Source organism: Glycine max, chromosome 6 (genome assembly GCF_000004515.6).
Source record: "Glycine max cultivar Williams 82 chromosome 6, Glycine_max_v4.0, whole genome shotgun sequence".
In the NCBI taxonomy this organism is placed as follows: Eukaryota; Viridiplantae; Streptophyta; class Magnoliopsida; order Fabales; family Fabaceae; genus Glycine; species Glycine max.
The window spans coordinates 38,002,993-38,074,792 of NC_038242.2; the positions used below are offsets into that span (position 1 = coordinate 38,002,993).

At 33.7% G+C, this 71,800-nt stretch overlaps 6 protein-coding genes, 2 non-coding genes and 1 pseudogene across 12 annotated transcripts; 3 read left to right on the forward strand and 6 right to left on the reverse strand.

Moving 5' to 3' along the window:
* Window positions 1–18,692: 18,692 nt before the first annotated feature.
* Window positions 18,693–23,947, reverse strand: LOC100788290 (protein SEMI-ROLLED LEAF 2-like; annotated as a pseudogene).
* MIR2606A (microRNA MIR2606a) lies at window positions 23,048–23,230 on the reverse strand. Its single transcript, NR_126679.2, has one exon. It is a non-coding gene; the product is annotated as a microRNA MIR2606a (primary transcript).
* MIR2606B (microRNA MIR2606b) lies at window positions 23,048–23,230 on the reverse strand. The gene has a single exon (NR_126703.3). It is a non-coding gene; the product is annotated as a microRNA MIR2606b (primary transcript).
* A 4,825-nt stretch (window positions 23,948–28,772) lies between the features above and the next one.
* On the reverse strand, window positions 28,773–37,138 carry LOC100787266 (protein SEMI-ROLLED LEAF 2). 4 transcript variants are annotated; one of them, XM_014773258.2, is made up of 17 exons: window positions 36,636–37,138; window positions 36,004–36,469; window positions 35,685–35,881; window positions 35,174–35,457; window positions 34,926–35,072; window positions 34,259–34,663; window positions 34,008–34,157; window positions 33,323–33,499; window positions 33,063–33,187; window positions 32,716–32,837; window positions 32,544–32,626; window positions 31,593–31,748; window positions 31,308–31,451; window positions 30,671–30,853; window positions 30,415–30,509; window positions 30,290–30,335; window positions 28,773–29,206 (listed from the first exon to the last, which is right to left on the reverse strand). In XM_014773258.2, exons 3-15 carry the CDS (start codon window positions 35,830–35,832, stop codon window positions 30,492–30,494), a joined length of 2,142 nt encoding a protein of 713 aa, XP_014628744.2. In that variant the 5' UTR covers window positions 35,833–35,881; window positions 36,004–36,469; window positions 36,636–37,138; the 3' UTR covers window positions 28,773–29,206; window positions 30,290–30,335; window positions 30,415–30,491. The 4 variants fall into 4 exon arrangements, with proteins under 4 accessions (XP_014628744.2, XP_014628743.2, XP_014628746.2 ...); XM_014773257.2 differs by having other exon boundaries at window positions 30,238–30,335; XM_014773260.2 differs by lacking the exons at window positions 28,773–29,206; window positions 30,290–30,335; window positions 30,415–30,509 and having other exon boundaries at window positions 30,717–30,853; window positions 31,308–31,392.
* Window positions 37,139–37,370: 232 nt separating this feature from the next.
* On the reverse strand, window positions 37,371–40,151 carry LOC102662754 (pentatricopeptide repeat-containing protein At4g20740). 2 transcript variants are annotated; one of them, XM_026128970.2, is made up of 2 exons: window positions 40,020–40,151; window positions 37,371–39,873 (listed from the first exon to the last, which is right to left on the reverse strand). In XM_026128970.2, exon 2 carries the CDS (start codon window positions 39,746–39,748, stop codon window positions 37,454–37,456), a length of 2,295 nt encoding a protein of 764 aa, XP_025984755.1. In that variant the 5' UTR covers window positions 39,749–39,873; window positions 40,020–40,151; the 3' UTR covers window positions 37,371–37,453. The 2 variants fall into 2 exon arrangements, with proteins under 2 accessions (XP_025984755.1, XP_014632180.1); XM_014776694.3 differs by having other exon boundaries at window positions 40,094–40,114.
* Window positions 40,152–42,958: 2,807 nt separating this feature from the next.
* Window positions 42,959–56,656, forward strand: LOC100794310 (lon protease homolog, mitochondrial). The gene is made up of 11 exons (XM_006582087.4): window positions 42,959–43,000; window positions 50,623–50,721; window positions 50,939–51,004; window positions 51,085–51,171; window positions 52,141–52,180; window positions 52,550–52,721; window positions 53,034–53,158; window positions 53,861–53,991; window positions 54,094–54,198; window positions 54,410–54,523; window positions 54,746–56,656. Exons 3-11 carry the CDS (start codon window positions 50,984–50,986, stop codon window positions 54,809–54,811), a joined length of 861 nt encoding a protein of 286 aa, XP_006582150.1. The 5' UTR covers window positions 42,959–43,000; window positions 50,623–50,721; window positions 50,939–50,983; the 3' UTR covers window positions 54,812–56,656.
* On the reverse strand, window positions 44,096–45,206 carry LOC100793791 (myosin-8). The gene is made up of 5 exons (XM_014776697.3): window positions 45,003–45,206; window positions 44,718–44,857; window positions 44,442–44,556; window positions 44,311–44,355; window positions 44,096–44,223 (listed from the first exon to the last, which is right to left on the reverse strand). Exons 2-5 carry the CDS (start codon window positions 44,723–44,725, stop codon window positions 44,128–44,130), a joined length of 264 nt encoding a protein of 87 aa, XP_014632183.2. The 5' UTR covers window positions 44,726–44,857; window positions 45,003–45,206; the 3' UTR covers window positions 44,096–44,127.
* LOC102663031 (uncharacterized) lies at window positions 45,499–47,886 on the forward strand. The gene is made up of 3 exons (XM_006582088.3): window positions 45,499–46,865; window positions 46,958–47,076; window positions 47,189–47,886. The coding sequence occupies exons 2-3, from the start codon at window positions 46,972–46,974 to the stop codon at window positions 47,726–47,728; spliced, it is 645 nt and encodes a 214-aa protein (XP_006582151.1). The 5' UTR covers window positions 45,499–46,865; window positions 46,958–46,971; the 3' UTR covers window positions 47,729–47,886.
* Window positions 54,843–55,880, forward strand: LOC102669972 (LRR receptor-like serine/threonine-protein kinase ERECTA). The gene has a single exon (XM_006582597.1). The coding sequence runs from the start codon at window positions 54,843–54,845 to the stop codon at window positions 55,878–55,880; it is 1,038 nt and encodes a 345-aa protein (XP_006582660.1).
* Window positions 56,657–71,800: the final 15,144 nt, after the last annotated feature.

A 71,800-nucleotide genomic window follows, 5' to 3' on the forward strand; every position in this document is an offset into this window, starting at 1 on the left:
TGTTTTCTTTCCGTAAAGTCACGAAACCTTACGGATTATGCAATCATCCCTTCTTTGGCTTCCGGAATGTTATGGAACTTTACGGATTGTGCCTTAACACGTCCTTTCAACTCCTGACATGTCGCGGAACTTCACGGATTGCCTAACGATGGGTGTCAAGTACCTCGAAGTGGTCAAGCAAAGGTCACACCCCAACAAACAGATGATCATCGGACGAAATTAGGGTATGACAGTTGCCCCTCTTTACTTGTCTTTTATTGGAGATAAAAAGGAAGTAAAGATAAGACATTAATTTCTTTCGAGTGGAACACCATTCGACTGGTCAATCTCCCCGCCAGCGGTATCTGCAAAAATCTTGAAAATGATCAGTACCGAACGACCAACATCATCCTGATACTGCCGAATTTGTTCCTCTCGATTGACACAAGGCGCAAAATGACCATAATTTGTCTTTGCGTGCCATCGGACACGATTGTCTTCGAATGGCGAAAAGGTGTGCGGAATGACCATAATTTGTCTCCACGTGCCATCGAGCTCGCCACCTCTGGATGACAAAAAGGGCGCAGAATGACCATAATTTGTCTCTGCGTGCCATCAGACACGACTGTGTCTGAATGGCGAAAAGGTGTGCGGAATGACCATAATTTGTCTCCGCATGTCACATGACCTCAGGGTCAGTATGACAGAGATTGTGGGGTGGGCGACAAAAGCGATGCTCTTGCTCCTACGTATCCTCAATGAGGAACTCAGACCTACGTAGTTCTGGATAACTTGTGAGACTAAAACAATCTCGGTGTTTTCTTCACTAAAATGCGAACATGCTTTAGTAAAGAGACAAAACTTCCAACTGATCAGAGCAACATATGCTTTTTGGATGAAAAACAATGCGTCTATTGGGGAAGGAGAGTATGCTGATGAAATTTTCTCATAACCATAAATGAGATGTTGGATGTTAGCATTTCGTTACTAAACGACCATTTAGAGGAAACACTGGGTTCAACAAGAAAATCACTCAAAGTGTATCAATCTCACACGGGTAAGTGTTTTATCCTAATTCCGAACCATAGATATGTCATGACTTGATTTTGTAAATCATTTCCTATCAAATCAGAGATTGCATGCATGATCATGGATCAATAGGACTTTTTCTTGGGAATGGTTTGTTTCTTGTGGGAAATTTGGCTTTGAGTGTTCTTGGCCTTTTCCTTTTCTGTTTTTGTTTAGTGTGAGGTGAACAAGCCACCGACGCACAGGATTTTGGTTGGCAATCAAAGGGAGAGGACCACTTTAGGTTGTGGTTTCCTTTCTTTTCTTGTTTGTTTGCTTGGTGACAATTCTGTATTGTTCATATGTTGTTTGGTCCAAAGACCTTTCTGCATATTTCTTCTGTTTTCTTCTGATCCTTGATCGGGAATTTTCTTTCCTTTTTTGCTCTTGTTTTCTCTCACTCCTTGATTGGGAATTTTCTTCTTTTGCTTTCTTCTTTTTGTTTTCTTCCGAGGGAAAGGTTCTTTTGGGATTTTGGCTTAAGGCTTGTAGAATGGCTGGACATGATATCTTTCAGGGTTTGGCCAGTGGTTCGGGGATAAAGGGGATGTCCCACATTATTTCCATGATACACATGCAACAATGATGATTAGGAAATTTTATGCAAAACTAGCCATGCATGCACCCATGGAGACACTCAAGCATCAAGTTTTTATGGTCATGTGATACTAGGGCTCAGGATTCATTTTCTCTATTTTAGTCAACCCAATGTTTCCAAAATATGTTCTTTTATCAATTTGTGCATTCATCCGAGTCCATTTTGGGTGTTCAGGAAAATTTTCACAGCATTCACCCTTTAGGTGTATACACATTTTTTCAAAAACTGGTTATGATCAGTGAATTTTTTCAAAGAAAAGTTGGAAGTTATCTCTTTTCAAAGGCATATTGATTTTCATCGACATAAAGTAACAAAATGATATAACTGGACTTATATCTCTTGAAGAAACAACAATGGTCAACATTGCCCTTATGGTATCCTTCCTTGTCCATGAAGCCATCAAACTTCCTAAACCACTATCCCTGAGCTTGTTTTTGGCCATATAAGTTCTTCTTTAGCTTGCAAACCATATACTTTTTCCCTTCATCTAAGAAACCTTCAGGTCGGTGCATGTAAATATCCTCATCTAAGTCTCCATGAAGAAATACAATTTTCACATCCAATTGCTCAAGGTAGAGCTCTTCACTAGCAACAATTCTTAAGACGAACCTGATAGTATTTAGTTTCACAAGTGAAGCAGAGATTTTAGTGTAGTTAGCTCCTTCCTTTTGTTGAAATCATTTCACAACTATTTAGGCTTTATATCTCTTGGAGCCATCATGATCTTCCTTCACCCTATAAACCCATTTGTTGTGAATTGCCTTCTTTCCCATGGGTGAAGTAGCTAGTTCCCATGTTTAATTAGAGATTAAATACTTCATCTCATCTTTTATGGCATGCTCCCACTTGCCAGCATTTATAGTTTGGTATGCTTCTTCATAGTTTTTAGGCTTCCCTTCATGAGTCAATAATATATAATTTATGTATTTCCTATTAGGAACATGAGGTCGAGAAGACCTTCGTAATATTGGAGTTGGAATATAATGATCTCGTATGTTGAATTGTTGCTCACTGTTATCTTCCATTGATTCCTCTGGTTGATGACTCACAATTACAAGAGTTTCTGGGACATCATCCACCTCTACATACATTGACTCACTCTGTTTTGAGTTGTTAGTGTCTATGTTATGTTTTTCATTTTACATTATTCTTTCATTAAAGATCACATCTCTACTACAAATCATCATTTTTTTTCATTATCCCAAAAGCGGTAGTCAAAATCATCCTCACCATAACCAATAAAAGTGCACTTTTTTTATTTGGGATCAAGTTTATTTTTTCCTTGATCACTAATATGCACATAAGTTACACAACCAAAAACTTTAGATGCGTAAGTTTGACCTTTTTTCACTCAATACCTCTTCTAGTATTCTATGTTCCAATGGTACTAGTGGACCTCGGTTAATCAAGTAAGTTGTTGTGTTCATAGCTTCTGCCCAAAACTGCTTTCGTAGGCTTGACTGTACATGTAAGCTTCTAACTCTTTCAGTCAATGTTTAGTTCATACACTTAGCTACACCATTCTATTGAGGACTACTTGATACAATCCTCTCCACTTTGATTCAATTCTCATAGCAAAACCTCTTAAATTTGGTGTCTTCATATTCACCACCATTGTTAGTTCTAAGCTTTTTCATCTTTAACATTGTCTCATTTTCAACCATGGCTTTCCAGATCTTAAAAGCCTCAAATACTTCTGACTTGTGTTTTAGAAAATAAATTCATACCTTCCTAGAATGATCATATATAAAAGTAAAAAAGTATTATTTCCCACCAACAAATGATACAGATGTTGGTCCCTAAACATCAGAGTGAACAAGCTCAAGATTTTCCTTCTTTGGGGTTCTTTTATCTATCTAAAAGTTAACTCTTCTCCGCTTTCCAAATATACAGTCTTCACACATGTCAATTTCAACTTATTAAAGTCTTGGTAATTTCCCCTTTGAGTGCATTATCTTCATCCCTTTCTCACTCATATGGCCAAGTCTCTGATACCATAAATTAGGATTTTCATTATTGCACCTTTTGAAATCTTCCAATTATCACCACAGAAGACTATTGTATAACCTTCATTGGCTAATTAGGCTATTGAGATTAAGTTTTTTTTTCATATAAGAAATATGTATGATACTTTTCAATTCCCAAATAGACCTGCTTAACTTAATCTTCACCACACATTTTCCAACAATATCACAAGATTGTTCATTACCAAGGTAAGCTTTTCCAAGATTATCGGGGACATAATTCTCAAAAAATTCTCTCTGCAAAGTAGCATGAAAAAATGCTCCAGAATCTAACACCTAAGATTCTTCCTTGCTCTCTAAAGAACATATTAATGTATCATGTCCTCCTAAGGTGGAGATAACATTTGCCTCAGCCTCCACCTCTTGATTCTTTGATGCAATCTTGCATTGGTTTTTGTAATGCCCGATCTTTCCATAATTCCAACACTTGATAGTCTTTGAGTTGTGGGAACTTCGATGATTCCTAGATTTGGACCTCTTGTGGTCTTTTGATTTTCCATGTCCATATCCTTTGGTTGAATTTCTTCCTTTTGACTCTGTTTGCAAAACTGAAGAGGTTGACGATTCACCTGACTCTCTTCGTCAGATCTCTTCAATGAGAACTAGATCACGAACATCATTGAACTTCTACTTATTACTTCCTGATGAGCTACTCACAATTATGACGGTAGCATTCCAACTTTATGGTAAAGAAGACAAAAGCATCAATGCTACTACTTCTTCATCAAATTCAATTCCAATCGAACTCAATTGGGTTGTGACTATATTGAGTTCATTGAGATGTTGCACTACTGATGCACCTTCTGTCATTCGCAAGTTAAACAATTGCCTCATCAAATTAACTTTGTTTGAGGTTGACGACTTTTCATACATACTTGAAAGAGCCACCATAAGACTTATCGTGGTTGTTTCTTTTGCAATGTTGAAAGTAACATTGTGAGATAATGTCAATTGGATAATTCCGAAGACATGTCTATCAAAAAGAGCTCAATCTTCATCTTTCATGCCCTCCGGTTGATTTCATGAGAGAGGTTGATACAACTTTTTCTAATACAAATAATCTTCAATCTGCATCCTCCAAAAGCCAAAGTTCGCACCATTGAACTTCTCAATTTTCTACAGCCAATTGCTCCCACTCAAATCTGACTCCCTTTGGATTATTTATTATAATTGAAAAAAATAAAAACCAAAGCTCTGATATTAGTTGTTGGAAAATTACACAAATTTCTTATAATCAGATTTGTGAGAAACAAAATAAATTCGTAATAATCACACACAAAATTGATAACGGAGTTTAGTCAATTACGCTTACCTCTTCGGGTAATTACAATCCTTTTATTGAGAGATAAAATTATATAATAGGTGTTTATAAAACACTCAACTCACAACCCAATTACACCCAGAAAATATATCAATATTATTTTTTTCTTTCTATCTTTCCCTATTTTTCTCTCGTTGGAATTGATTGTATAGTAGTTGTAGTACGATGGTATGTTAGGAATTTTATAATTCCTAATTAATTAATTAATGTGGGCTACATATCACATTATAAAAATTATATTAGTTATTTACATTTTTTATGGGCTAAATACAAGTGATCTAATCTGGTGAGCCTATTAGACTATCAACAGAAAATTGATATGAGCTTAATGAGTGGAAACCTGTTTGACCCATTAGGAGATAATGAGAATCCTAATAGATTTAAAACTTGAGGCACGATTATGGTTCCCAAGACATCAAATCATAAAAAAAAATTCCTCTTCCCATCTGAAGAGAAAACGAAGGTCCCAAAAAGAATAAAGAGATTTGGTTGAGAAAGGTCATCAAACCAATTGTTCATGACTATTCTTCAATCATGGATCCAGATATTTCTAAAATTCTTCTTGATAATCTAACATGATGTATTCCTGCTGGTTATTGGTATTTTATAAGGATCCCCTTAAAATTCTAACAAGTGGTATCAGAGCTACCATTATTGTTAGATTATTGGGATCTAAAATTCTTTGATTTGTTATGCTTGAATCTCTTTGATTATATGAATCCTAATTTTATTTTTGGGATATTATTATGAATGATGAAATATATATTTATGAAAAAATAAAAACCATTTTTTTATCATAACAAAAAAATTCAAGGAACCCTTTCAATTTTAATTGAAGCAAAATTCCATGTGCTTACTCATTTGCCACTTTAAATGACGATTAAGGATAATCTTGTTTTCTCAATCAGCATGAATGTTTTACATATTCTACTTTTACAGGATTAAGGATATAAGACAATTTATTTTGTGAATTATATTATTGTCTTTCCATTTTTTTATCATCCAAAATTTCTTTCAGGAATTAATACATGATTTATATTTTTTTTAATTCATTTCATGAATTTGTGATAATGTTATTTACGAATGTGATTATTTTTATATAATTATTGTTATCAATTTGGGTGTAAATTTAGCCGTAACAGATCTTTCCCATTTATTTATATGTCAAGTATTTTTGTTAATTGAATTAATCAACGCAATATAAAGTAATCTCTAGTGTGGAAATTGATTTGAATAAAATTACATAGATGTCAGGATGAAATTATTTTTGCAAATTGTGTTCACTCCAAAGAAAAATGCAATTTGGCCAAATAATATTGTACATGTGATGATAAATGTGTGACAATTATAAATTAGAAATTAATTTTCATGTGAATAATAGTCGGTTAAAAAAAAGACTATTATTTGATCATATTTATTGTCAATATTTGATCATTGCATTAAGAGTACAAATTAGAAATTAATTTTTCTATCCAAAGACTAGAAACTAATGTTATGCTAGGTATCTTATGATGGGTCTGTTCTGCAAAATATTTAAACGACATGTTATATATATCTTATATGACATTTTTTTTAGCATATTATTAATTTTGTGTTATCTATTTAGTTAATATTGCTAGTGGTTCAAATTTATCTACTCAAGTGAATTGTCTCCCAATGCTGAATAGGACAAATTTCAAGGTTTAGAAGGAAGTTGTAGAAATTGTTCTTGGTTGTACGAATTTGGCACTGAGAATGGAACGATCCACTTCCACTTTGGAAATCTCTAATGAGGCAAAAGTTGAGAAATGAGACCTTTCCAATCGAATATGCAGTATGATCATGAAGCGCTCTATTCCATAAGCATCTTGGGGCTCTATTTCTGAGAGTGAAAATGCAAAGAAATTTCTTGAGGAAATTGAACAATACTTTGCAAAAAACGTGAAGGCAGAGGCAAGTAATATTTTGGTTAGACTCATCTCATGAAGTGCAAGAGGAAGAAAGGCGGCAAAAAGACATATTTGAAAGTGCTCATTTAAGTTTGACGTCTTAGAATAAGAACAAAAGTAAGGATGCTACGGAAGGGTCTTCTCAACAAAATAAAAAAAATGAAGATGAAGAATTTACCTGCTACTTCTGTAAGAAGTCTGGACACATGAGGAAAGAGTGTCCAAAGTACATTGCATGGCGTGTAAAGAAAGGTAAATATTTTGCTCTTGTTTGTATCCATGTAGGGTTGCCTGGGGAGCCGAATGCCAAATGATGATGAAAGATTCATATTTGTAGGCAATGACAAAAGGGTTGCAGTGGAGGCTATAGGAACTTTTAGATTATAGTTGAAAACTGGATTTTATTTGGATTTATTTGAGACTTTTGTTGTATCGTCCTTTAGATGGAATTTGATTTCAATTTTTAATTTGGACAAATTTGGTTTTTCTTGTTCATTGGGAAATAATAAAGTTAGTCTCTATCAAAATTCAACACACACACACACACACACACACACACACACACACACACACACACACACACACATATATGTTAGATGTTTGTTCCTATAATGAAACACTGCAAACAAAATCACGTGGTACAAAGCAAAATTTAAATAAGAATTCGACCACCTTATGGCACAAATGCTTAGGTCATATCTCCAAAAAGAGAATTCAGAGACTTGTATTGGATGGAATTCTTGAACATGTAGATTTATCATACTTTGAAGTATGTGTTGAATGCATAAAGGGAAAATGAACAAACATGAGAAAATTAAGTGTTGAAGGAACACTTAATTTTATAATTCCTAATTAATTAACTAATGTGGGCTACATATTACATTATAACATTTATATTAATTATTTATATTTTTTATGGGCTCAATATAATTGATCTAATCTGGTGAGTCTATTAGACTATCATCAGAGAAAATTGATAAGGACTTAATGGGCGGAAACCAATTTGGCTCATTAGGGGATAATGTGAACCCTAATAGATTTAAAACCTGAGGCATGGTTATGTTTCCCAAGACATCAAATCATAAACAATTTTCTGCTCTCCCCGAAGAGAAAACGAAGATCCCAAAAGAAATAAAGAGATTTGGTTGAAGAAGGTCATCAAACTAATTGTTTGTGACTGTTTTTCGGATTCCGTTGTATTTGCTTCATCAATCATGGATTTAGGTATTTTTAAAACTCTTTTTGATAATTTAAGGTGATGTGTTCCTTGTAATTATTGGTATTTTATAATGATTCTCTTAAAATTCCAACATGATTTTTATACATGCACGCAAAAGTTACATTTCACTCATTTTTTTTCTATTTTTATTCTACCCAATACTATAATAGTTTTTTTTCTCCATAAAAGAATGACAGACTTCATTCATTTTATTGGATTGTATGACCAAGTCCAACAATTATATATATATATATATATAAGAACCAATACTAAATTTTTGTTGTACTTGTGTGAAAATAACTGAAATCTCGTGATTTGGTTTGAAATTTATAATATTTAAAAATATTTTAAATTGTTAATAACATAAATTGAGTGGGATATATGGATCGTTAAAAGGTCAAAATTCTTGTTGAGCTACTAGATGTCTCCTGGGATGGTTTTTAAACTAAACTAGTTTGAGGCCTGTGCGGACGCCCGGGTTAACATTTTACTGTAAGTAGTATAAATATTGTGTAGATAGTTTTTTTAAAGGATTGAGTGTGATTGTAATTACAATAGAGGATATATCAGATGCGTATTAAGAACAGATTTTAAATAACGTAAGGAGGTAGTTAATATATTGTTGGATACGCATATCAAATATTGTTATCATGATCCCATGCAAATAACGTGGCAGGTAGTGCGGGTTTAAAAATGATGTTGTTTGCTTTACCATCTTTAACTTTTCTATGTACTCGCTACACTTGTGCTTCTTGGCCGAGAACAGCAAACAATCCGAGAACGACAACTCTCAGAAAGAACGTCAGTCATAGGTATCCCTCAATCGTAACTACAGGTTTGTTTTCTATACCACTGTTCCCCATTTCTTCATTTGTTTGTTTTGAGTCCTCGTTTTATCTCCTGCAACAAATTTTCTTTTATGCACAAAAGTAAAAATAAAATCCATTTGTATACCAAATTGGTTGGAGCCAAAATATTTATACTATAAGAGAAAAATGCAAAATCGTTTAAAAAATGTTGAGATGGTCTACCAATAAATGTAAGTTGGAATCCCTGTAACCCAAAGGGATGAAAAAATATAAAAAGTATAAGCCATTGAAATAACCTCAGCTAGCATAATAATAATAAAATACATTGACTGAAAACCATAATTATTAAATTACAATTTTAAACTGTCAAAACAAAGTAACATAAAAATTTCCCCATCAATCAAAATGGGGTCATCATTATTGTAATTTTCTCCAAACATGGTTACTCTTCTTCACCTCCTCAGTTGCAACTTCACTATTCTGGCAAAATAGAAATAACAAACGATATAAGAAACAATCTAAGGTAAGTATAAAAACTAGGAGAAAAATAGAACTTAAATAAAGAAAACCACAGGTGGTAAAATCTAAATCCCCACAAACTATCTTCCTGTAGAATCTGAAACAGAACCAAATGATTTGGTGTAGCACACACATAATTGAACAAATTAATGGTAATTTTTTTATAACTGACTTTCGTTGGGATTGTAGTTCAATTGGCCAGCGCAGCTCTGTCAAGGCGGAAATCGTGTGTTCAAGTCCCGTCAATGCTGATTGATCCATCCCTCTGTCTCGCCCCAAAAAGACATATCCATTTTGAGAAATTGAAACGAAGAAGAAAGAGGAAACAAAAATGATATGTTTGAAAACTAACCTGTAAGCAGATGTTGAGGACTATATTCAATCACTGTTTATAACTCATTTTCGTAGCAAGAGTAGGTTGATAACCCTGAGTAGAAGGCATCACGGGATGGAAAGGGAAGGGTGAATATAATGTTTTTTGCATTCATTATAGCCAAATATAATCAACAATAAAATCAGTGAATATTGGAATCAAGTAAGTAACAATACATATAAACCATAATCCAACAATATATGTTTATAAACATTAACAATGCAACATAAAGTAAAAGAAATTGTTTGATGCCCTAAGGCATTTAAGTAACAACATTAACCCAAATGAAAATAGGATAAAAACATTAAAAAAGGTCATTGTCTGTGGAATGGCCTTCAAGTGTAAAGGTCCTCATCCTATGATATTTCTTGCTTAAATTGGATTTCCCATACATGTTTGTCAAATCTGAAGAAGAACATAACTTCATCTCCAGGCATTAAATTATTTTCAGAGATATATTGGAACCATGGTTCCCGAAGACATGGCAGACCATCATGAATGGTGATCTCCCAATGGTTACATTTTGCATAACCACGGCTAACAGGGAAAACTTTTTTTGAGCCAAGCAAAAAGTTGTTGACTGTTGTTGGTAGAACCTGCATTGGAATGATAAGAATGATTATATAACGATATTTTTTTACACTTAATAAATCATTACTGATTGTCTATAAAGGTAAGAAATTTAATAATAGTTTAGTTTGACTATGATCAAGAAAAGGAGGCAATGAAAAATAACAACATAATTGAGTGGGTAAAAAAGACCTACCAAAGGGAAATTGTGCTCCACCATGTCTCAGGTGACATCGGTTGTAAACATGTGCCTTCTGGTTGAAACAACAAACCTTGCATGTGCTGGCCTATTGATAGGTCCCATAATATCAACCGTAAAACTTGTATTTTTGGCAGGAGCAAAAAAGCGGATAATGACACCGTTGTTAATGTCATGGGCTCTCCTAAAAACTCCTTGAAATGGTCTCAACATGAAAAATCGATAATTGAAAAACAAAGGGTCAATAGATTGACCATCTGATAGCGTATCAATTGAAACTTGGGACCACAATTTTTTAAGCATAATGATTGGGGTCATAAAGTATATTTTTGATTCAATGAAATTGGTCATGGCAAACATTGGGAAACAAAAGAATAAGGTGTAACATAATGGAAAAAACAAATACAAATAAATATGCTAATTAATTAAACGTTAATAAATTGACGATCATAATAGCAAAAACAAATACAAAATTCAAGCTGATTTGAATAACATGTTAAAATTGATAGTGTAATATTTTAAATTGATTGTTAAGTGCCTACTAATTAGGAATAAGTCAACGCCTAAATTGCCATCATTTCGATATCCTAGTAGAATATGATAATTAATTTTAAAATTATGATAATTTTCATATCTTAACAGAATATTTAAAATTGATTGTTAAGCACCTGTTAATTTGAAATAAAAACTAATAAAAATACGAATAAAATATGTTTGTTAATTGAAGTCAGTAAATTAGCGTAAAATTAATATTGAGTTGCATGTAAGGAATAAAGTATGATTTTAATGTTTTCATGGAATTTGTGATAGAAATCACATGTACCTAATTTTATTATTATTTATTACCCCTCTATTTGTTTACCCCTTTGAAAATCACATGCACCTAATGTTGAGCCTTTTTTTATTTTAAAAAGAGTAGTTTTTTATTCTTTAAAATTAGTACAAAGTCTCCTAAAATATTAGGATTAATGTAAATGTTTCAAACAAACATATTTTAAAAAATACCATTTGCAACTTAAATTATTAAAATTAATTTAGAGAGTATACAAGGATTAATAATAGTATTTGCTTTTAATTAGAGGATGAAGAGTCTGTTTGTTTAGTATTTGTATATATTTCTATTAAAGTTCTTAAACTTACGTCTAACTTTTTGGAAAAACAACCGAAGCCTTGCTATTATAAAATTAAAATTTCATGTGCAAATGAATTTTTAGAGGTGACCAAACCGCTGGTTAGAAGGATAAATGATGAATTTGATTTTTTTAATCTGACTATTTATCTTTTCTAAATAATTTAAGTTATTCATTTGATTTGAAAGTTTCAAAATCATTCATATTTAAAAGATTAATATTGGTGACTCATATTATCTAAAGTATTTAAAATAATAATTTAATTATTTGAATATATTTAAAATGATCTTTAATTCAAGTGTTTTTCAAATTATAAAATTAAACATGTTTAAACAGTTGAAGGATTATTTTTAATTTTAAAATAAGGCGACACAAAGATGTTGATTTTCTATAACCCTGCAATGAAAATTCTTAATTAAACATTAACAAATTGACCATGATTACGGCAAAATCAAATACAAAATTAAAGGTGGTTTTAATAATATGTTAAAATTAATAATGTAATATTTAAAATTGATTGTTAAGTATTTACTAAGTAAGAATAAGTCAACGTCTAAATTATCATTATTTTCATATCTTAACATAATATGTTAATCAGTTAAAAAATTATGATTATTTCCCTATGCTAACAAGATATTTACAATTGATTGTTAAGCATCTGTTATTTTGAAATGAAAATTAACAAAAATACGAATAAAATATGTTTTTTAATTAAACGTTAATAAATTGACCGCAATTATGACAAAAACAAATACAAAATTGGAGCTAGTTTTAATAACATTCATTAATATTAAATAATAAATGTGAAATAAAATTCATTAATATTAACAATTGTAATAATTATTTTCTAGTTATTTTCTAGAATGGAACAAATTGATTCATGTATGTTATTTTTTATCTTTGGCTGACAATTGTAGTTCAAGTTAAATGAAAATTAACAAAAATATGAACAAAATATGCTTACTAATTAAATGTTAACAAATTGAACATGATTACGACAAAAACAAATACATAATTAAAGTTGGTTTTAATAACATGTTAAAATTGACAGTGTAATAATTAAAATTAATTGTTAAGTATATATTAATTAGGAATAAGTTAACGTCTAAGTTATCATTATTTTCATGTGCTAACAGAATATGATTATTAATTTGAAAATCATGATTATTTTCATATCTTAACAATAGACCATTTAAAATTGATTGTTAAGTAGCTATTAATTCAAAATAAAAATTAACAAAAATACTAATAAAATATGCTTATTAATTAAACGTTGATAAATTGGTCGTGATTACGGGAAACATAACAACAAAATTGAAGTTGGTTTTAATAATATATTTAATATTGATTTCTAAGTACCTACTAATTTGAATTGAAGTTGGTTCACTATAATCTTTTATAATCTAATTATTTGGTTAATTCGAATAAACTGAATTCTAAAAGTTTAATTTTAATCTTTGATATATTTAAATTATATTTTTTCCGTTTGAAACATTAATCTTATGTTAATATTCAAATTTTAAAATAATGAATTTATTATAATGATTTGTTTGATTAAAGGAAAAATGATTACATAATTAGGAATACGAAATTGAAGTTGGTTTTAATAATATATTAAGATTGACAGTATAATATTTAAAGCTGATTGTTAAGTAACATAATATTATGATTATTTTCATATCTTAATGGAATACTCTTATTAATTTGAAGATCATGACCATTTTCATACTCCAACAGAATATTTAAAATTAATTGCCAAGTACCTATTAATGGAAAGGTTTTTTCAATTTTTCTAATGTTTTTGTTTCATTTTTAGTGAGCTGGGTTTTATCCAAACAAATGGATTTGTAGTAAGAGTCGAATCGTTTATTACAAATTATCAATAATTACTTTTACCAAAAATATTCTTTCATATCTATAATCTAGGTATGCTATTGGTGATGGGCTCAAATTGAATAATAGGATTAGGATTTCTCAATTGGCAAAACATAGATGATGAGAATCAAATCGTACCATCTCTGTAATAAGTGAATGTCCTTTTTTCTCCCGAAGTTGTCGGAATTATTCGTAGTAAGATATTGGCCACAATTGAAAAGGTTTTATCAATAAAATTTTAATTTATCTAAAATCTAGACATAGGTAAAAATCCATTCTATAATTTAATGAATTATCGTGTGAGAAATAAATCCCACAAATAAAGGAATTGTACAATACGGTGTGAAATAACGTAAAAACAGGCTCATTAATATAATCAAATTTGCTATTAATTTTAGATATGGGTTGATTGCTTAGAGGAATTTTAATGGGATATTTACATGAGTTGTTTAATGTTGAATAAAGTTACTAAATTTTTTTATTTATTATTGAAGTGTATAATATGAAGTAATTGTTTATATAATAACAATTGCTTATAAGCCATCATTGCACACTTAATAATATTATTATACCATAAATAATATATTTTCAAGTATATGATCCATAAAATTATGAAAATTTTACCCACAATTGATTCTAAATTTAAAGAGGAAAAACAGTTAGAAGTAGAATGAGAGAGTTTATAATACTGGAATCAATTTTCGTAACTTCATTATTATCAAAACGAAAAGATCATATCATACTTTTAATGGAAAAAATATTTTTATATCAAAGTGAAATCAATAAAATTACTAATATTAAATAACTCATTGTAAGTAATATTAAAAATGTGTTTTCAATTTACGTTTTTTCAGCAAATTGTAAACAATAAAATGCATTGCCTGAAAATCATAATGATTAAATTACAACTTTAAATTGTTAAAACAAAGTAACATAAAAATTTCTCCATCAATCAAAATGGGGTCATCATCACTCTATTTGTCTCAGAACATGGTAACTGTTTGTCACCTCCTCAGATGCAGCTTCACCATCCTGTTAAGAAACAATCTAAGGTTATAATAAAAATTGCAAGAAAAACAGAACTTTAATAAAGAAAATCACAGCAGATAAAATCCAAATCTCCCACAAACTATCACACTGCAGAATCTGAAACAGAAACAAAAATCCAACCTTTGAAAAAAAATTTCTTGTTAAATTCAAAACCAATAATATCGAGCTCATGAAACAAAAAAAGGGTTACAAATCACAAAAACTAACCAATTCAAAACACTACAGCTATGACAACAACATTAACAAATTCCCAAAGACATAGAATAGAGTGAAAGAAAGAAGGTACCACTAAAGGCTATGCCAGAGGATGAAACAACACAGGTTTGGAGGACAATGTTCTATTGCCTTGTGAAGGATTGCCTCAACATGTTAGATTTACAACAACATTACAAACTGTCCCAAAAATCGACCACAAAAAATGAGGCAAAAAAATTGATTAGGTTTCGGGAAAAAATAAGAACAATAGTGTGCTTGGAATAGATTCGTGGTGGAAGATAAAAATGACACTTTTAGTCTTCCAGAAAAGAGGAGTGTCCTGGGAAAATATAAAATCACAAATATTCTCAAAAATAAAGAACAAATCCAGCAAAGCGTCGTCGCCTTCAGCACCGCGATTAGTCTGTCCCAAAAATCACCACAAAAAATTAGACAAAAAAATGAATAAAATAGATAAAAATGAAATCTTTATTCTTCAACAGTACCATGTGAATCATATTGTTGCGAAAGGTCACACCTTTTTTCTGTCCAAGGGGAAAATAGATAAAAATGGAACCTCATCGGAATCAGACAAAGGTCACACCTTTTTCCCATCCAAAGCAACATAAAAACCAAAGCGGAAAAAAAAAACCGAACAAAGAAGGCCCTTGCATGGCAAAACGCCGTCACCTTCAGCACCACCGTTAGCCTATCCCAAAAATCACCACAAAAAATTAGACAACAAAAAGGAATAAAATAGATAAAAATGGAACATTTATTCTTCAACACTGCCTTGCGAATCATATTGTTGTGAAAGGTCACACCTTTTTTCTGTCAAAGGGGAAAATAGATAAAAATGGAACCTCGTCGGAATTAGACAAAGGTCACACCTCTTTCCCGTCCAAAGCAATATTATAACCAAAGCGAAAAAAAATCGAACAAAGAAGGCCCTTACATGGCAAAGCGCCGTCACCTTCAGCACCGCCGTTAGCCTGTCCCAAAAATCACCACAAAAAATTAGACAAAAAAATAGATAAAAATGGAACCTTTATTCTTCAACACTGCCCCGTGAATCATATTGCTGCAAAAGGTCACACCTTTTTTCCGTGGAACCTCGTCAGAATCAGACAAAGGTCACACCTTTTTCCTGTCCAAAGCAATATAAAAACCAAAGGGGAAAAAAATCAAGCAAAGAAGGCCCTTGCATGGGCAAAGCGTCGTGACCTTCAACACCGCCGTTAGCCTGTCCCAAAAATCACCACAAAAAATTAGACAAAAAAAAAGGAATAAAAAAGACAAAGGTCACACCTTTTTTCTGTCAAAAGCAATATAAAAAGCAAAGTGAAAAAAAAAATCGAACAAAGAAGACCCTTAAGCGGAAGAAAAGAGAAGATGAGGAAGAGAAAGAGGGAGGAACGGAAGATTAACGAAGACGCAAAATAAATGACACAACACACAATAGAGTTTCTGAATAGTAACAGAAAGGGGAAGAGAGAAAGAAAGAGAAGATAGTGACAGACCCAGAGAAAGAAAAGAAAGAGTAGAAAGAGTCGAAACGTAATTTCATGAGAGAGAAAGAGAAGAGAAGGGAAAACGTAATTGCAGCTGCTGGCACTGAGGAGAGATTTTTTTACGTAATAAATAAATTAAAAAAAAAGGGAATTGCAACTGCTGACACTAAAGAAGAGAAAATGAACCTTTTAAAGCACAAACTTTTAAAATTGAAGAGGGAAAAAGAAAAAGCCTTGAAATATATAAAATAAAATAAAAAAGTTTGAAACATGTGTCACTGTATGAGAGAAAGGATGTTGTTTATATAATAGATAGAGATTAAAATAATGATTGAATTCTCATGTTCAGAACACAAGAATTTGAAAATTATCATGACATTAGTATTTCTAATATAGTCGTGGCTTGGCGCAGGATTTCGTATTTGATTTGATGTTCCTAGCATACTTGACTTTAAAGAATCTTGATGACATTATCGAGAAACATCAATCATCATTGGAATAGTTTTGTTTCTCATTTTAAGTAATCTGTAATAATTTTCATGTAACTTGGTTAGGAATTTTCAAGGTATAGACACATGTAAGACATTACTCATGTAATTTAAAATGTTCATTTTGATTAAGCATCTCAAATATGAAATAATAATAATAATTTAATATTTTTTAAAATCTAAAAATATTAAATGTGTTATTTTTAAAATCTAAAAATAAAGACGATTGATAGATAGTGGTAGTACAGTGGGCATTGAGTGAAGGAAAGAAGAGAGTCTGTATCCTTGTAAGGACTGATCACTGAAGTCAAAATACTGGAACTACCTACTAGTCCTTACAAGGATACAGACCCTAGAAACTCCTGTCTGGAAAGAACATTTAACATTAGAACTATACATAGCAGAAAGATGTAAGCATGAAACCACCTAATCTAACACCCAGCAGCCTTGAGGAAATTGTCAAAGGGGCTAGCAGGAGGCAGCTTCATGGGGTCCCTTGGCAATTGGGCATGCCCACCACCATTTGTCACCTACAAAAATAGTATAAATATAATAATGTCAGCATTTTTTTTATTATCAGTAAATATTAATTTGTTAATTTTATTAGAAATGTCAACTGAGGGAATTCAAACCCGTGACCTCTCCCCCTCCCTGAGTCAACCTTATATCTCCATAATAATACCAGCATTGTATTTAAAGAGTTGGATTTATTTTAGAACATACCTCGGTAAATTCTGAAGAGTCTTGCTAACTAGTGTCCTTAAAACATGGTTAAGAAATCAATAAATAGAAAGTTTTTATCGAAAATTGTATAGGATTGCATTGGAAATTATGGGAGTGTACTGAGACATTTCTAATAATAATAAAAAAAATCACTTTTGATTCCTTTAGGACACTTCTGTCTCTAAAATAACTGTAATAATGACAAATAAGGGCACATCAAACCTTCTCAGGTGCTGAGTTCCTAATATCAGCAATTGCCAAAAACGATTTATCATCAAGTGCTTGGCTGTAATGATTCTCAAAGGCCAGCCAATTTGAAAGCTTTTTCCTTGCACATGTACCGAGTGATTCACACTGGCTAGCCATGGTGTTGTACGGAAGGGGCGAAGTGGAGATAGCTGTTCCTGCCACTTGACCAGCTACCTCTAATGCCTACAAACAGTGTATAGGCTGTTGAGCTTGTAGAACAGTAATCATGAATAAAAATGAAATGTATGCATTTTGCATTCCAACACCATTTACATTGCTTGGAAAAATAGGCACGAAAAAAAGACTGGGAAATTAGCTTTAAGCATTTCACTTAAACTCGCCTCATCCCAAACATACACTTAGTGTGTTTGGACAACACACATAATTGATTCTACACTACAAAAATGATGGTGAAACCATGAAAAATTGTTGTCTCACCTTCACCATGAAAAGTTAATTGACTTTTTTAATTATGAATTTATTTCAAACACACTATATATTTGGTTCACAAGGGAAAGTAGAAGAAAAGAAAATATTTCCCCCTTATTTGATGGGATAGAAAATGAGAGGAAAGAAAAAAGTATATTTGTAAAATGATACAAACACCCTTAAATAAATATGCAAACATTATATGTTACCATCAATGATATATTTGTCTTTTTAATTCAAAATGCTTGCCCCTCTCTCCTTTCATCCAAATTGGGGAGAAAGGCAAGATTACACAAATGCCTTATCATACACACATGCAAGACAGATAATGTACCGATTCCATAAGTTGTCCAATGCTGATAACATGAGGTGCCGAAGGTGATAGAGGCATCTTTGGAATAAATCGAGAAAGGTCAGAGACAGATGCTTCACTGATTGTGTCATCTTCACCTGCTGAATTTGAGGGAAAATCCTGCATAATCAATTGAAGGTAAATTATCAGGAAGATTGGCTTGAATCCAAAAGGCAGAAAGCAGCTGGGCCATTTGATCTTCAGTTAGTTTCATAACATATGGTTCCTGAGAGCACATTCAATACCAAAACTAAGTAAATAACATTTTAGTAAGAATAACTACAATTAGCAAAACATATATTGACTGAAATCAAATCAATTACTTACTGTGTCAGTCAAACTTGGTGATCCTGTAGCCTTATCAATGATAGAAGTGAGTTTGTAAAAGTTAGGAGAATTCTTTAAGCCACAGCCCTGCTTCCAGTCTTCTGCCACAATATCCCTTTCTTGATCATGAACAATATTCACATGATTTTCTGCCTTGGTGTTTCTGTTTCTGCGGAGCTTTTCAAGTAAAGCTGTAATTGAAGCAGATGCAGACACAGATGGAGCATGAGAATGCCTTTTGTTGTGTTGACCTACATATCTGGACCGCAGAGAGGAAATCTCATTCGTATGGAAGGAACTTGGAAAAAGAAGAATGGAAAATATAAGGTGTGCTCCGACACGAGCCTCCACATCTGAATGCAACATTACTTTTAGGAGTTGCACAAGAAGAGCTTCAGGAAATCCCTACACCAAAGCATAAATAAAATGATCAAATGGATGTATTCAGTATTCCAATATTCCCAAAAGAAGAAAATGGAAAAACAGTTCATCTGTTCAAATTTCAAAGTTATGTTCAAGACAATGCCTCTCCTCATCCTCCCAAACATGTAAAACTTTTAGTATAGATGACAATATAATCATATTTTGTAAACTATGTTACTAGATAATCCAGCTTGCAGAGAAACATTTTGCTTTAAACAATATTGGATCAACAAGCTCCTCTCACCTGCTGTGAATGTAAGTGACTTAATGCTAAAGTGACTGCACGAGCAAGGATGATCAGAGATCCAATGGTTGCTCTACCAACAACACCGGATGGAATATTTTCTAGGTTTATCGCCATCAAGTCAAAAAGTGGCTGGGCATCAATTACCTAGCCAACCAAAAAAAGGGAAAAAGTAGTTTAGTAGTTGATCAAATGCAATGACCCAATTGATAGAATTTTGGGAGCAAGGGTTGCATTCATGAGCCTACCCCATTGGCAATTTATAGTAAGCAATCGTCAATGGAATTTTTAAGTGAGATATTTAAGTTCAATTCTTGCTCTCCACCAAATTCACTAGAGGCTTGAAGGCTTTTCCTAAGATGTCTGCAAAGGACACCAACAAAACCAATCTCTGCCAAGCCACTCTCAGATCTAATTTGCATAGCCAAAGATGTGGCAACCTGAATAACACAGGTCTTAAGTTGAGGATCATTCATGACATTTTTGTGGTCCAGATGATGTATCACAGAAGCTAGAATTAAGCGCTGATTCCCTGTACAAAAAAAAGGCCAGAAGAAAGAAAAACATGATTATGGAACACAAATTGAAGATTTCACGAAAGACCCTTGTATAGTATTATTATAGTATTATTCATAGCTCATGACTGTTTCAATTTTCAAGATCATGAAATCCACATCTTTAAAGTAAACATGGAATTTGACAATACATCCACTGGATGATTTATTTGTGAAAATTAATTGAGACAAAAGTGGTAAGAGAGAATAATACCAGAGTTCTCCATGAAGTAGGCCATCCTTGATAAAATTATCATTGCTAACCCTTTCTGAGCAGCCCAATGTTGTCTAGAATCAAAGTAGACAAACATTGGATCCAGCACACGACGCATAGTTGTGCTTTCCTTGGCTAATTCAACCATTCTTTGAATACATATCTGAGCCCATATTTCTGGTTTTTCAATTTCTTCTCTATAATAATAAAAAACAAATTAAAAGGGGACCAAATGGTGATTAAAAGCCATGTAACAGACTGATTACACAGATAAAACAGCAAATAAATGGCCTACACTAACTCTTGAAAAACATATACCCAGTTAAAAGGGAAGGACCCTTTATTTCTGGTCGTGGCTGGATGATCAAGCAACTAGAGCGATTGTCATTACCAATAACTGAACCACCCCGACCTTCACACCGGATAACCTCATCCACCCAATTATGATGTGCCTCTGCCCTGACATCAGCTTCTTCATTTTGTCTACTCCACTCATAGTTATCTAAAGTGGCACGAACAATCTACATTTTGAATGAATTAACCAATTAGTGATGATATCTGACAGAAGAGAGAAAACAAATTCGCTATGCAAATTTTAAAGCATTTACTGATCAAAGAAAATATAGTATAATTGTAGCGACAGGCGTGTTGGGTTTAATTCCTACTTACCCATTAGTGCAAACATCAAACTTTCATGACAAATAGGTTATCACTTATTAGTCATGAAAATGAAAGCATCACAAAACCTTGGATGATTTGAATTCCCAGATATTTCCATCTAAAAAGTTATTTCATTATATTTTCACCTCAGTATTATCAGAGATATGCCTAGTCCAACAATAATGATTCAAAGTTGGGGAACCATTTACAATTGCATATGTAAGGAAGCTTCAATAAAAGGCTACAATGATTTCAATGGGGAGCATCTTTAATTTTATAACATACCTCATCAAAATCTACAAAAATATGTGAAAATTCGGCCATAAACCAAACCTGCCAAGAGAAAAAGAAGTCAAATAAACAATGCCCTGACTCCTAAAAGACTCTGAAACAACAGTAAAACTCACTGCAACCATGAAATTTTACGTGAAAATAAACATTGGAAAGCAATCAGAACACGATGAACATAAATGCAAAACATCATAAGCACAATGGATATCAAAATGAGGCACCAATTACCATTGCTGAAAGGCATTGCAAGCTTGATGCCCTCAAGCAGCGCTTTTCACATGCTTCACCATGTTCCCGTGATAGCATGCACACTTTCGGCACCAACTTTTCAATGTTATGAGTATAAGTAGCATCCATCTGTTTTTTTTTCATGATGTCAATAGAATGAATATGCATGGCAAATTGACATCAGCTAATTTATAGGTTCAAAGAAAGTAGGAGGAGGAAAACCAATCAATAAATCATTTTTGAAAGGCTGAATTTCACCCAAGGAAGGACCTATAGTTATTATTAAAAACAGACCAGACCTAACTCACTTGCAAAAGCTAGCTCAATTGACATCTTAATACACCCCCTAACCCAAGATTGGACATCTAGAGCACCCAACATTAAGACTGAATAGATTTAGATACCATATTAGACATGGGGGTTGAGCTTAACTCACTCCCAAAAATTAGCTAAAGGGAACAGGACTGACTAAGTCTTATTAGGAGTATTCCAACCATATTACTAACCAACGTGTGACATCTTAACAATTATCAAACAACTCTCTTTTGAAAATTACTAGAATACTAGTATATAAACTCAATTTTGGTTGTATACAGAGACATTGTCTGCAGTTTTTTTCTGTTCCCAAGTACAAAAATCCAAGAGAATATTGATCTAACTCAATTACAATCATGCATAAGCCACAAATGCAAGCAGCCAATAGGTATCTTAGGGTTTTTGGATTGTATAATTCACCTGACAGTAGATGAACTTTGATAAGCACTGGCAACCAAGTGTCTGAATGGTCTCATCCTTAGAATAGCTCAAGAGCTCCAAAATTACATTAAGCACATCAACAGCAAAATACGCTCTGGAATATGCAAGAGGCAGATAAAAAACTTAGAAGATGAATCACATAAAAACTAGCCAGTGGAGATCAATACATTATCATAAAGAAATAATGGAAAGAATCCAAAACATATCAATTGTTTGATTCCAGTGCACCACCAACAGAACATGGAAACATATGCTAATTAATCATGAGAAACTTACATCTGCACCTTACAAATGGAAAGCAACTTGTTGAAGGATTCTGCTATGATATTGACCAGTTTGATGTGCTCATATCTGAGTTCTTTGTAGCACCTTTCTTCAAGATATTTTGCTATCTAGCAGAAAGAGCAGAAATAGTGAACTTCATCAATGGATACAACTAATTCAAGCATATCTGATTTCCTCTTCTTTGTTTAAAGAAGAAATTACCAATACACATGCAAAATAAAATAATAAAATACCTTTGGAATCCGGAAAGGGTTTTTTGCAGCATATTCACATAATTTGGTAATCTTCCTTTCACTTGGAGACTCATCCTGAGAAGAATAAATTAAAACATGAAAACTGGGCCTAGGGTTCTACTTCATGTACAAATGAGGGTAAAGTGAAAAGATATTGCCATATAATCAAGCATAAAAATTTTCTTTCCATTGAGAACAAGGAATAACTGAAAACAATAAGGACGAAACTTAGATACCGTTCCTTAAGTGCTTTTGGTGCTATTCTTCAATCAAAATTGGAATTTCAACTCGGTAATTTATGTTGATCTTTAATGCAAACCTTTATTAAGAGATTATTGAGGTGAAACTTCGATTCTAATTGATGAAGAAGAGCACCAAAGAACCTAAGGAACTGTATATAAGCTTTGACCAAATAATAAGCCCACAGCAATGCACAGAAGACACAAGAAGTTTCAAATTGTTCGCTTAGCAAAAGAGAAAAAATATTTTTCTACTTCCAGTGGGGATATAATGGCACTATAAATACTAGATTCCACGAAAAATTTGTTTCCTATGAGGTCATACTGGAGAAAAGAGTTCAATGAGATTACTATTTCAATTATCAAGGAAAAAGAGCCACAAAACACGTACAGGGGACTTAGGGAATATATCAGCAAGCAGTTTTCTGTATCGTTTGACTGGCTGGCGTGATCTTGACCTCAAAGCTGGACAGCAAACACACATGTTCCCACATGCTGGGAAGATCTTCCGAGAGATGACACCCATTTCCTGCAATTCCAAGAACCAGAGCAAAATGTGGCCAAATTCAGAACAAACCAAGCTAAAATATCCAAACAAAAAACCCAAAATCAACCAGCAAAAAAACAAAAGCCCTAATAATTACTCAACCAAAAAAGAAAGAGCCAGTAACAACCGAAAGCCAAAATGAAAGCACATTGAAACCGAAAACATTCATACAATAAACAGCTACAATACAAACATGTCCAGCTTTTCAAATTTCAAAATGAAAAACACAAACAAGAGAAAACCAAACCACCAAGAAAGGAATAAACAAAGCAGAATCAACCACACACACACACTGTAAAGAAAGAAACCAACCACACCAAAAAATTTCCTAGTGATAACAATTAACAGCCAGAATCAAAGGTGAGAAACAGACATCAATAATTCTAGAGAAGAGAGAAACCAAAAAAAAAAACAAAGTGAAAGAGAAGAAAGATGAGAATAACACCTTGCACCTATGGAAGAAGATCTGGGAGGGGAAGGTGAAGCCTTACACACAGTGAGTGAGGGCAAGTGTGTGAATAGTAACAATCAACGACAGCGAATAACAGCAAAAGGAACACAAAACAAAACTAAGATGGCGCGTGAGTCAAAACTCAAGACAAGGTGAGACTATGTTGTTGGATGAGGGAGATCACGTGATTGTGTCAGGTGGAACACAAATTCATTTTCCTTTTCCTTTTTTTTCTTTGGCTGTAAAAAGTGTACCTATGCCATTGCCGTTTCAAACCGTGTCAGAACTTGCAACACACATAAACATAACAACTGAAATTTTGATCGTTGTTAGAAATTTTTTTTGAAAAACTCCCACTGCACGCTTGTGGAAACTAATGTTACAATTTTTTTTCAGTACTACTGGTGAATAATGAAACTTTATTTTGAACTCTCCTTGGGGGTTACCATTTCTAGGAATGTTAGTGCCATGGTAAGTGGACAACACGCGCAAAGTTATTTAATTGAAATATCTATAATTACTGACAAATCCTCATCAATGCGGTGTAATTATAATATAATTTAACACAAAGACTCATTGAAATATCTGTAATTAATAGTTATCACAAATGGTCAAATGCTAACAAATATTTTATTCATTAAGAACTAACAAGTAGTAACAATTTTATTTATGGGTAACTTTTAATGGTTTTTATTGATTAATTTGTTGACTAACATTTTAATGACATTTTTTTATGTCTTTACGAATGTTATGAAAATTGGTCCGCCAATTTATCTGATTGAGGTATTTGGTTAATGGTTTAAGTGGTAGGTTAATAATTGATTTGGTATGTATTAAAAAAATTAAAATTATATATATATTTATTATATATAAATATTAATTAATATTATTTGATTAAAAAAATTCATCCATATTTTAAAATCTAAAATAACAATCAATGTTGTTGGATTCTCTCAAAATTGAGGTCATCTCTAGTCAGATACATAAATAGTCCAATAACATTAGTCCGATGAGATCACCGGATCTTAATTAGGTCGACCCAAACCAATTTTTTATAATACTATTCTTAACCCTCTTTTCATCAAGGAAAGAAATACTAACTAGTTTGAAATTCGATAAAAAATAAATAAAGATAGACAAAAATTTATTTTTGTCGATAAACGAATTTAGATATTATCTTGAATAATTTTAATGACATTAACTAAATAGATCGTGTTACTTTTTAATCATTTTGTTACAAAGATTAGAAAATAGAACCGAGTAATGGTGATGCCAGCCAACGGATCTATGTGTATATAGAAATAATCAGTGCACATGTTGTTGGAGCTTGGAAAATGTTCTGCCCACATGACTTGAAATGTTGGGACTTAAGGGGGAAAATCTGATTTCAATACGGCCGTGGAAATAAATATATAGTAACCGAAAAGGGCCAAACAAAAGCATTTACCTAGGTGCTGAATTTATGCCTCTACGACTATAATAATTGTGTGATGTGTATTTTTTTTTTATTACAACCAGCCATGACCATGAGGGCAAGCACCGAACTTATTGACTTATTTGGAAAACGGCGATGCCATCCACAAGCGTAACACGAGACCACAATACGATGCACATGGACTATGCATTCTTTTCTGTAGAGTGTACAGGGATAGAATTAGATGAGATTTGATTAAATCTGTTATTTAATCGAAATAAAAAATTTATTTGAGTTGGATTAGTTTGTATATTTTTTTCTATCAAATCTATGAATAAAAAAACATAATGAAAAAAAAATATATACTTTCTATCACAATAGTGGATCGAATCATTAAATTTGTGGATTTATAAAATAAAAAAAGTTAAAATATATTTTTATTTCCAATAAAGATCAAAATGTTTGAAATCTATCGTGAAATTTCAAGTATTCTTTTGTCCTCACAAAATATAAATCTATAATATTTTGGGTTTGGAATTGAGTTCGAAAGATCAAATTCTTCGCGTCAAGGCCAGTGGATTAACAAATCAAGTTCTAATTAACACGTGACAAAAATTTTAACATTCACACATGATCGAATCTTTTTAATTTGACTCCGAGTCAAAATAACACACATTTATATTTTTTGACAAAAAAAAAATACGTAAAATTTTATATGGATTGATTCTAAATATTTCAATATTTATAATATATATATATATATATATATATATATATATATATATATATATATATACCAAAAAATTACCAAAAGTAAAAGTCATTATTAAATTCCAATCGACTGAATTAAATTTGACTCAAAATAATGTCAAGATATAAACAAATATATTTATGTCATGTGAAGTTCACAAGTTATCCTTAATGGTTCTTGTAATTTTTTTAAGACTTACTCAATGATCCAGATGAACTTACTTATAGGGTTAGGGGACGTCAGTTCCTCTAACTTTTTTATTTTTTTAAAAAATATTATCTGTGATATTTAAATATTAGGGTAATTATTTTCATTTAAGAAAACTTAGTTGTAAAAAATAATGACATTTAAACGTTATTTGTTACTTTTTTAGGTTCTGAAAAAACCACTCTATATATAATATTATTGTGAAGTAATGACATTATTTTCTTATTATTTTTTGGCTTAATTACTCTTTTTTACCGTCTTTATTACATAGATAATTGCAGGTTTTTTTTTTCTTTTTTACACAAATATTTGAGTATTATTTATTTTTCTCTTTAATAGTTTTTTTCTTTTTTAATTTGTTATTACTATTTTGAATGTTATGAATGATTTTATTTGCAATTAAACGATTTTTTTAATCTATTAATTTGACTGGTAATGATTTCAGAATTAAAGACTATTTATTCCTATTAATTTTTGTCAATGAAGCAAATTTATGAATACTGTCTAAGGAATTGAGAATTTTAACTTTGAGATATTGACTCGGTACTCTAACTCTTTATTGTGCACAATTAAAAAAAAAAAACACAATGTTCTTCAATCAAACGACCATAAGTACAAAACCCACTATTTAATGCTTGAATTGATTTAATGTCTATAATTGCTGATCCAACAAAGATATTTTAATTGAAAAGTATTCTTTTACATTGTCTGGTAGTAGTTTATTAATTATGTACACAACACTTTTTAGCAGCCGTCATTTCATTAAATTCAGAACTAATTAGTAATCATAATACATAATTACCATGTTGAGCCCATGCTGAATTAATAGTATTTTGGACTAGAGTAATGAACTTTTTGGAAGTGATTCATTTCATACCCGAGAAAAAATATTCTTATCTTATAATTATACAAAACAAATAAGATGATTAAAGTTCAAGATAATATTAGTATTGTACCACATAACATGCGACAATAATCTTTCACATAGCATGCGTTGAGTTGCTTAAGGAAAATGAATGTTTTAATAATGCTTGTTTAATTGAGGTTTTAAAAATTACGAAACAAATCATTTAACCGATAAAAATTCTGAATCATAATTTATTAATCTAACTATAATTGGGCTGTATTTAACAATAATCTATTGAATAGTAATTTAGTATAAAATTAATTAATTGAATTTTAAATTAGCATAAAGTGTTATATTTATACCCTGCAAGATAAAAAAATGGTTAATAAGTCAATTTATCTTAAAACTATTTAGTTAAATAGGAAATTCCAAGCTGCCTTTTTCCACTAAACTCGATCGATTCTTGATTTCTTTACCAATTCTTTGATCATCTAAAGGGCAGCATAATCAATAAGTTATTTTTTATTTTCATTTTTTTTTACTTTTAATTACAATAACATCACTTTATTTTATTTTCGAAATTTTATATAAGAATTAATAAAATAAAAGTTACTAATTTTTTAGGTTATTCATACCTGTTCACATTCACCAGGTTTTCTGACTTCAAACCCTTTTTTTTAAAACGAAAACAAAATACTCTTTTTAAACTAGAGGTCTAGCTTAATTAATTGAGTATTGGGTGAGTTATTATAAATTTTTTCACACTTGAATTCAATTCCTACAAATAAAAAAATAAAACTCTTTTTTAATTAAACTATGTCAAAGAAGAAAGTTGATTGGTCAAGGGGGAGGCTCAAAAGCTTTTGTTGACTATCTGTTTAAACTACCATGGGGTCCAAGGAGATCCTAGTTCCGATTACTTTTTCATGAATCTACTCACCACAGCCTGACTGACACCCATATGGTATGATTTCATCACTCACAATTTCATGGATTGATGGTTGTGGGCCTCGAATGACTTTAGACATTGGGCCCCAAAGTAACCTAACAAATACGAAGTCTAGATTAAATAATTTTGAAGAAAATAAGAAAAATAAACCAGCCACTTGTAACATGGCCTTCTAAGTTTTATGACTCCATCTCCCAAATGGTCCCACACTCGTAAGACAACAATTTGAAAAACTGTCCTTCGCTCATGAGTGGGACGAGCTATTTTTATAATTCTACACTATCCATCACAGTCCGTGCAACACAAGCATCCAAGTCATCCAAATTCTCAAGTGAATTAATTAACCACAGCTTGAACATCCTCTAAATCCGTGCATAGATCCCATCAGAAGAGACGAAATGGCTTGAAATCATATGAAGGAACAGGTTTAACAAAGCAACTCACTTTTAAAAGAGTAAAATAAGTATGACTGATAACAAAATCAAAGGTTGATATTATGTGCAAATACATTATAGATGTATTAAAATGTTGATTTTCTCATTATCAACTAAAATTACTTCCTTTACTTTTCCTCATTTTAGAAGACCCAAATTCTGAAGGAAAAAACCATTAAAACGTACTGGACCCTCAGCCTCAAGCACTACACATGAGCCTTTTGTTTTTCTTTTTCCTCCCATTTCCTCATTATCAACTAACGCTTAAAGATGGATCAAGTTGACCGTCAATAATGCTCAAACATTTCAATAGAATAATAATTTACAAGTGAAGATAGTTGCGCAAGGGAGAGGATCCACCGAGGAAAAAAAAACATTAAAACACACAGGGGAAGATGTCACTGTCCAAGGCCGAACTTTGATTGAAGGTTGTCCAGAATCTCTGCATACTCAATTGGTGTTGCCTCTCCGCTGAACACTTCATCCCAGATCTTGCGTATGTCCGCACAAAATGTAACCAACTTATCAATCAGATTGACAAACCTGGCAATGATAACCATTAGCTTTAAATAGCACCACCGTAAAGGAACCTTTCATTTTGATTTTAAGCAACTCCGCAACCAACCAAGGGACATACTAATAAGACAAAACATTAAGTTTCTTAAATCCTTGTCATCAAATTCCCAAATCAAATGAAGACATGTTGATGTTCTACCCAACATTAAATAGCCTCCATTAAGGGTTACAAAAAAAATCCATGTGTCATCTTTGATTTTAGAAACTAGATCAAAGTCTTCTTGATACTAACAAAAGAAAAAGTAGTAACTTATTTGCACTCACAAAATTCACTAATCACCTAACGGTAAATGATATGTCCCCACATTGAGTAAATAAGGAAGTTCAATGTGGTAACTTAAGCCATGAAACAGTGAAACTCTTGGTTAGATTTTGGACTAAGCCCTCTTTGTGAGCTTAAGTCATAACAATAAACCTGCATGATTAATTAGGGTGCGTCACTACCGGAGACCCTAATTTCACTTTCTTCCGTTTATTTTATCTTCATTTTCTTGCTGTAGGGAGGAGAACAGAGGTTAAAAGGATCGACTATATTACAAGAATATAGTTGCTTTTATATTAAAACTTTGCTACCTGGCTAAGAAATGTATATGGTCATCCATGCATAATTGCATATACACAACCACTTTTGGCTTATCCTAGTCATAAACCATCATAAGTTGTCTGATTAAAGTTAGAGTTTTCTACTGCTTAGAAGGTCTAGAAAGACTTAGTGGTTATATATAATCCACATGCAATGGTGGTGGTAACCAAATTCAATGGGTTAACCTTTTCCTTTTCCTGCTGGAAAGGTATTATACATGTTGTATCTTCATCCCTTTCTTCTCTAACCATCTCATGCTCTCTAAATTAGAGACCCCTATTCCTCCTACCTACTTATCTTTCCTCTTTCTTCTACCTTTATGTGTTTATCTTCTGAGACCTTTAAACTTTCAAGACATTTCAAAAGGCATGGCCAACAGAAACACTTAGAATTTACTATTATAAAAAATACGCACCATCCTTATTTGTTGATGAAAGGCACATTACAATCACATCAAATCTTGGTACCTTGGTCAAATGCTCCAAATAACTGACAACCAGATCCATGTCTTCACTGCCAAAAGAGAAAATTCACTATCATGATTAAAGCTCAAACAATAAAATGATATTTACTTTTGGAGATGACTACTTACGTGAAAAGAGATGCAAGACACTTGATGATCTCAATTAGTATGGTAGAAGACAAGGCATTTTTGAATATTTTCGGCAATTAATGGGGAGATATAGCCTAACATACAAAAAAGAAAAGCTGTTCATTATAACATGAAGCAGAGCACCGAACACCAGAAATTTAAGCATAAAATGGCATCTCTTGCTCTAATCAATACCAAATATGCTAGAAATTGACAATATAATCAAATTAAAAATGAACCGAAAAAAGTTGTACACCTTTAATAGACGAGCCTGCAGAGCAAGATCACCTGAAAATGCTCTCCAGGAGACCTCAAACTGATAAGCTGTAGTTGGAGGTGTTACGTTTTTGGCAGCTTCAGACATGGCTCTAGAAGCAGCGCGAGAAGCAAGCTGTTCAACAGAAGCTTTCATTTCTGGCTTGGTAATTCTGTGATTTCTCTGATAAAAAAAAAAGAGAGAGAACAAAATCATGTAAAATGGGAATACAAATGGGAATATGCAGTTATGCACAATTACTGACATGAAAAATTGCAGAACTACAATAGAAAAAAGTAAGTATACCTGCAAAAAATTTGTAGAGGTAAAACCAAAATATCAATTGAAAGTATACAATGCTTAAATATATCATTTAAAAGCCCCAAAACCCTAAATTTTATTTTATTTCTACTACTTACTGAGAATAAAAAAAATAGTAAAAATACAGAGATGTTTTTAACAAAGCTCCAAAAGAACATAATGTGGATAATTCATATTTAAATAAGAACTCATGAAGAACATAAAAAATACTTCTGCATTTTTTAAGATACGAAAAAAAAAATGCTTCTAGCAGGACTAAAATATGCACTGGAACCAGATTACTTCACAAAGAGGGAAGGATTTCAAGATATTTAACCTGCTCCAAACTGTTGCTTGCACTCAAACCTCCCTTAGAGCCATCATCTCCTTGTGATTGAGGCCTGCTTCTGGCTTTTATTTCTCTGCTATCAACATCCTCTGTTAAGAGTGATTCTTTAACAAGTATTTTCCGTTCATTATCCTTTCAAAAACATAGCCAAACTTTAGGGTGGACTACATTTACATGAAAAACACCAAACAAACTAGCATTCAATACCCTCAACCATAAACATAACAATATATCTTGAAATGTGATATTAATTAAAACTCTACTTCTTTGTACCTTTTTATGATGATGAACTTCAGCTAGTCCAGACTTTTGAGTACTATGTGAAATGGGGTGGATGCTGTCTCCATTAACTTTTTCCTCTGACTTCCCCACTTTTTGAGTTCCCTGTACAGTGCTTCTCAGAACCCCTGATGCTTTCTGAAGAATATCCTGGACAACAGAGATTTTAAAAAAGAAAGAAAAACATTAATCTACGCAACAGAGAACGTGGGGGGAAAAGTAGACACAAAACCATAATAGTTAATAAATGGCATAGTGTTGCAAAGCTTGGTCAATAAATAAATGGCATTGTCTCTCATCTATACTCTCTCTATATAACTAACTTCCCCTCGCTACCTTCATGTTTCCATCCTAGTTACAATAATGCTCTAGTTGTCTTAGGTCTACAGGTACACACTGGTAAGGTCTTCTACTCCTTGGACCCATCCAAAAAGAGTTTTAATCCTGCAGGTCTATCAATACAAATGTCTGGTACCGACCACATTAACTGGCAATAACATTTGCTCACAAACATCAGACTTCAAAATTTACCACCATCAATGGTTTGTCAGTCAAGGAAAACAGTTATATCAATACTCTTAGATTTTCAAGCAGCAATATTTTCTTTTCGGTAAGAAGTCTTGCTAACATAGTAACATCATAGTTCTTTACTCTGTCCTGATTTTACTAAATCAAAGGCCCTAACATTATAGAACCTTACTTCAAGCCATCAATTCATTTGGTTTTATGCTACATCTACCACTATTTAATCTACTTTGCTAGTTTGCTTTAGGTGCCAGTATGTAAATTGGTTATTGGTTATGTACCATAAGTTCAAACCTAATAATTCCATGCAACCTGATATAGGCACTCCTTAGTGTATTGTTCATGGAAAATAGTAAGTTATTAAAATTATGCCTTTTTGTGATAGTCATATAGCAACACTGGAAATATTGATGTGCTTACTTTCTCATAGAAAGACTTAGCATCAGCATACTGTTTCTTGATTTCTTGATTGTTTGGTTCCAACCTCAAGGCAAATTCAGCATCTGCGATTTAAGCAAATGGGAGAGTCAACAAATCAGAATGTTTTTATATTAGGATAATTGACAAGTATATTGCTTGGATATTAACACACCGTCCATTGATTCTTTAATTTTTCCAAGTTCTTTTCTAGCTGTTGCTCTTCGTGAGTATGCTTTTATGTAACGATCATCAAGATTTAAGGCCTCTGTGCAGTCATCCTCAGCCTCTTGGAATCTAGTGACACAAAATAGGTGAGGAAAAAAACATATCAACTTTAGAAAAAGAAGATCCCTTCAAGAGAATCAATCAGGTGATAGACCATATAACAACTGACAGTAAATGGAAAAAATTATTTTCTTTTATTTAAAATCCCACTAATGATAAAATCCACCATTTTGTGAATATTTTGATGAGTAAGCCAGAATTCTTTAAAAATAAATTAACAAAACATAAGCTTGCCTTCTGAGCTTGATATTGGCCATTGCCCTATTTGCATATGCTACAGCTGTTGGTGATAAGGCAATGCTCCTTGAATAGCAGTCTCTAGCTTCCTTAAACTTTTTCTGCTTGAAAAACTCGTTACCCTGGAATATACAGATGGATTTCAGTATCAGCATCATACAGGACAGGAACACTAAAATCAATATATTATAAATCCTAACAGATCAATCTCCCCCTACCCTGTCACCCCAAGACCAAACAGGGAGGGGGGAACCTACCAGATCTTTCTCGGAAGCAGCATCAGGAACATCTTCAGGAACAAAACTACTATGCAAATGATTAATTCTTGATAAATCATACTGCCCTGGAGAATTTCTTGCATTATAAAAAAAAATGGTATCTCCTTTTGATGCCTTCTTCACACCCACAGATCCCGTAATTCGAGAAGATGAAACCTTTTTGAATTGCCATCAGAATATGACACATCACAAATGCATTAATTAATTCATCCATACAAACACAAGCACAAACATATTTAGGATATGCAAAATCAAGGAGTTCTTTGCCTCTTCATTACCCAATTTTAATATAAGAATGCATGGAAATCTATAAGGTAGGGCAATCAGTCAGTGTGAATATAAGACAAATGGAACCAGACTAAATTTGAAGAAAAAATAATTTAAGATGACAAGTTCAACAAATTTGTATAGTTTGCTAACTTGCTTATGACAAAATTGTTTGACAAAGTCAAAGTCACTGATAATTCAGTAAATCTTAATGTCACTAAACTGCTGTTTTTCTATAGTGAAGATAAACTTTTACTGGGAACTCAAGATACAACATTACAAACACTCAATTTACCATGCAGGATCTATCCAGAAGCAGAAATACAAAAAAGATGAAACTACTGGGATACAAAAATGACAGAGACAGGAAGTAGTACAAATACATATAAAGTACTACCTTTATGCGTAAGACAATTAGTGTCAATATGAATGAATGAGCTACAGCTTCAATATTTGAAGGTAAATTATCAGGAAGATTGGCTTGAATCCAAAAGGCAGAAAGAAGCTGGGCCATTTGATCTTCAGTTAGTTTCATAACATATGGCTCCTGAGAGCACATTCAATACCAAAACTAAGTAAATAACATTTTAGTAAGAATAACTACAATTAGCAAAACATATATTGACTGAAATCAAATCAATTACATACTGTGTCAGTCAAACTTGGTGATCCTGTAGCCTTATCAATGATAGAAGTGAGTTTGTAAAAGTTAGGAGAATTCTTTAAGCCACAGCCCTGCTTCCAGTCTTCTGCCACAATATCCCTTTCTTGATCATGAACAATATTCACATGATTTTCTGCCTTGGTGTTTCTGTTTCTGCGGAGCTTTTCAAGTAAAGCTGTAATTGAAGCAGATGCAGACACAGATGGAGCATGAGAATGCCTTTTGTTGTGTTGACCTAGATACCTGGACCGCAGAGAGGAAATCTCATTCGTATGGAAGGAACTTGGAAAAAGAAGAATGGAAAATATAAGGTGTGCTCCGACACGAGCCTCCTCATCTGAATGCAACATTACTTTTAGGAGTTGCACAAGAAGAGCTTCAGGAAATCCCTACACGAAAGCATAAATTAAATGATCAAATGGATGTATTCAGTATTCCAATATTCCCAAAAGAAGCAAATGGAAAAACAGTTCACCTGTTCAAATTTCAAAGTTATGTTCAAGACAATGCCTCTCCTCATCCTCCCAAACATGTAAAACTTTTAGTATAGATGACAATATAATCATATTTTGTAAACTATGTTACTAGATAATCCAGCTTGCAGAGAAACATTTTGCTTTAAACAATATTGGATCAGCAAGCTCCTCTCACCTGCTGTGAATGTAAGTGACTTAATGCTAAAGTGACTGCACGAGCAAGGATGATCAGAGATCCAATGGTTGCTCTACCAACAACACCGGATGGAATATTTTCTAGGTTTATCGCCATCAAGTCAAAAAGTGGCTGGGCATCAATTACCTAGCCAACCAAAAAAAGGGAAAAAGTAGTTTAGTAGTTGATCAAATGCAATGACCCAATTGATAGAATTTTGGGAGCAAGGGTTGCATTCATGAGCCTACCCCATTGGCAATTTCTAGTAAGCAATCGTCAATGGAATTTTGAAGTGAGATATTTAAGTTCAATTCTTGCTCTCCAACAAATTCACTAGAGGCTTGAAGGCTTTTCCTAAGATGTCTGCAAAGGACACCAACAAAACCAATCTCTGCCAAGCCACTCTCAGATCTAATTTGCATAGCCAAAGATGTGGCAACCTGAATAACACAGGTCTTAAGTTGAGGATCATTCATGACATTTTTGTGGTCCAGATGATGTATCACAGAAGCTAGAATTAAGCGCTGATTCCCTGTACAAAAAAAAGGCCAGAAGAAAGAAAAACATGATTATGGAACACGAATTGAAGATTTCACGAAAGACCCTTGTATAGTATTATTCATAGCTCATGACTGTTTCAATTTTCAAGATCATGAAAATCCACATCTTTAAAGTAAAACATGAAATTTGACAATACATCCACTGGATGATTTATTTGTGAAAATTAATTGAGCCGAAAGTGGTAAGAGAGAATAATACCTGAGTTCTCCATGAAGTAGGCCATCCTTGATAAAATTATCATTGCTAACCCTTTCTGAGGAGCCCAATGTTGTCTAGAATCAAAGTAGACAAAAATTGGATCCAGCACACGACGCATAGTTGTGCTTTCCTTGGCTAATTCAACCATTCTTTGAATACATATCTGAGCCCATATTTCTGGTTTTTCAATTTCTTCTCTATAATAATAAAAAACAAATTAGAAGGGGGACCAAATGGTGATTAAAAGCCATGTAACAGACTGATTACACAGATAAAACAGCAAATAAATGGCCTACACTAACTCTTGAAAAACATATACCTAGTTAAAAGGGAAGGACCCTTTATTTCTGGTCGTTGCTGGATGATCAAGCAACTAGAGCGATTGTCATTACCAATAACTGAACCACCCCGACCTTCACACCGGATAACCTCATCCACCCAATTATGATGTGCCTCTGCCCTGACATCAGCTTCTTCATTTTGTCTACTCCACTCATAGTTATCTAAACTGGCACGAACAATCTACATTTTGAATTTTGAATGAATTAACCAATTAGTGATGATATCTGACAGAAGAGAGAAAACAAATTCACTATGCAAATTTTAAAGCATTTATTGATCAAGAAAATATAGTATAATTGTAGCGACAGGCTTGTTGGGTTTAATTCCTACTTACCCATTAGTGCGAACATCAAACTTTCATGACAAATAGGTTATCACTTATTAGTCATGAAAATGAAAGCATCACAAAACCTTGGATGATTTGAACTCCCAGATATTTCCATCTAAAAAATTATTTCATTATATTTTCACCTCAGTATTATCAGAGATATGCCTAGTCCAACAATAATATTCAAAGTTGGGGAACCATTTACAATTGCATATGTAAGGAAGCTTCAATAAAAGGCTACAATGATTTCAATGGGGAGCATCTTTAATATTATAACATACCTCATCAAAATCTACAAAAATATGTGAAAATTCGGCTATAAACCAAACCTGCCAAGAGAAAAAGAAGTCAAATAAACAATGCCCTGACTCCTAAAAGACTCTGAAACCACAGTAAAACTCACTGCAACCATGAAATTTTACGTGAAAATAAACATTGGAAAGCAATCAGAATTCGATGAACTTAAATTCAAACCGTGTCAGAACTTGCAACACACATAAACATAACAAAAGACAAATTCTCTAAATCATCCCAGCACCTGAAAAATGGTCCTGAAAGGCAGCAAAAAAGCCTTTTTATTCAGTTCCGATGAAGGCCTTAAGACCTGATGAGGGGATGGAGAAAGGTGGATTGAGTGTGAGCAAAGAGATTTTGCATAAATTCTTAATACTGTTAATTATATAGTTGATATATAAAAAATGTATTTTAAATATCTATATTCAATACTTTATTCCACATTGGATTTATGTCATGAGCACTAACAATTGATATTCAGAATTCCATTTACACCATGTAAGAGCTTAAACTATGGTTTGATGTTAGTTGACCTTTCTGGAGGACTTTGGCTTGTTAAAGGATGCAATCAATGCAACCTGTTAATTTATGAGCATCACAATGCCACAGTCCAATATTTAACATGTGTCTAATTCTTGGTAAGATACTTGTGCTCACAGCCACAAAATTAAACATATGAGATATCAGAAGGAAGATAATCCAGAACCAGATAAAAACAATGGTTGATCCTTCCATATGCTATTCTGTATTCAACATGTTGAACAAAAATGAGAACAATCAGTCCCCCTCCCTCCCAAAATTATTTTCAACTTGGCAACAGCTTACAGCCCTTTGCTTTTAATTTAGATTCTAGACCAAAGAACTTCAAACTTGATAGCACCAAGTCAGCTGTCTTTTTCTTCATATGATCAATTAGTAATTCATCATACACAATTGTGTTGGATTCTGTCAAGAAGTTGCGCTCCCTCAAATTTGAGAAAACCTTCCTGGCCTCTTCAATTGTTCCATGCTTACACATGCCAGAGATGATTGAACAATAAATGACATTGTCTATAGAGCAACCTTGTTCTATCATCTCATTTAATACATCAATCACCTTCTCAGCAACATTTGATTTACATGCATGAATGATGGTAAGACTATACTTAAACTCCAATGGTCCATCACTAACATTGCCCAAACAATCGTGAACAAGCAACATGGCTTCGTCAATCTCTCCAATTTGGCAAAGCCCTTTAGTGAGGCTACTATAAGCTGCAACTGAAGGAATGCAAGACATCTCAATGATCCTATTATGACATGCACATGCCTCTTTAATTTCTCCAAGGTCAACAAGGCACAGAATCGCAGTACAATACGTAAATGAGTCAGGTTTCAAGCTTAAGCCTTTCATTTCATCAAATAGTGATAACGCTTTCTTCACCTCACCAATCTTGTGAAGAGAATCCATAAAAATATTATATATTTCAACACTAACATGACCCTTTTCTTTCAATTGGCCAAATGTCTCTAATGCCATTATCGGTCCCTTCTTCTCCACCAAAACAGAGAAGAATTTGGAGAGATCAGCAATAACAGGAAAACCCAACTTCTGCATCTGCTCAAGCAACTTGCAAAATTCTTCCATTCTATTCGCTTCAGCATATGCAACCAACAACGGTTTCACCGTTAAGAAGTCTGGCTCAAGGCCCTCCCGAACAGTCAATTGGAAAAGCTTGTATGCCTTCTGAACCCTATTCAAATTGCACAAACCTTCAATAAGGCAAATATAAATCCCCAAATCAGCCCTATACCCGGAGCTCACCAAATCCTTCAACAAATCAAAAGCCAATCCAACCTTACCCTCAGCCACAAACGCCTCAACCAGCGCTCCATATATCACCCTATCCACCAAACAACCCTTCCCCTTCATCTCCCTGAACAACTCATACCCCTCCTGAACCCTCCCCCCTTTTGCCAGCCCCACAATCATGGTAGCATATGCCTTCACATCCGGCACCACCCGGTCCCTCTTCATCTCCTCCCAAACCCTCAAACACGCATCCAGATTCCCTGCAGGCACCAGAATCTTCACCAGCGCCGTGTATGCAAACACATCCGGCTTACACAACCTCTCCCTCATCCTCCCCAAAACCTCCAGCATCTCATCAATCCTCCCACACTTACACAGCCCCTTCACCAGCACCATGAAGGTCACACTCTCCTCAACCAGCCCATCCTCCTTAAGATCATCATAAACTGACAACGCCAAGTCCAAATGACCCGTCCTAACCAACGCATCCATAACCCTGTTATACAAAAACACCCTCGGCTTCACCCCAAACTTGTTTCTCATCTTCTCATACACATGATAAACTCTAAGCCCTCTATTGGCATCACTATGCATACGAATCAAAATCTCGAACTGCTTCTCGCTGGGGGGCTTGCCCTGGGACTCCATGAGCTCCGGGAGCTGATCCGCGACGCGGAACTGGTGGTGGCGGTTCAGGCAGTAGGCGAGGGCATTGTAGGAAGCGAAATTGTGATGGTAGCCTCTCTGGCTGCCGGCCCAGTGGAAGAATTTGGAAGCGAGGGTGTGATTTGTTTGAACTTTGAGAACCTCGGCGACCAGATTGGGGGTTATCCTGCGGAGCTTGCTGAGTTCGGCGGCGACGTTGGGGCACCACTTGTTGTCGTTTCTGCGGAAGGCATCGACGATGAAGCGCGCGATCGGGGAGAGGCGTAGGGAGGCGGAGGAGAGGGTTGATGGGGAGGGGTTTGAGTTTGGGTTGGAGAGGAAGTGAGGGTCCCAGTTTTTGATGTTGAAGGGTTTGGTGGTGGGTTTGGGTTGGGAAGGGTTAGGGTTTAGGGTTTGTCGGTTGGAGAAGAGGCCGCCGCGGACGGTGGGGCGGTTCTGGGAGGGGTTGCGGTGGCCGTAGAAGAAGTAGAACTTGTTGGTGGGTTTGGGGATGGTAAACGGAGGGCCGCAATTCCTTGGTTTGGTTGGCTTTGGAACCTGTGGAGGCATTTTTAGTTTAGGATTTAGGATTTCAAAGTTAGGTTGGAATAGCACTTCGCGGTTCAGCAGAAGGATAGCTATAGAAGTGGGAGATTCATTCATAAAGTGGTGACACTTTGACTCTCTCTGAGCCCTCCATTACAGTGGCACATCACCTGCTTTGCTTAGCTTCAATAGGAATTAATAGGAGGATCTCCTCTACCGATGCTCTTATTGTCACGACAGATCTACAACAAATACGAACAAAAATCCCCAAAGGAACACAACGCATGAATAAAACCTTAATCCCACCAAAGGAATAATAATCATAATAATAGCGACAATAATAGAACCCCGAAAATGGACAAAGTAAAATCAAGTTGAAGAGAGAGACCTGGAATGATGGATTGATCAAAAGGGCATCACAGAAGAAGAAATAGTCTTTAATTCTGAAATAAATGAAGAGACCTGGAATGATGGATTGATCAATTCCTTAGACAGTATTCATAAATTTGCTTTATTGACAAAAATTAATAGGAATAAATAGTCTTTAATTCTGAAATCATTACCAGATTAAAAAAATCGTTTGATTGCAAATAAAATCATTCATAACATTCAAAATAGTAACAACAAATTAAAAAAGAAAAAAAACTATTAAAGAGAAAAATAAATAATACTCAAATATTTGTGTAAAAAAGAAAAAAACGTGCAATTATCTATGTAATGAAGACTGTAAAAAAGAGTAATTAAGCTAAAAAATAATAAAAAAAATAATGTCATTACTTCACAATAATATTATATAGAGTGGTTTTTTCATAACGTAAAAAAATAACAAATAACGTTTAAATGTCATTATTTTTCACAACTAAGTTTTCTTAAATGAAAATAATTATCCTAATATTTAAATATTATAGATAATATTTTTTAAAAAAATAAAAAAGTTAGAGGGACTGACGTCCCTAACTCTACAAGTAAGTTCATCTGGATCATTGAGTAAGTCTTAAAAAAATTACAAGAACCATTAAGGATAACTTGTGAACTTCACATGACATAAATATATTTGTTTATATCTTGACATTATTTTGAGTCAAATTTAATTCAGTCGATTGGAATTTAATAATGACTTTTACTTTTGGTAATTTTTTGGTATATATATATATATATATATATATATATATATATATATATATATATATATATATATATATTATAAATATTGAAATATTTAGAATCAATCCATATAAAATTTTACGTATTTTTTTTTTGTCAAAAAATATAAATGTGTGTTATTTTGACTCGGAGTCAAATTAAAAAGATTCGATCATGTGTGAATGTTAAAATTTTTGTCACGTGTTAATTAGAACTTGATTTGTTAATCCACTGGCCTTGACGCGAAGAATTTGATCTTTCGAACTCAATTCCAAACCCAAAATATTATAGATTTATATTTTGTGAGGACAAAAGAATACTTGAAATTTCACGATAGATTTCAAACATTTTGATCTTTATTGGAAATAAAAATATATTTTAACTTTTTTTATTTTATAAATCCACAAATTTAATGATTCGATCCACTATTGTGATAGAAAGTATATATTTTTTTTTCATTATGTTTTTTTATTCATAGATTTGATAGAAAAAAATATACAAACTAATCCAACTCAAATAAATTTTTTATTTCGATTAAATAACAGATTTAATCAAATCTCATCTAATTCTATCCCTGTACACTCTACAGAAAAGAATGCATAGTCCATGTGCATCGTATTGTGGTCTCGTGTTACGCTTGTGGATGGCATCGCCGTTTTCCAAATAAGTCAATAAGTTCGGTGCTTGCCCTCATGGTCATGGCTGGTTGTAATAAAAAAAAAATACACATCACACAATTATTATAGTCGTAGAGGCATAAATTCAGCACCTAGGTAAATGCTTTTGTTTGGCCCTTTTCGGTTACTATATATTTATTTCCACGGCCGTATTGAAATCAGATTTTCCCCCTTAAGTCCCAACATTTCAAGTCATGTGGGCAGAACATTTTCCAAGCTCCAACAACATGTGCACTGATTATTTCTATATACACATAGATCCGTTGGCTGGCATCACCATTACTCGGTTCTATTTTCTAATCTTTGTAACAAAATGATTAAAAAGTAACACGATCTATTTAGTTAATGTCATTAAAATTATTCAAGATAATATCTAAATTCGTTTATCGACAAAAATAAATTTTTGTCTATCTTTATTTATTTTTTATCGAATTTCAAACTAGTTAGTATTTCTTTCCTTGATGAAAAGAGGGTTAAGAATAGTATTATAAAAAATTGGTTTGGGTCGACCTAATTAAGATCCGGTGATCTCATCGGACTAATGTTATTGGACTATTTATGTATCTGACTAGAGATGACCTCAATTTTGAGAGAATCCAACAACATTGATTGTTATTTTAGATTTTAAAATATGGATGAATTTTTTTAATCAAATAATATTAATTAATATTTATATATAATAAATATATATATAATTTTAATTTTTTTAATACATACCAAATCAATTATTAACCTACCACTTAAACCATTAACCAAATACCTCAATCAGATAAATTGGCGGACCAATTTTCATAACATTCGTAAAGACATAAAAAAATGTCATTAAAATGTTAGTCAACAAATTAATCAATAAAAACCATTAAAAGTTACCCATAAATAAAATTGTTACTACTTGTTAGTTCTTAATGAATAAAATATTTGTTAGCATTTGACCATTTGTGATAACTATTAATTACAGATATTTCAATGAGTCTTTGTGTTAAATTATATTATAATTACACCGCATTGATGAGGATTTGTCAGTAATTATAGATATTTCAATTAAATAACTTTGCGCGTGTTGTCCACTTACCATGGCACTAACATTCCTAGAAATGGTAACCCCCAAGGAGAGTTCAAAATAAAGTTTCATTATTCACCAGTAGTACTGAAAAAAAATTGTAACATTAGTTTCCACAAGCGTGCAGTGGGAGTTTTTCAAAAAAAATTTCTAACAACGATCAAAATTTCAGTTGTTATGTTTATGTGTGTTGCAAGTTCTGACACGGTTTGAAACGGCAATGGCATAGGTACACTTTTTACAGCCAAAGAAAAAAAAGGAAAAGGAAAATGAATTTGTGTTCCACCTGACACAATCACGTGATCTCCCTCATCCAACAACATAGTCTCACCTTGTCTTGAGTTTTGACTCACGCGCCATCTTAGTTTTGTTTTGTGTTCCTTTTGCTGTTATTCGCTGTCGTTGATTGTTACTATTCACACACTTGCCCTCACTCACTGTGTGTAAGGCTTCACCTTCCCCTCCCAGATCTTCTTCCATAGGTGCAAGGTGTTATTCTCATCTTTCTTCTCTTTCACTTTGTTTTTTTTTTTGGTTTCTCTCTTCTCTAGAATTATTGATGTCTGTTTCTCACCTTTGATTCTGGCTGTTAATTGTTATCACCAGGGTTCAAATCTGCAATTGCATTCATATTGCTTTTAACATATATCAAATAGAAAATATATTCATGCTCTTGAATTTGGGCTAGGCCTAACTAAATCCCAAAAGTTAGCTAAAGAGGTGAGGATTGCCCAAACCTTTATAAGTTATACTCATGCTATACCTATAGTTGATGTGGGATCCCAACACACCCCTTACACCTAGGATTGGATGCCTAGAGAGTGGAGATTGTAATACTGTTTTTTTTTCATTATTATTGCACTAGGAAAGTCACCAAGCCAAGTAGATCGCACTACGAAAGTCGTGGGGTCATGTAGATTTTTGGAAAATTGAGGGTGGCTCAATATCGAATTTATGATAGGCTTTGATACCATCTTGATTTTGAGATAAGCTTAACTCAAACTCCAAAAGCTGGCTCATGAGGCTCATGAGGTGAGGATTTCCCAAACCTTTACAAGTTCCACTTTAGCCATATCTATAGTCAATGTGGGATCTCAACACATGCAACAAGAATTGAACTAAACCAAACATACCACACACACTCAACTTTAATACAGATGCTATCAACGGATAATGAACATTACATTAGACTACATATCCAATATTTTTAGAAAATACCAAATTACAATAACCAGTGCAATTATGGCATGGAGCATCGCAAGGATTGGTAGAGGCTCTAATATTATATGAAGGATCAATTTTCCTAAAAACAAAAGCTGAAGCTATTAGGTGAAGGTTCAATCCAATAATTTTAAAGTAAAGAAGTCACCTCAATTGCAGAACCAATCATCTGGATAAGACGATCAAATACACTTGTTCTTTCAGCCTCAAATGATTTCCAGTGGAGAAGACATTTGTAAATGGTAAATGCAGCAACAGGCTTTACATGATGGAAACCAATATTTTTCATAACACAGTTGACAAGTGCATGTGCATCAACATTCTCCTGCAGTGGAAAAAGAGTTAAAAATTGTGAACATATTTGCATGAATAAAAGATATATTAAATGACAATTTTTAAGCACATACATGTTGACGTTCAATGAAGGATCTCCTTAATTTGCCATCAGATTCTGTACCAAACTTCTTCACAGGTGTGACACTCTGTGCTTCCTGCAAACACAACTTTTAAATTTCACTAAACACAAAAGATGGCTTATTATGGAAAGGTACATAAAGTGTACAAAGCAATGTACTTACAGCATTGTTCTGATCTTCCAGCACATGGTGACCATTTTCCAACTTCTGCAGATAAAAATATCAAAATTCCAAAAGATTTAGACTTACATACAGAGCATGAAGACCTACATACTTTAGCAAGTATAATTTACCTCAGATATGTGGGTAGAAAGGTGCTCTGACATTGTTTTTGAAGATGAGTTTAGCAGAGACTGTTGCCGAAGAACCTGGTTTTCAGTTTCCATATCTGAGAATTTCTCTTCAAGCCTATTAATATCAATCAAAATAAAAAATGGTCATGCTGGTTCAGAATCCTATAATTAGACACTATAGATGATTGCTGTTCAAAGACTGGAAACAGTAATAGTTCAAATGATATGAATTAAACAAGTATAAGATACCAAAGAAGCTTTGATCACAAACAAAACCTTTGCATAGTAGTCTTCAACTGGATTATTTTTTATTCAGCATCCAAAGCCTGCTTCAACCTTTCTTCACTAATTTTGTTTGCCTCTTCATATCTTTTTTCTGTTTCATCAATTTTCTTTTCCAATGAACTCACCAAGGTCTGCAATGGACACTCCAGGAAGCTCAAAATTAATAGTAAGAAATGGCCACCTATCTTCCCAAAAATGTGAGAGTACTCGAAGTATACCAAATATAAGGACTTTATTTCAGTGCAGATGAGATATTTATGCCCAAAATCAGCTCACCTTGAGTTTCTCATTTTCACTAGTGAGCTTCTCCAACAAAGCATGGTCAACAACAGGAACCTCCTGTATGACAGGCGCTCTCTCAGCTTCTCTTTTTGCAGCCTCACGCTCCTTTTGAACTAACAACTTGGTTTCTTTAAACTGAAGTTGCATCGCTTGCAAAGCAGATTGCAGTTTTTCATTTTCTTGTGTTTTTGATTCTTCAATGTTGATCTACATTTGTTAATAGAGATTTAAGAAGCTTTGCAAGGAAAGATACTAAATAGTGTGTGTATGTGAGTAGAAAAGGTATCTTTTCATCAGAGCTAACAGATTGCACTACAATATTTAAAATAAGTGTTGTTACAGAGCTAACAGATTGTACTACAATATTTAATTCAAATTAATTGGTGTGCTTGACACAATGCAGGAAATTTTCCAGTTGGCCACAGTAAAAATATTGTAGATAGCAGCTAGCACTGTCAAAATAATAGTCATTTACCCTCAGCCGTTTTTCCAGCTGCAACCTCAATGTAAGGTCTTCAACTTGCTTTTCAAGCTTATTTTTGGCAGCTTGGAGAGCTCCAGTTTCTCTTGCAGCCTGAAATTAATAAAAACAAATTCTCAATTAGTGAATAACATGATAAAAATAACTGAATAGCTAGCAATAATAACATGTAATACATTAAGAACTTTAAAAGAATTCTCTTTCTGACCAAAATAATAGCATACCTACATAGTTCCTTGATTCTGACCAAAATGCACAAATAAATGACTCTTTACAATTATGATTTTCAGGCTAGTAATTTAGAAGGTTTAATGATCCCAGATAGTTGTACTCCTAATGTAAGTTTTCATAAGATAAGACAATGTCATACTAAAGTAAACCAAAAGTGTACTCCTAATCCACCCTTTCTTAAAACAATGTTATACACAAGTAAACCAAAAAAAATTTACAACTGGGACTGCCGGGTTATGCAGTCTGGTTTGCTAATATTTATTAGAGCTGAGAATATGTAGAATTGACTAAAGATACAAGGATTCGCAGCAATCAATATATTCCCGGTGTAAGTCTGTAAGGAAAATTTGGTATGAGCTCATGTCAAGTAAGTATAAAAACATTAAGATACAAGGGAGACTATCCGGAGAGGTGGCATCTGAAATACACACATAAATTTCATTGATATCATATCTTGATCTCAGATTATCCAGGACACCAGGTTCATGTAGATAAGCAAGTTTTGTTGAGAAATTTTACAAACAAGAGGGAATTGGTGAGACATGCTATTACTAGATTTGCCACTTCTTATCTAACCTTGGAAAGGCTTCACAAAGAGAAAGCCAATATTAGAAAAATGTTTACTTCTGATGAATGGACCTTGAACAAACTATCTAAGGAGCCTAAGAGAAAAGAAGCTACAAAGGTAGTGCTCATGCCTTCTTTTTGGAATAGTGTGGTTTACACTCTTAAAGTCATGGCTCCACTTGTGAAAGTGCTTCGTCTTGTGGATGGTGAAAGGAAACCAGCCATGGGCTATATTTATGAAGCAATGGACAAGGCAAAAGAAACAATTATCAAGTCTTTCAACAACAATGAAAGCAAGTACAAAGATGTGTTTGCAATCATTGATAAAAGATGAAATTGTCAGCTTCATAGGCCATTGCATGCAGCTGCCCACTTCTTAAATCTAGAGTTCTTTTATGACAACACTGACTTGGAGTTTGATTTTGAGGTCACCAATGGTTTGTTTGAGTGCATTAAGAAGTTGATTCCACAATTTGATGTGCAACAGAAAATTCTAACCGAGTTGCATCTTTACAAGATTGGTGCTGACCACTTTGGTTCTGACTTTGCAATGGCTTAAAGGAAAACCCATTCTCCTAGTAAGAAACTTTTATCATACTATTTTTTTTATGTATTAGTTTTATAATTCAGAATTCTAAGTTATGCTCTTGGTTGGTAATTGGTATTGCAGCATATTGGTGGCGAATGTTTGGGTCACAAACTCCAAATTTGCAGAAGCTAGCTATTAAGATTTTGAGTTTGACTTGCAGTGCTTCAGGATGTGAAAGAAATTGGAGTGTGTTTGAGCAAGTAATTGTGACAAAACTCTAACTATACTTTTTAATTTTATTTAATTTTGATGATCAAGTTTTATTTGGAGTATATTTGAGATTGAAATCAACATTTATTTGTTATGTTGTAGATTCATTCCAAAAAAAGAAATAGGCTTGAGCACAAGAGGTTGCATGATTTGGTGTTTGTCAAATACAACCAACAATTGAAGCAAAGATATATTGCAAGAGATGAAATTGATCCAATTTCTCTTAATGATATTGATGTATGCAATGAATGGCTCGTGGGAGAGATGGATCAAGATGATGATAATGATGCTGGAAATGATTTGGTATTTGAAGATGATGATGCTCTAAATTGGGCAACTGTGTATCAGGCTTCGGGGGTTGGAGAGTGTAGGATGTATACTAGGCGGAAAAAGCAAAAAACAAGTGTTGCTGCTGCTCAAACTTCTAAAAAACAGGCAATAATTGTTGGATCTTCATCAAGGAAGCAAAAAGCAGTCCAAGAAAATGATGAGGATCTAGATGTTGAGGAGAATATTGATGTTGAATCTGAAGAAGAAGAAATCATGGTCAATTTTGAGGCGTCTGATGGGGAAGAGGGAGATGCTCCATTATCATATGATAACAACGAAGATGATTATGTTGGGATTGGAGAAGATGATTAGAGCCTCAACCTTCACTTTGCACTTTGCATTATGTTTTTATCATTTTCTTATTTTGAACTCTTTAATGAGTTTATTTGGTGTTCGTACTTGATTATTGTATGAACTCATGAAATTTTTTTAATTTATTTGAATGCAATCCTTTGTTTTTTTTCAATTTCAATGAGTTTATATATATGTTTTTTTTTGTCCGCCATGACATCCGCCATTTTCCGCTACGTCATCCGCCATATTTTTATGGCAGATTTTTGACTTTCCGCCATGAACCGCCATCCGCCATTAACAACATTGATATCACCACAGAAATTTATATTATTTTCATATGATGTGATATATTACAATGTGATACAAAACATGAAGCACTAACCTTTACTTATACTAATATTACCAATACTAGATCATAATTCTAGGTTATCAAGGCAAAAAATCATAAAAGGTAAGAAAGTATGGAAACCAAGGAAAAAGGGAAACTAATCCTAGGAAATTATGTCTAAGATATAAATATATTATTGAATATTATATATGTTAATGCAAGAAAACATTTTACTTTGTATTTTAAATTCAATCATTTTGCGCGCTTGCATTTTTGGTACAAGGGAAGTTTTATCTATAGCAGTGGTGCTTCTTAGCCTTCGCCAAGTATCATTTGGTACTGTGAATCCATAGGTAATTTGAACAAAGGTAGAATATACAGCATATTGGTGATAAGGACATGTTAGTCATCTTTGCATCGTGGCTGAGGTTTTATAATAATAAATTATTAGCCCTTAGCCCTGTTAAGGAAATTTCTAGGGTGCTGAATGGTTAATACTTTTTCTTCAATTTGGCATGCTCATTAAAAGACATAAATTGTCTATGTAAGTCTTCTATCTATATAATATTTGAGCTGCTTGTTTTTGTATTGGTTGGTTGGACTTGGAGTAATCCATGTTTGGTATAACAACAAGTTTTATGTTGGCTGCCGAGGGCATAACACTACCCTCCTCCGTAACCTGGGCTTGGAACTGGCTATGAATAACATAAGCAGAGTTGGAGTAAATCGTCAAGGGAGATCTTAGGCTAAGTAATATTCTTGAAACTTTGGTTATTAACCATGTCAAATGTGTGATCCATGTAGCCGACTTCACCTAGTGGGATAAGACTTTGTTGTTTTTGTTGGTTGGACTTAGAGTAAAATACTCAATTATTTAATTTAGTGATAATTACTTTTCTCAGTTATTGTATTTTTCATTACTATATAACAATTATTAGGGTCAACTTGATCTTGTTCCAGATGAATAGCGATTTTACTTATGTTTCTGAAACAATTTTTCTGTGTAATAAAATCGGAGGATAGGGAAACTATTATTCTATTTAAATACCTACAAGTTATTAATTATTATTATTCTTCCCACATACACATAAATGAAAATGCCTATCTCAAAACAATTGCTAGTTATTCTGTATTTTTTTTATTGCTTTAAAATATAGAAAAAAAGGACTATGCAGCTTGAAGTACCGAAGTTCTTATAATATGGTTGTTACATGTAATATTGGATTATAGTTTGTTAATATATTGTCAAGTGTACCAGTTTTAATACAAATAGTAAAGATTAAAATGGAAGTCTGAGTGTCGAGTCCACAGGGATTTTGTTTGTACTTGCGTTGGTAAATACCCAATTTGTAAGCAATAGAAGAAGTAGAAGAGAAAATAAATGATAAATGTGAAAATTGAGAGTAAAGGGGCAAAAGAGAAAGATAATTAGAAAATTAAACAATAGCTTTTAAATATAAAAGATGAATTCAGAATAAGATAATGTTGGGTCCTAGCATGCCTAATTACCCTTGATACAATATTAATGATTTTCTCTATTGAATCAATGCTCTCCCAATTTTCACCCGCATCTACTAGTATGCTCAACTCGGATCCCTCACGCTGAAGAGCCTAATTTATGTATTCTCTCTCCCAAATCCCTTTGCAAAGATAGAATAATAAACAACATTAAGTATGAAGATGCATGCAGGGGCACAATAGAGTCACTTTATCCCTAGAAATGCAGTGTTGAGATGTCCTTTCCCAATTCTTTTAGACATTACCACTTCCTAATGAATAACCCCTAAAACAGATGCATGGATGACCAAACCACACAATAACGATGATAAGCAGGAAAGAACAATGGAAATTGAGATTGCATTAATACATAAGAGGATCAATTACATTATAAGGGAGCGTTGGCTGTTAAGCCCCAACTGAGGGGGTTTAGCCTCTCATAGTCATGAGAGACCTTACACTTCAGAGGCTAATAGAAGAAAGTGATAGATGACAAGTAGCAAACTAAAACAAGGGAAATGAATAAGAAAGAGGGTTTCCCCTAAGGGAGAGGCTTAGGCTTTGGATTTATGTACTGGAGGGCTCTGAGACTCGGTGTGTGTTATCCTTCAGCTTCCTACTCCTTTTATAGACCTAAGGTAGCTTACTTTTCACGCTAACTTCGTAGGTGAGCGCGCCTCTGCGCGCTAAGCGCGCACTGGACTTCTCTTCGTGGGCCTTCTCGCGCTGAGCTGGACCTGCGCGCTGAGCGAGTGCACACACTGAGCGAGACCTGCCCGCTAAGCGAGTGTTGTGTGTTGGGCCTGCAGTGCGCGCTGAGCGAGCTATCTTCTTATCTCTCTTTTTCTTCACAATTTTTCGTCAAATTCCCTCTAAAATACTTCATTCTCCTTCTTTTGACTTTTGCTAATTAAAAATTGTAAAGATGTTAATTTTTTCATTAAAAATAATAATAAAATAAAAAAATTACACCTACTCATTAATTCAAATTGGCTATCAAATTGGCTTATATTTTGCAGTTATCACAGTTCAATACTTTACTTCTTTGATATTATTATATTGATTTCCTTTTTCTTAAATTGTGCAGCATATAGGTGATTTTACTTATCCAAGGCTTGCAGATTTTGGTGCTGCAATATCCGGGGCAAATAAATTGCAATGCCAACAAGTTCTCGAAGAGCTAGATGTGAGCACCTTACCTTTGACACTGACCCTGAGAAACTGACTTGATGTTGTGAGACTATATTTTCCATTTTGTGCTGTAATAAGTTTGAATTTCTTGGGTCAAACCTTTTTGGAAATTTAATGTTCTCTATAACTATTGAATTAACATATAAACATGTGAACATAAGGAAGACTGAAAATTTCACATTTGGAGGTGAATTTATTGTGTTGCTGTACAGGTGTATAAGCGATTAAAACTTACACTGGAGTTGGTAAAGAAAGAGATGGAAATAAGCAAGATTCAGGTAATAATGTCTTTGGCTTTCTTGTATGTGTTGCACTGAACTTTTCATTATATATTAAGGCTTGTGTTGATTCTTGTCAGGAATCAATTGCTAAAGCAATTGAAGAAAAGATAAGTGGTGAGCAGCGTCGTTACTTGTTAAATGAGCAGCTTAAGGCCATAAAGAAGGTACAAATCTGACTTAATTTGTTTACATTCATGTGTTGCAAATCCTAGACAAGTTTGTATTTCTCTCATATCAACTAAAATTTACTCATCAGAAAGTTGGTTCATTATGCCTTTTATGTAGCTTGAATTATACAATTTTTTATGTTAACCTGCCCATGAGGTACTGTTTGAATTATTTCTTTCTATACATGGTTTCAATGCATGATCTCTTTCTGCTGTTGATTACTCCTAATTCCACGTGTTGCACTGGAGCTCATGAATATATTCATAACATCCAAATGCTAGATGTTCTTTTTTTTAATCAGCCAATTTAGTTGTTAGTTTTTTGTTAGAATGTTAGTGGGGGGATTAGAACCCACAACCTCTCCCCCTCCCCCCTTCTCCCTTCAACCCTTAAACCCCTTTTCCAACCACCAAGGCAACCTTATAATATTTGGCTGTTCCACTAATCTCTGAATTTGGCAGTCTGTCTTGTAGCCAATTTGTTAATATTTTCTAATAGCAAGCAAAGCAATGATATCACTATATGCCGAGAAAAAGGGTGGTTTAGTTTATTTATTGTGTCATTGACTTCATTCTTTTGGAAGCCTTGTATGATATCCCATCAGAGGACATATTTCTTATGGCTATGTCTTTTAATTAGACTTTATGGTTTATCCTGTGGTATTGGAAGTTTAGGTGTCGACCTAGGCATCTGATCTTGCTGGTGGCATTTTCCTTTATCCTATCATGAGTGCAATTATATGTATGGAAGGTTTTTCTTTAGGCTTATGACCTTTTTAGAAGCTCTTTTTAGCATGTTCCGGTAAGTTTCACAATCAATCTTATGAATAAGCTCTTATTTAGTAATTCGGAAGTGCTTAATTAAGTTGTCTATCTGAATGCGCCAAGCCAATGACATATTTTGCTGAATGCTCTTTTATTCAAATTGGTCCTAATTTTATTTTCGTTTAATTTTCCTATTTGCAGGAACTGGGACTGGAGACTGATGACAAAACAGCTCTTACTGGTTGGTTCTGATCTATAATGTATGCTTTTAGTACAAGATATAACTCGTGTCATGACCAAAGGATTGCTGTTGTGTGCATACATGGCTAGGTCTTTTAGCTTGTAGGACTTACAAGTATGTGATTGAAGTCTGATTACTAAATTACTAAAGAAGGTTCACCTAACCTTTTTTTTTTTGGTATAGTACTATAGAAATATTCTTTGTATTGTGCTTTTCTTTGTATTCTGGACTTCTGGTTGAGGTTTCTTGTCATCTAATCAAAGTTGAGTTGCATAGCTTCTAGTTTTTAGTCCATAAAATTTGTTTATAGAGGTATACTTTAGTGTAATTTGTTTTTTATCATAACATTTATTTATTTTTTTATTGCAGGTAAATTCAGGGAAAGGATTGAGCCAAAGAGAGAAAAATGCCCACCTCATATTTTACAAGTTATAGATGAAGAACTTGCAAAGCTACAGCTGTTGGAGGCTAGTTCCAGTGAATTCAGTGTTACCCGTAACTACTTAGACTGGTTGACTGCACTGCCTTGGGGTGAATACAGGTTTCCATACATGGAATTCCATTCTTACTGTTATTGCTAGAGTAATTTAAAGTTATTTAAGATTTCAATGCTTACCTCCCATACCACCCATTACCATTTATGTGGGACCGATGTGTTTGACAGCTTAAATTTAGGACAACTGCTTAACATGGTTTGGAAAGGCCCTTAGGTGACAAATAAATGCTTAAGTATAGTTTTCAGAGGCTTTTGGTGGAACCAAGGGTTTTTATTTTCTGAATTACTGTGCTTTTTATGTTAACTACAAACTACTTCAAATCTCTTGAATTTTAATCAGTTAATTCCCCAATCCAGTGATGAGAACTTTGATGTTACTCGGGCGCAAAAGATTCTTGATGAAGACCATTATGGATTAACTGATGTGAAGGAAAGGATACTGGAATTCATAGCTGTTGGGAAATTAAGAGGGACTTCACAAGGTAATCATGATCATCTATGTAATGTATCCTGAAGATTTGTCTGGGTTTTTAGTATATGCAAAATACTATATTGCTATATTGATCCGGCTATTCACTGTCCACTGTCTACAAAATACTAGGTTGAATTAAAAATTTGGTCCTTGCCCCTTTTTGTTTTACATAAAATACTCTACGTTTTGGTCCTTACACAATAAAATATTTAGAATCAGTCTCCGCCATTTGCTGAAGTTATAATGGTGTGGTTTCATGTAGAGATGAAACAAAGAAATGTGTCAGGTGTAAAGAGTAAAGACCAAAGTGTTGAGTTTTATTTTATTTTAATGTTGGGACTAAAATAAAGTGTAAATTTTTTCCGCTTGAGGACTAAAGACATCAAGTGTAGAGATTAAATCTAACCTTGTTATAACGTCACAAACAACGGGGACTATTTTGTAAACATTTTTTCATTAAGGGACCAAAATGTAGGAAAAGGATGAAGAAGGGTGTCAAGTGTAGAAACAATGTATTTGGTGTTGATTCCTGTTAAAATGGATTTAAGAAGAGTGTCAAGTTTATGTATTTGGTGTTGATTCTTGTTAAAATGGATTTAAGATGTTGACTGTAGTATGCTAATCCATTTGTTTAAAGTTTAATCTTTTGGTGCTTAAATCTTTGCATGTTCAAAAAGTGTGACATGGTTCCTGATCTTTCTGATATATGCAGGGAAAATTATCTGTCTTTCTGGTCCACCTGGAGTGGGCAAAACAAGTATTGGTCGTTCAATTGCACGTGCCTTGAACCGTAAGTTCTTCCGATTCTCTGTAGGAGGATTAGCTGATGTGGCTGAAATCAAGGTAGCTAAAGTCTCTGTTTCCTTGTCACAGTTGAAATATATAAACCAGTTTAATGGTAACATATTTGGTAATCTTTTGAATCATTAATATTTTATCTTACAGGGTCATCGTCGAACCTATATTGGTGCTATGCCAGGGAGGATGGTACAATGCCTTAAGAATGTGGGCACAGCCAACCCTCTTGTTTTGACTGATGAGATTGACAAAGTAATACATCTCTAAATGGTTCAATTTTTTTTGCCGAGTAATTTTTTTTTCTGATTTCCTGTTCTGTTCTCTCTTGGTATGGGTTGTCCTGGCCCTAATAAATATAATGCTTGCATTTCAGTTTCATTAAATTTACCATGGTTTCTAATCTTGTAAATATTCAAAGAAAAATGCTGATTTTAGTACTAATATCTGTTTATTCAATCGTTAGTTGGGCAGAGGACATGCTGGTGATCCAGCAAGTGCTTTGTTAGAGCTTCTGGATCCAGAGCAGAATGCTAATTTTCTGGATCACTATCTTGATGTTACCATTGATCTATCAAAGGTATTTATTTGATAATCTGTAGCCTTAATAGTGAGGTTGTGATATAGTCAGCATTTTTGCATGGTTTTTTTCTCCAAAGTTGTTCAGGTTAAGGTTTAGGGGTAATCATCTTAGTGGAAATATTCCTTCAGGTTCTTTTGCAGCAATTCCTAATTTGACATACTTGGAGTTGGATAACAATGACTTGACCAGATCAATACCGGTTGAATTGGAATCTTGCAGGAAAATGACAATGTTGAATTTAGCTCAGAATCACTTGACTGGTGTGTTGCCATCACTGCTTGGTAATATTACCAATCTTCAAGTCTTGAGGCTTCAAATGAACAAGCTTAATGGAGCAATCCCAATCGAAATTGGCCAACTTCATAAGTTGTCAATACTGAATTTGAGCTGGAATTCTCAGGGTGGATCAATTCCATTTGAGATTACAAAGTTGAGAAATATTACTTTCCTGAACTTGCAAACCAATAATCTAAGTGGTTCCATACCAACATCCATTGACAACTTGAAATTTCTCTTTGAACTCCAACTCAGGGAAAACAAACTAAGTGGTGTGATACCAAGCATGCCGGGGAGTTTGCAGGTGTCATTGAATCTTAGTAGCAACCACTTTAGTGGTAATACTCCCAACAATTTTGGTAATTTGGATAGCCTGCAAGTCTTGGATCTCTCAAATAACAAATTTCCTGGTCCAATTCCCAACCAACTAACTGGAACGTCAACTTTGACACAATTGTTACATGCCAACAATGCACTGCTGTCTGGTGAAATTCCAAAATTCAGTCAACATCTTAAAGTTGTATCTTCTGGAACTGGTCTAATAAATAATACCTCACCTGACCATACAATAGCCAATAGGCCCAACATTGTCTCTAAGAAGGGAATATCTGTTCATGTGACAATTCTCATTGCAATTGTACCAGCTAGTTTTCTTGTTGGCATTGTAATTCAACTGGTTGTCTCAAGAAAAAGTTGTTGGCAACCTCAATTCATCGTAAGTAATTTATTAACTCCTAATGCAATTCACAAATCAAGAATTAACTTTGGTAAAGCCATGGAAGTTGTTGCTGATACATCAAATGTTACTTTGAAAACTAGGTTTCAAACGTATTACATTGCCATCATGCCCTTTGGATCAATCTATTTTATCAAGAATCTAAACTGTTCTAACAAGATATTGCCATTGGGAAGTCATGATAAATTTGGAAAAGAGCTAGAAGTCTTTGCAAAATTGAACAATTCAAATGTCATGACTCCTTTGTCCTATGTTCTGTCCATTGATACTGCATATATACTATATGAATATATCTCGAATGGCTCCCTCTATGATTTTCTTCATGGAAGCATGCTAGATTAGGGTAGCAGATATAGTATAGCCATTGGGGTGGCTCAAGGACTTTCTTTTCTAAAAGAAGGCTTTTACTCAATGTGATGCTTCTTTGAGTTGATGGTTGCTACAGAAAGATTGTTGAACAAATGTTGGACCAAATGTTTAGGGAAAATTGTATTTTGTTATTGCTTGATATTAGTAATTTGTTAGATGTCTTAGGAAATACTTTATTGGTTATTAGAAATATGTTGGATATGACTTGTGATTAGAAATTTATTTCCCTTTTTTCTGACATGTTCCAACTTTATAAAAAGGGAGCAATGCAATGAATTAACATAGTTCTTTTGATTCAAAATTTATTTATTTTCTCTATTTAGTTCATGTTGTACTAACAAATTGGCATCAAAGCTCTCTTTTGAAGGGTCCTGTAAATTGAAAAAAAAGACTCATCCTACATAGCACTAGCCCCACCTATTCTTGATGGTGACAACTATCCTATTTGGGCAGCCAGAGCCTATAATAGAGACACATACCTAGAGGCAAATGATCTCTCTGGGAAGCTGTAGAGGAGAACTATGATGTTCTTTCTTTGCTAGATAATCCAACACTGGCTCAACTTAAAAACGGGAAGGAAAGAAAAGCTAGAAATTCAAAGGAAAAAGCTTCTTTATTTTATGCTATCTCACAAGAAAATTCACTAGAAATCAGCATTAGGAATTTGGCACTTCCTTAAGGATGAATGTGAAGGAAAAGAAAAGATAAAGAGCCTAGAAGTGTTGAATCTGGTTACAGGATTTGAGATACAAAAAATGAAGAAGTCAAACATGTTGGATCAAGTGGCCTCAGAATAATTAAGAAGGGGGATTGAATTAATTATTAGTGAACCTTTACTAATTAAAAATCTACCCTTCTTAGGCTTTTACTATGTTGTTAAGAAAGTAAAGAATAGAAAAGAAACTTAACCAAAAGTAAAAGCGATAAATAAAGTGCACAACGGAAATTAAAAGAGTAGGGAAGAAGAAGACAAACACACAAGAGTTTTATACTGGTTCGGCAACAACCCGTGCCTATATCCAGTCCCTAAGCGACCTGCGGTCCTTAAGATTTCTTTTCAACCTTGTAAATTCCTTTACAAGCAAAGATCCACAAGGGATGTACCCTCCCTTGTTCTCTTTGAACAACCTAGTGGATGTACCTTCCACTAGAATTGATCCACAAGAGATGCACCCTCTCTTGTTCTCAGTCACAACAACCCAAGTAGATGTACCCTCTACTTGTACCTCAAAAGATGTATCCTCCAATGTGTTAAGACAAAGTTCTCAGGTGGTTAGTCCTTTGAAACTTTGTGAAGGGGGAAACAAAAGAATTCTCAGGCGGTTAGTCCTTTGAAAACTTTTGTTTATGGGAAAGGGGAAAATCAAAAGAATTCTCAGACTGTGTCATTTTGAATTCTTTGACAAGGGAGAAGGGAGACACAAAAGAATTCAGGCGGTTAGTCCTTCGTTCTTTTGGAAAAGGGAGAAGAGAGACACAAAAAGAATTTAGGCGGTTAGTCCTTAGCGAATTATTTTTAGCAAAGGGAGAAGAGAATGAAAAGATGAATAGCACAAGTTTTTGAACAAAGAACTTTTCTTGGAAGAGAAAGTTTTGAAAAAAAACTTTTAGAAAGATGAAGAGAAATGAAACCAGAAAGTTCTGAAAGAAAAGAAAAAAGATGTTGAAAGATAGATTGAAACATAGAATGATTGAAAGAGATGATAGATCTTTTTTAATTCATGCTATGGTCACATATTTATAATCTTTTGATGACTCAAGTCAAAGTTTGTGACTCTTGGCAATTTCTTTTTAAAACTAGTCACTTAGAAAAGTTGTGACTTTTGAAAGAATCTTCAGAAACAAGTCACTTGAAGAATTGTGACTTTTGGAAATGAATTTTTCGAAAGCAGTTACTGGTAATCGATTACCAAATCATTGTAATCGATTACACAAAGCATTTTTGTGAAAGGATGTGACTCTTCACAATTGAATTTGAATTTCAACGTTCAAACACATTGGTAATCGATTACCAATATCTTGTAATCGATTACACCATTTTGAAATCAATTGAAACGTTGTAAATTCAGTTGAAAGCTTTATTTTATGCTATCTCACAAGAAAATTCACTAGAAATCAGCATTAGGAATTTGGCACTTCCTTAAAGATGAATGTGAAGGAAAAGAAAAGATAAAGAGCCTAGAAGTGTTGAATCTGGTTACAGGATTTGAGATACAAAAAATGAAGAAGTCAAACAATCAAGATTCAAGAGTATGCCAATAAACTTCTCAACATTGCAAATAAGTAAGATTTCATGGCTTTGAATTTTCTGATTCTAAAATGGTTAAGAAAATACTTATTATTGTTCTTGAGAGATTTCAAGCCACAATCCATTCTTTAGAAAATACTAAAGATCTATCTAATATTACCTTAATATAACTATTAAATGCATTAAAAGGCACAAGAAAAAAGGAGAATGGTGAGAAAAGAACAGTCTAAAAAGGGTGCTCTCCAAGCTTTGATAAAAGATTCAGGATGAAGAGCAACAATGAGTAGAAGAGTGACAAGACTGACAACAATAACAAAAATAGGGATTGGATTTATCCATCATGTTCATACTACAAAAAGAGGAATCACCCACAAAGAAAGTCTTGGTTGAGGCCTCATGTTGAGTGCTTGACATTGACCAAAACCTACTTAGTGTTGGAAAGTTGATTGAAAAAGGTTTCGCAGTCATATTTGAAAACATGGCAATGGTGCCTAATTAAAGATGCAAATGGTAGAGATATATTCAAAGTGCAAATGACGGCAAAAAGCTTTGCTCTAATTCTAATGGTGGAAGAACAAAGAGCATTCTAAGCACTGTAAGCAATGCAGAATTATGGCACAAAAGGCTAGGGCATTTCCATCATGTTGGAATTTTTATATGGAGAAACATAATTTGGTGAAAGGTGTGTCGTTGCTTGAAGACAAGCTAGCTGATTGCATGACTTGTCAATAAGGAAAACAAGTTAAATTTGTATATATTTAAACCAAGTTTCTACCACTGAAACCCACAACATGCAGTGACTCACAACCCTCATTAAACGTGGGAAGTAGACTGCAAGCTTGGGACAAAAATGTGGTTCTCATGCAATTCCATAATTCACATTCACCTTATCCTAAGACTAACACACGTATATATGCATGGTCTGCAACCGTCACACTTAACTAGTAACTTTTCTGATGAAGAGATTTAAGTTTCTAGGAAAATTTATTGTATGATCAGATAACATATTTCAAATAATCTCCATCAGTATTCTCATGGTAGATGTATGCTCTAACAAACTACTACTAATAATTTATCTAATTTTTCATTTTATTTATTATTTACAGTGCAACTTATATTTTGTCTACTTGGGATTATCAGCAATGGTTGCCTTCATGGGTAATCCAATTTCAAAACCAATTTTTGATTTACTTTTTTATAACAAAGGTGTGAAACGTTTTAATAACAAAGAAACCAACATTTAGCTATGGCATCTATCTAACTATAGTAGGCATTACTCAACAGTGCACCTCAAGGTTATCAAAATTGAGAGTCTAGGCAGACTCGTGAGAGCTCTGTAGACTCGAATCATAAACTCGTAAGAGTCTACTTCGTAAAAAAAAAAATACCTATGGATAATAAGTAAATATATTCAAAATGCACCATTTTGCAAACAAATGACAATAATGCAGGTTACTTATTTTTAATTTGATGTTGTGTGGGTTTGTTTTTGTCTCAACATTGTTTTTTTAACCATATGCTTTTTAGGTTGTTGGAACTTGTATCTGATTGTAAACTCATAGGTCCTCATGTTCCTTAACTGATTATTTCTTCTGATCTTTGTCAACTTAATTTCCATTCAGTCTTAATTCTCTTGACAGTTATTAGTACTAACTATTTTCAAACAATATTTTACCAAACCATACTTATCCTTCTCAAATTACTTAAATCATCTATTTGGGTTACATCAATGGGTTGTGTTTGTAAGAGTATTTTAGTGTTGATCCTTCCGAAAATATCAGTTTCAATTGTACTGTGATGAGGACATGACCAAGAGCAAGGGCAAGGATCCACTTGAAGGACTTGGAGGACCTATGACAAGGGCTAGAGCAAGGAAAGCCAAGGAAGCTCTTCAACAAGTGTTGTCCATACTATTTGAATACAAGCCCAAGTTTCAAGGAGAAAAGTCCAAGGTTGTGAGTTGTATCATGGCCCAAATGGAGGAGGACTAAATGACACCACTTTGTCTCAATTTTTAGAGTGTTTAGTTTGTCTAAATAATGACCCAATCCTTGTAAAGTTGGCTGACCAAAAATATGTTTTGGGTTAATCAATTAAAAGGGCTTTAGTTAGGTTTAGTTCAAGTTGTAATAAGGGCCCAATTGGCAACCTAGGCATCAGCCTTTTGGGAGACCAAATGGTGGCTGACTTGTTGGCTGTTGGGGGTGACTTTTGGTTGCCACAATTTCAGTTACACTCAGCCATTAAGTTTTTTTTAATTCCCTAGGTTAATGGCATTAAGTTATTTTAATTCTAGGTTAGTGGGTCATTACTAAAATCTGCTGTAAAGCTTCTATATAAGCTGAACCATTTTATCAATAAACACAAGTTGAGTTTTATTCAGAAAATTAGAGTTTATCTCTTTTATCTTAGTGAGAGTGATTCTCCTAAATTCTTGAGTGATTCAAGAACACCCTGGCTGTATCAAAGGACTTTCACAACCTTTGTGTGTTGCCCTCGCTGGAAAGAGTGATTCTTTCCTTCCTATCATCTCCACCCTTGTTCTTTCAAACCACAATTCCAGAAAATCCACCTCTGCCCAAAATTATCTCGTGACCATAACTCCCATTTCACACACTCAAATTAAGTGATTCTTGAGCCTAAATTGAATTTCAAAACGAGACCTTTCACCTCGTTTTGGAATCACCTCATTTGGAGCTCTGTAGCTTCCGTTATTGCCATTTCTATATTTCTGTCCAGCCACCACTTAACCTACGTTTTACCATCCCATTCATCCATTTTATGCCAGAAACCACCTTATTAAGACCCACGAGATTAACCACCTTATTTTCCATCCTTTCCTTAATCAATTTCCGCATTTTCCATCAAGGTTTAATCCTAGACGATCCTAAGTCAGCCCTTGTGCCATGAGGGTTCATATCATTTGGTAATCAGAGCTCCGGTTCTAGGATCAACACTTCCTTTGCTGGAAATATTGGGTAACATCCTTCTTTATTCTCTTTGCCATTTATATTACCTTCTTATTCATATATATTTTTTTTTTAGGCTGAACCATTGCAAAAGTTAAGCCTTTTGATCTCTTTGATATAAAAAAAAAAAAAAAGAAGCAGAATTTCGTATAAGCAAAATTTAAAAAAAAAAAAAAAATTGGGCTGAATGGTTCATGCTTGAAGAACTTTTAAAAAAAAATCTCTTTAAGGTAATATATTGGTTGCATGAAGGACTGTTACTTGAATTCCTAAATTCTGAATTTTATTTCCTTCATTTGTGCCTAAAAACATTGTTAGCCTTTTTCTTGGTTAACCTTTTCCTTGTCTCTCTAGCCTTACCTTACACATATTGGTGAATTGTTCTTTGTTGTGGCCATAATCTCTTGAATTGCCTAAGAACTCAAGGGGAATTAGAGTGGTAAAAGGCAAGAGTGTTTCATTAGAGAAAAGCCATAATTGTGTGATACACTTGAGTGGGTGAGGTATTCAAACAGCAACTATAATTGTCTTGTTACGTTTGATTTGTTTGTTTGAGATGTCAGGTACTAATCCTAATGATGGAGTGGGGCTTTCGCAATTCCAAATGCAAGCTTTGATGCAACATTTGGAGAGGTTAATGAAACAACGAGATGATGCGCTCCATGAGAGGTTGGATCAAATGGAGAATAGAGATCATAATGAAGAAGAAAGGAGGAGAAGAGGGAATGATGGTGTTCCTAGACAAAACCGAATTGATGGTATTAAACTCAACATTCCTCCATTTAAAGGAAAGAATGATCCGGAGGCCTACTTGGAGTGGGAGATGAAAATAGAGCATGTTTTCTCATGCAACAACTATGAGGAGGACCAAAAGGTGAAGCTTGCCGCCACGGAGTTTTCCGACTATGCTCTTGTGTGGTGGAACAAGCTACAAAAGGAAAGAGCAAGAAATGAAGAGCCAATGGTTGATACATGGACGGAGATGAAAAAGATCATGAGGAAGCGGTATGTGCCGGCTAGTTACTCAAGGGACTTGAAATTCAAGCTCCAAAAACTAACCCAAGGCAACAAGGGGGTTGAGGAGTATTTCAAGGAAATGGATGTGCTCATGATTCAAGCAAATATTGAAGAAGATGAAGAGGTAACTATGGCTCGATTTCTTAATGGTTTGACTAATGATATCCGTGATATTGTTGAGCTGCAGGAGTTTGTTGAAATGGATGATTTGCTTCACAAAGCAATCCAAGTGGAGCAACAATTAAAAAGGAAGGGAGTGGCTAAGAGGAGTTTTACCAACTTTGGTTCTTCTAGTTGGAAAGACAAAGGTAAGAAAGATGGGGCTGCTACTTCTAGTAGTTCCACACCTATCCCATCAAAAACTCGCTCAAAGTCCCAAGAGGAACCCTCTAAAAGGAGTAGAGATGTGAAGTGTTTCAAGTGCCAAGGCCTAGGACACTATGCTTATGAGTGCCCTAACAAAAGGTCCATGGTTCTTAGAGATGGAGAATATATAAGTGAATCCGATGTTGAAGAAGAAGAGGAGAGTGAGTACGTAGAGGAAGAGGAGACTCCAGAGGGAGATTTGTTGATGATTAGGCGGTTACTTGGTGGTCAATTGAAGCATGAGGAGGAGAGCCAAAGAGAAAACATCTTTCACACTAGATGTTTAATCAATGGCAAGGTGTGCATGGTGATCATTGATGGAGGTAGTTGCACCAATGTGGCTAGTGCTAGATTAGTGTCAAAGCTAAATTTAGCTACTAAACCACATCCTAGGCCATACAAACTTCAATGGCTTAGTAAGGATGGGGAGGTGCAAGTGAGGCAGCAAGTTGAAGTGGACGTTTCCATTGGGAAATACAATGATAAGGTACTTTGTGATGTTGTTCCTATGGAGGCCAGTCACTTACTTTTGGGGAGACCATGGCAATTTGATAAAAGAGCCAATCATGACGGTTACACCAACAAGATCTCTTTCATGCACCAAGACAAAAAGATTGTGCTCAAGCCATTGAGTCCACAAGAAGTGTGTGAGGATCAAAAGAAAATGAGAGAAAAACTTCTTCAAGAGAAAAAAGAAAAAGAAAAGGTGAGCAAAACACTTGAGAGTGAGAAAAAGAGGGAAACACTTGAGAGGAAAAAGAGTGAACAAAAGAAGAGTGAAACACTTGAAGTGAGGGAGAGCTATTTAGCCACAAAAAGTGAGGTCAAGAGGTTGTTTCGTGCTAAACAGTCACTCTATATCTTGTTTTGCAAAAATCAGATTTTGACCACTAACACTTTTGATGATTTTGAAGTGCCTTCTAGTGCTAAAACTCTTTTGCAGGATTTTCATGACATGTTTCCACCAAATGTGCCAAGTGGACTACCACCTTTGAGGGGAATTGAGCATCAAATTGATCTCATTCCGGGAGCTTCTTTGCCCAATAGGTCAGCCTATAGAAGTAATTCACAAGAAACCAAAGAGATTCAAAGACAAGTGGATGAACTCATTAGCAAAGGTTGGGTAAGAGATAGTATGAGTCCTTGTGCTGTCCCAGTGATTTTGGTCCCTAAAAAGGATGGGACATGGCCCATGTGTTCTGATTGTAGAGCCCTTAATAACATCACCATTAAATATAGGCATCCTATACCTAGGCTTGATGATTTGCATTTTTGGAGGACTTTGTGGAGCAAGTTGAGCACTAAATTGTTATTTTCAACCACTTGTCACCCACAAACCGATGGGCAAACGGAAGTTGTTAATAGGACTTTGGGAACTTTGCTTAGGACAGTTTTGAGGATTAACTTAAAAACTTGGGAAGCTTGTTTACCCCATGTTGAATTTGCTTACAATAGAGCTGTTCATAGCACCACTAATTGTTCTCCTTTTGAAGTTGTTTATGGTTTTAACCCACTAACTCCTCTTGATCTTTTGCCTAATGTTTCTGTTTTTAAGCATAAAGAAGGTCAAGCAAAGGCGGACTATGTGAAGAAGCTTCATGAGAGAGTCAAAGATCAAATTGAGAGGAAAAGTAAAAGCTATGCTAAACAAGCCAACAAAGGGAGAAAGAAGGTTGTCTTCGAACCCGGAGATTGGGTTTGGGTGCACATGAGAAAAGAAAGGTTTCCGGAACAGAGGAAATCAAAGCTTCAACCAAGGGGAGATGGACCATTTCAAGTGCTTGACAGAATCAATGACAATGCTTACAAAGTTGAGCTGCCCGGTGAGTATAATGTTAGTTCCACCTTCAATGTCTCTGATTTACCTCTTTTTGATGCAGATGGAGAATCCGATTTGAGGACAAATCCTTCTCAAGAGGGAGAGAATGATGAGGACATGACCAAGAGCAAGGGCAAGGATCCACTTGAAGGACTTGGAGGACCTATGACAAGGGCTAGAGCAAGGAAAGCCAAGGAAGCTCTTCAACAAGTGTTGTCCATACTATTTGAATACAAGCCCAAGTTTCAAGGAGAAAAGTCCAAGGTTGTGAGTTGTATCATGGCCCAAATGGAGGAGGACTAAATGACACCACTTTGTCTCAATTTTTAGAGTGTTTAGTTTGTCTAAATAATGACCCAATCCTTGTAAAGTTGGCTGACCAAAAATATGTTTTGGGTTAATCAATTAAAAGGGCTTTAGTTAGGTTTAGTTCAAGTTGTAATAAGGGCCCAATTGGCAACCTAGGCATCAGCCTTTTGGGAGACCAAATGGTGGCTGACTTGTTGGCTGTTGGGGGTGACTTTTGGTTGCCACAATTTCAGTTACACTCAGCCATTAAGTTTTTTTTAATTCCCTAGGTTAATGGCATTAAGTTATTTTAATTCTAGGTTAGTGGGTCATTACTAAAATCTGCTGTAAAGCTTCTATATAAGCTGAACCATTTTATCAATAAACACAAGTTGAGTTTTATTCAGAAAATTAGAGTTTATCTCTTTTATCTTAGTGAGAGTGATTCTCCTAAATTCTTGAGTGATTCAAGAACACCCTGGCTGTATCAAAGGACTTTCACAACCTTTGTGTGTTGCCCTCGCTGGAAAGAGTGATTCTTTCCTTCCTATCATCTCCACCCTTGTTCTTTCAAACCACAATTCCAGAAAATCCACCTCTGCCCAAAATTATCTCGTGACCATAACTCCCATTTCACACACTCAAATTAAGTGATTCTTGAGCCTAAATTGAATTTCAAAACGAGACCTTTCACCTCGTTTTGGAATCACCTCATTTGGAGCTCTGTAGCTTCCGTTATTGCCATTTCTATATTTCTGTCCAGCCACCACTTAACCTACGTTTTACCATCCCATTCATCCATTTTATGCCAGAAACCACCTTATTAAGACCCACGAGATTAACCACCTTATTTTCCATCCTTTCCTTAATCAATTTCCGCATTTTCCATCAAGGTTTAATCCTAGACGATCCTAAGTCAGCCCTTGTGCCATGAGGGTTCATATCATACTGTGAAAGAGGAAATTCTAACAGGAAGCTTACTTGTTACCTCTTTTGTTCATGCTTCATGATTTCCAAAAGTTAAATGCTCTTCTTGTAGTTTCTTATCTAGATTAATGACTAACATCATTTATCAGAGACATTAGGAATTTAGATTTACTGAAAGAAGTTTGTAAACTTGTGCCACTAGCCCACTACACCTTTTCATAGCAGGGTGATCTTTGACTAGACCAACATTAACATGTCCTTTAGTTTGTGTTGTTTCAAATTTCTTACCCAAGCTTTAGGCAAAGCCACCAAAGCAAATGCATCACAACAACTGAAAGAAGAATTAGAGCACTAAGCTAACACCATGAAATTTCTAAAATTCTCACCTGGACTCGCGGCTTCTCTCAAGCTTGTCGTGGACCTCGTGGGTCATGGCTCGTGGTACTCGCGGCTTCCAAGCTTCTCTCGAGCTCGTCGTTGACACAACCAGCAAGCTGCCAAACTTCTCTTGAGCTCGTCGTGTTTGTGGGTGGGACTCGCGGCTTCAAACTGAACCAGGCAACCACCGCACCGCATCGTCTGGTCTTGCATCGTCTGAATAGCTCCAACTCATCGGGAATGAAGAATAGGGACAAACACAAAACGAAAGAAGCAAAATCCCTAAACTAGAGTGGAGCAGTGGGCACAAAACGACGTCATATCACAGAAAAAAATTTCCAACTGAACTCATGTGACTCGGGCCAGACTCGGGAGTTTACACAAGTCTATAGTGAGTCCACCGAGTCTGCTCTTAGTCTGCACAATAATGAGTTTGCTTCCGAGTTGACTCGCAAGGACCAAGTAAACTCTTTAACTCGTAAGAGTCTATGAGTTGACTCTAGAGTTTGACAACCATGGTGCACCTAGCTAGGTTAGAGGCACCCTCAATTTTTGCATGTTTATAAATTTGGCAGGCATGTTTGGTCATTATTGTATTATGAATGAAACCATAAAAAGTAGAGTTTCATACACAGAAATTTGGAATTACATTAACTTTCAAAATATAATACTCATCTACATCATATCAATCATATAACTTGTCAGTTTTGGCTTACAATTTTCTCACAGATTTGATCCTGAAAAAGAAGCCAAACCATATATAGATAAATAAGAGCTTTTAAAAAAATCAACACATACCTCAGATACTAGCCTATTGATCAATAATTGATGCTTAATTGCATAAGGGTATTGCTGGAGCAACACAAGTGAGAGGCATGTGCTGAGAATTCGCTACAAGTACTTGGAAGTTGTCATAAGACAAGAAGTAGGGTTTTTCGATTCAGAAGAAGCAATTAAAGAAACAAAAATCCTGAACAGGAGATCTACATGATGATCAAGTTGAAAGTGGGCCTAGGAACACTACAATGGTTCATTTTCATGTTGGGCTGGAGGAGTCCCCATTTGGAAAGAGAAGGAAATACAGACTAATTAGGGCTTCTCTTGTTGATTTGGACAGGTGATGCAAATTATTTTCTGGAAGAGGCTGGTTTGTAAGCCTCATTCTAAGTAAAAGATCAATACTCATGCCTTTTTCCATTAGCCATACTTTGAGCATGACATTAGAGTATTTAGGCATTATTTGACAACAAAACTAACCATTTTTATCATACGAAGTTGGTCATGAAATTGGTCTAAATTCAAGAGAATGAGCATTCACTGCTTCGAACCTCAAAGAAATGAGACTAAAGCTTTCTTATGAACTGAAATGCTACATATTCAGGTCCTTCGGTACATACTTTTGTGACTACACTAAGTACATACTTGTGATGGTTGCACACGACGCCGATGCACCACGAAGGCTGTACGCAATGTCGACCCACCACGGATTTCGTAAAATGCACTTACCTAGATGACGTGCATATGAACGGAGCAACCAACAGAGGTGATCGAGCACACGAACGGGATGACAAAGTGGGACACGAGGTGAACATAGGGTGTTTGAGCGAGCAAGACACGCCAGAATAATTAGGGGTTCACATTTCTATAACAAAAACGACGATGATTCTTTAGCTAAAACTGTCGTCGTTTAAGTTTCCCATAATCACATAAATGTCACTGTCATGCATTCTAAAACAGTTTTGTAAAATCGTCTTAGAATGTGTGTCGTAAAAACAAAATTAATTCTTCATGAGAAACCGTCTTAGAATGTGCGTCGTAGAAAGATAATTTTTTAGCGGTAAATGCATACTTTTCCTTTAACTTTATCTTTTTGTTCTTGATTTTACCAAGTTTTTTCTTCATCACCTTTGTTGAAACTTAATTAATTCTTGAGTTACTAATTCTCCCCCCTACAAATAATTTCTTTTTGTTGGTTTAAACCGTTAATGTTTCATAAAAACCCTCAGGCCTCAACTATATATATTGAGATCACACCTGCCACTCTAGTCACTCGTTTGTGACTTACCATCCAAGTCAAGTCTCTTCCCGTTGTAATACTTAATTCGTTCTAGCATCCAATATTCCGATCAACTGTTTATAAATCTCTTTCAATCAATCATTTTTTTATTATTTTAAATCAACACCTTTGTTTTCTTGTGCCTCTTTTCTATCTACAAGATAAAACCATTGGATGCCACAAAAGAAAAAAGAAGAGAAAATAATATATCAACAGATCCCTAACATAAAATAATAGATAAGTTATACAATTAGTGTTTTTTAATGCTTAAAATTATTTTCAATGTATTTTTAAAACATTATTCTTAAGAATTAATATTTACTAAAGGAGCATCGATGAAAGATTTTCATTTATTAAACAAACTGTAAACATGATTAACAAGCACTGATGTATAATACTAATAAAATTTAAAACCTAGTTTAAATAAATAAGGAAAACTTTTATATATATATATATATATATATATATATATATATATATTTCGAATTCCTTTTTTACATGATATATATTTCAAATACTTAAGAAAGATATATACTTCTTTTTATTGCTTATTATAAATAATTCAATATTATCAGTTATAGTAAAATATTTATTTTTATTACGTTCGAGTTTGGACACATTAAATATGACTTGCTTGTCTATGCGCCCAACCTCCACTACAAACAATTTAAGGTCAAAATTAATCTAAATAACCATCAAACGTATAAAATAATTAATTAGTATATAGAGTGTATCTCGAGATCAATCATCACATGACCATATTTAGTTATGTTTTTCAGTATCGGATATGTTCTCTACCATGGATAGTAGTCAAAGGCATCAAATATATGCAAAGATTGGGATGCCAAGCTTAAGAACTTGTAAATAGAAGAGTTTAATGTTAATAATGCACTTACAGTAAAAAAATTATACGGTTATTTAATTATAAATTATCATTTAAATTATTTAAGATAATTATTTTAAAAATAAATAAATTTATTATTAATAATAAATTATTATTGAATAATTATATATGTAAAATATTTAATAATTTAATGCATACTATTTTTTCTTATACTAATTATTAAGATGACCCGAATTAAAAGAACTTGGCGGCTTCGTTTACCCTAATTATCTTAAGTAGCCGACCTCAAAAGTCGTATCAAAATCATAGAAAACTGTGCTATCATTTCTTGCAAATAATGATGCAGCAGGAAGAATGTGAACCTACCTACAAATGTTCCACCACTCATATATCCTTGATCTACTTTCCCCACATATCTTTCACATTTTTGTTCGTATATCAATCAACCACAATGATTAGCTTTATTTATTTTTTCTTAAAAACATTATTCGTAAAAAGTATAATAAATGAAAAGGAAATTATTGTCAGAGTGCTCTTATGTGTACAAAAGAATTATAATTAAATTTATTTGCTTTGTTATATGATTAGTTTGTTTGCTTTGTTATATAACCATCAAAATATGGTCACACCCACGAAGTCTTTAAGCGGCTGATCGAGTCACATGCAGGTTGTGATATAGGTCTTTCTCTACATTTTAAAAGGAAAATTTGTGATATAGTTTATTTCTGACAATATTGATTAGAAGCACCCCGGGTCCTCCTTTCATGCACTGCATATGCAAAGCTCACAGAGAATGTGCAAATGGGATAAAATGGGATCAAAACTTATGTTGCAATGTTAGTTGAGTCAAAGCTTTTCGCCTTTTCGGCAAGATGAGGACGATAGTTAGATTTTTAGTTTGAACTAATGTTCTGTCGTATAGTAATTTGAGGAAAGCTTGGTTTAATCCCTCTGCCCCAAAAGATTTGGGTTACATGGTTAACAAATTACAAATCGTTTACATGATAACTTGATTTTGCATTATTAATCTTATCATATAACACATATATATTACATGTTTGTTTTGCTTTCAGAATATTTATTTCAATGACTCTTTGGATAGATAGAGGGACTAAAACGATTTTTTTTTTCAACTTACCGATACTTAAAAAACCAATTTTAAATTTAAAAGATCAAAACCAAAATTTAAAGGAACTAAAAAAATATATATTTAAGCCTTATCGATATTAAGTTTACACTTTTTACAAAATATATATATATATATATATATATATATATATATATATATATATATATATATATATGTATGTATGTGTGTGTATGTCTTATATATCAGCTTTAAAAAAAATAGTAGCTACACAAAAATCCAATCAGGCATAATCCCTCATGATCAAATTGCAGTGTAATTTGATCCTGGAAGGGAAGAAAGACAAAGAAGACTGCAAGTTTATTTGAAAAGAAAGAAAAGCTTATAAAAATTACTTCTTAGAGTTTCCCTCTCTAACCTCTTTTTGGACTATCGGTGTAAAAAAGAGTGTTTCACAATGTGTTCGAGAACTCCTTTTATAGAATTAAAAAATATTGTAATTACACTTCACATGATCTAAACTGAAATTATTCCTATAATACCCATTTACAATAAAAATTAATCAGGGTCAAATTACATAACTCTTTCTAGTGTAGGATTGCAATCATAGAAAAATACAAGATTGAAGATATCATTCACAAACACATTGTTAATGCCCTTATTTTTAGTATATTATGGTGGGATAATTATCTCACTAATAATTATCCCACCATCCTTTTCATTAAACAATGACAACATATAGAAATCTTTGTAATTTTTTAATTCTGTCCAATTCTATAACTCTTATATATATATATATGAGAAAAGATTAGATTACATTAATGTAACTTTGATAATTATTGTACTATTCTATAACTTTCAACTCAATAATATTTTGTTAAAACTTACCATTGGATTGAAAGATTGTTTCACATAAATTACATATATAAAATTTTGTATTAATCCAAAATCATTTGTTTCTTCATTTATATAATTTAAAATCGACGTAATATAAACATTTTAAAATATACAAAAAATATGGATAATTTGATTACTTCTTGTTATTGTTCAATTTTGACAAAATTTGATACAAACGATCTTAAAAATATATAAATATAATTTAACGGTTGGATCAATAAAAATTACATTCTATATCAAGTCATAAAAATAGTGTAATAGTTATCGAAGATACATCGGTGTAATTTGATTTCTCTTTGTATTATAATAATAATAATAATAATAATAATTTTAAATATTAATATACTCATACAATTTTATATTAGCACATATTTTGCTATTTTGATTTATATAAATGCATTTAAAAAAAAATTATCTTCATAAATACATTCACATTTGTATATAATAACTTAGATTAGATGAGGATAATTCAAGTTACTCCATAAATATTTTTCATCTTTACACTTTATTTTCTTTTAATTTAACAGTTTTAATGAATAACTTATCTTTGAGGGTTAAATTAAAAAAAAAGAATAAGAATTAAAAATAATTCTTCTAAAATTAATTATTCTTAAAGTAATTTAATTCCTCCTCAACTTAAATACACACATATGCTAACATAATAATTCACCTCTACAAAAAATTAGAATAAATATCTCGAACGAGAGCATTTTTAGTTATCTTTTTCAATTAATGAGAATGTTTTAGCTACTTTTCTTTGACGGTGTAGTTTTAACAATTTTTCTTAATCTTTTATCTCTTTCAATTTATTGTTTACAATATCTTTATTTTAAACTTGGATTTCAATATTTTTTAGAAGAAATTATCAATAATTGTATTGTCCAAGGTCCATAAAATACACGTGTCATGTTACGTGGCACTCTGAGAAACGCGTCAATTCTCCACGTTAGTCCCAGGAACACGGACGCTCAATGCTTAGTAGTTGGACTCTCCAATA

What these genes read in the sequence shown, in the direction of transcription:
- LOC100787266 (XM_014773258.2), bottom strand. Translation starts at nt 35,832, where the DNA reads ATGGTTGAATTAGCCAAGGAAAGCACAACTATGCGTCGTGTGCTGGAT. An exon ending in CTACTTCATGGAGAACTCAG is followed by an intron (nt 35,458 to 35,684) that starts GTATTATTCTCT and finishes TTTTTTGTACAG; the next exon opens with GGAATCAGCGCTTAATTCTA. An exon ending in TACTAGAAATTGCCAATGGG is followed by an intron (nt 35,073 to 35,173) that starts GTAGGCTCATGA and finishes TTGGTTGGCTAG; the next exon opens with GTAATTGATGCCCAGCCACT.
- LOC102662754 (XM_026128970.2), bottom strand. Translation starts at nt 39,748, where the DNA reads ATGAATGAATCTCCCACTTCTATAGCTATCCTTCTGCTGAACCGCGAA.
- LOC100793791 (XM_014776697.3), bottom strand. An exon ending in TTTCTACCCACATATCTGAG is followed by an intron (nt 44,356 to 44,441) that starts GTAAATTATACT and finishes TTTTATCTGCAG; the next exon opens with AAGTTGGAAAATGGTCACCA. An exon ending in TGGAAGATCAGAACAATGCT is followed by an intron (nt 44,224 to 44,310) that starts GTAAGTACATTG and finishes TTGTGTTTGCAG; the next exon opens with GAAGCACAGAGTGTCACACC.
- LOC102663031 (XM_006582088.3), top strand. Translation starts at nt 46,972, where the DNA reads ATGTTTGGGTCACAAACTCCAAATTTGCAGAAGCTAGCTATTAAGATT. An exon ending in ATTGGAGTGTGTTTGAGCAA is followed by an intron (nt 47,077 to 47,188) that starts GTAATTGTGACA and finishes GTTATGTTGTAG; the next exon opens with ATTCATTCCAAAAAAAGAAA.
- LOC100794310 (XM_006582087.4), top strand. Translation starts at nt 50,984, where the DNA reads ATGGAAATAAGCAAGATTCAG. An exon ending in TGGAAATAAGCAAGATTCAG is followed by an intron (nt 51,005 to 51,084) that starts GTAATAATGTCT and finishes GATTCTTGTCAG; the next exon opens with GAATCAATTGCTAAAGCAAT. An exon ending in ATTAAGAGGGACTTCACAAG is followed by an intron (nt 53,159 to 53,860) that starts GTAATCATGATC and finishes TGATATATGCAG; the next exon opens with GGAAAATTATCTGTCTTTCT.
- LOC102669972 (XM_006582597.1), top strand. Translation starts at nt 54,843, where the DNA reads ATGAACAAGCTTAATGGAGCAATCCCAATCGAAATTGGCCAACTTCAT.